This window comes from Salvia miltiorrhiza, chromosome 7, assembly GCF_028751815.1.
Source record: "Salvia miltiorrhiza cultivar Shanhuang (shh) chromosome 7, IMPLAD_Smil_shh, whole genome shotgun sequence".
NCBI lineage: Eukaryota > Viridiplantae > Streptophyta > Magnoliopsida > Lamiales > Lamiaceae > Salvia > Salvia miltiorrhiza.
In genome coordinates this window covers 29,146,710-29,218,798 of record NC_080393.1, presented here as the reverse complement: position 1 = coordinate 29,218,798, position 72,089 = coordinate 29,146,710, and the positions used below count along the sequence as shown (strand labels likewise).

Below are 72,089 nucleotides of genomic sequence, written 5' to 3'. Positions count from 1 at the left end.
TTCTACTCTGCGGTTTGCTTTCGGAATCCTCCACATTTTCTGCTTTAGTTATTACGATTTCCGTTCAAGTGTTCCTCTACATTTACTTATTTTCTATCTGCAACTATTTAAAATTGCCATATAAGCAGAAAAAAAATGAAGAAAAGACTTTCAGAATAATGGTGATGCTTGGAATATGTGAAATTTTCTGCAAGCTTTTTTTGTCTAGAATCAGGAAGTGCCTCTGAGACTGAGATCGTTTTCCTCAAAGAGTGTTTTATTTTCTCTTCTGCGGTGTTGATATATGATAGTTTGTATGCATAATGCATCACGTGTTGCAACGTTTTTTTCATCACAAGCATTTTTCTTGGTCATATCTTTTAGATATGAAATGGTTAAATGCTGAGCTAATTGTCAGCCCCTCTGTAGTTCATACCATAGTATTTAATTGTCTTTCTTTGCCTCAAATATTACCCTGCTCTTGTGACATCTGCTGGAAACAGATGCTTACTTACTTCCTCTTATTGATTATTGTGATGAATTCAGAGATGAACTCGAGGAAAGGGATTGGGAATCCTTCTGGTGCAGTTACTTCTGATCCGTCAGTCAAAGGCGAAAGCAAAGCAGATGTATCTAACTCTAGCATTGATCAATTATCCCGGGGTGTTTCGGATATGAATATAAACCCTACAAACGATGATGGATGGGAAGAGTACGGAAAAAAATCAAAGAACAAAAACAAGAATAATGCTTCAAGACAGTTGGTTCCCCAGCATTCCACCCCTAAGGCATGGGGTCATGCTGACACTGTGCAGAAACTTGGCTTCAGAACTAATGGAGGGCTTGGACAGGGCTCCGGCAGAGGTTATACTAGACAACAGCCATCTGGCCGTAATCCTAACTCTGATTATGATGCAGCACCACCAGTATGGAACACTAGAGCCGCTTCTTTTCAGCCCTCAGCTCAAGCAGCTGATAATCAGGCCTTTGATGAAGTTGACGATGATGATGAGTCAGATGGTATTGATGACTCAGATGATGATCTGAGTGATGGATTTGCTTCAGATGAAAGCCATAAAAGTCATGAAACGAAAAAAAAGAACAAGTGGTTTAAGGAGCTTTTTCAGTGCTTGGACAATTTAACTGTTAAGGAGATTAATGAGCCTGAGAGGCAGTGGCATTGCCCAGCATGCCAAGGAGGACCCGGTGCTATTGACTGGTACCGTGGCTTGCAACCCCTAATCACACATGCCAAAACCAAAAGATCCAAAAGGATGAAGCTACACAGAGAGCTTGCTGAAATATTGGATGAGGAACTTAAAAGAAGGGGAACATCAGCAGTACCAGCTGGTGAGGTATTCGGAAAGTGGAAAGGTCTGGATGAGAGAGCTGATAAAGAAATTGTTTGGCCTCCCATGGTGGTAATTATGAACACCAAGCTTGACAAAGATGATAATGACAGAGTATGAAATTCTTATAGAAGTTTGTATTTCCATTAGTATTTATGCAATTTTTTTGAAGTAATGGCACACTAATCCATTTCTATTGTAAACTTCATCTACAGTGGATTGGCATGGGCAATCAAGAGCTGCTTGATTATTTCAGTGATTATTCTGCAATCAGGGCACGCCATTCTTATGGACCACAAGGGCACCGTGGCATGAGTCTGTTAATTTTTGAGGCCTCAGCAGTGGGATATGCAGAAGCTGAACGCTTGAGCGGACACTTTGAAGTCCATTCCCGAGATAGGTTTGCTTGGAATAGAAATAAGGTTCCGTTTTACCCTGGAGGCCAGCGGCAACTATATGGGTACATGGCCGAAAAACATGATATGGAGAGCTTTAATCAACATTCTCAAGGTGCTCTGTGTTTTTGTGTGGGTAGATTGTGTATGCTTGGGATTTTTTTTTCTTTCATGTCAATGGTGCTGACATGATTTGTTGTTAATTTCTCATTGTTATGATCGTTATTTGTTTTAATTTCTCATTGTTATGATCGTTTATTAATTGTCGTAAATGCTTAGGTAAGGCCAAACTGAAATATGAGATGCGATCCTATCAAGAAGTAGTTGTAAAGCAAATGAAGCAGATGAGTGATGATAATCAGCAGCTCACATGGTTTAAGAACAAAGTTGTCAAAGAACAGACAAGCAAGAAAGCCCTTGAGGAGTCTTTTGGAAAACTGAGTGAAAAGCTGCGGAGGACTATGCAAGAGAATCAAGTAGTGAAACTTAGGACACAAAAGCATCATGAACAAAACAAAGAAGAGGTATGTTTCAAGTTTGATAAACGTAACAAGGCAGAATAACTTGATCTTGTCTTGTTGGTGGAAATTTTAATCTATCTAGATCATGAAATTTGATATAGTAATAAGTTCTTCTCTTGAGTGAGATTATTTATGGACACTTGACCTACTTCAGTTGGATTTTCTGTAATCTCCATCAATGAAGTCATTGAAGCAATAACGGCTCTGTAACCCCCCTCTGGTGGATTTCTAAGTATTAGAACTATAAAAAGTATCTATACTCTTGATAAGTTTCTTGAAGTCTGTTTTGATAATATTGCATGATCTGTATGACCATTAAATCCGGAAGTTGCTTTATATTCTTTGGTGGAGGTACAGGCATTTTAGCTCAGTTTTTCTCTCTCGGATTTTTAGAAGGTTACATCTGATGGACTATTTCCTTAGTTCTACAGCTCAGAATATTAACTTGTCGTATGGTAACATGTTATTGCATAATTTCCTGCAAATTTTCCATCTTTTGTCTCTCCAAATTCGCAGGTAGAAAGTGGAACTTGAGGGGGAGAAAAATTATTCTTAGTGACTTTGGGTGTTGTTTAATTGAGCTTCATTTTCTTGAATCCCTGTGTTTTTATATGTTATGATAGCTTAAAGTTTGCTGTAGTCGCACACACTTATGGAATTTCTCCCCCACAGGTTCTAGGATGCATAAATTTTATATTTATCTTTTCCTTGTCTGTGTTAACCTCCTATTTCACTTTGTTATCAACTTAGATGGATAATCAGGAGCAATTCTACAAAGACCACATCCAACAGCTGTATGATGCTAGAAATGCGAAGGAGGAAAACTTTGAGAAGATACAACAACTTGAACGTGAAAAAGCAACTCATTCCGAGGCAAATCTTTCTTCTGCTGAAGAGCGAGCACGCAGGTAATTTACATTCCTTGTGGAATTTGTTTGTTTGTTCAGTTTATTTATCTCAATTCTTCGTGTCATGAGTATTTGTGATGCCTTACATTGTAGTATTTCTTTGTCGTGATTTAGCAATTGAAGAAAACATTTGGTGAATGTTGATAATTTTGTTTTAGGAGCGAAGAGCTTTCGAGATTCATTCAGCTGCAGGACCAAGAGTTGGAGGAGTTTAAGAGTAAGAGGGATAAGCTAATGGAGGCCCATGAAGAGCAAAAATTGGAACTGAAGCGCAAGTACAGGGCTGAAGAGATGGAGCTTGAGAAGAAGTTTGATGAGGATTACAATAAGCTGTTGGGGGAATACACTCCCGCTGATTCCAAGTAGCCCATCAATTTCTTCTACGCTTCCCAAACTTTGCTTTTTAGCCATCTAGAATTATGTGAACCGTCCCTTGCCTTGCAGCTATTAGAGTTTATCGGAGATAGGCTATTTTGTAACTGGTGCTTTAAACATATGTGTAGTGCCTTTATATTCTACTATCTCTCACATTAAAAATGGTTTGTATTTGATTTTAAGTTCCATTATAAGTGGTTTGTTTTCATAAATACTAAAATTAATTCATAAAAAAGTGTAGTTCTTATTATTTTAATCATTTTATATCTTCTTTTTTTTAATTTTACGTGCAATAAAGTAACCCGTCACTTTTAATGGGACGGAGGGAGTATATTGAATCATGATATTTTTGTCCATTTAAATGTGAGATCTCTTATGTTTAGTCATATCGTTTAAGCTCCAATCCAAAATACTTCCTTTCTTATTAAAAGTGATTTGTATTCATTTTTTCATAAATGGCAAAATTTAATTTTTAAAAAATTATAGGCCTTATTATTTTTAATTAATTTACATATATTTTTTTGAATTTACGCGCTAAAACATTTTGTATCAGTTATAGTGGGACAGAGGAAGTAATAATTTTACTTATTTCAACATCTTAATCATAGTTTGGGTTATAAAGTTAATGTTTTCCAAAAGATGTCCATGACTTACATTTTCACTTACAAAATGTTCAATTTTAGAAAAAGTTTGATGTAGGTCTCAGCTTATAAAATTTGCAAGGAAATGATGAATTACCTCACAAGATAATTAGATTTACGATTATTTGTGCAATTTTAAATTGAATAATAAGTTAGTCATATTTTTGAAGGTGTTTATCAAGTTTGTTGTTTGAACTCTATTTTATTGGTTCGGTAAGATGCATATGATATTTAGCCCACGTTTGGTTGAGTGTTTTTAGAAGTTGGAAAAGGATTCGATTAATTGAATCCATAACTTGTTGTTTGGTTTGAGTAATGAGTTAACTATTACCCTCTTACTTGAGGGTAACTCAATCACCCAATTTGTTACCCCTCAAAATAGAGGGAAAACAAAAAAAAAATGAAATCCTTTGCTAATGATTCATTTCCATTGTTTAACCAAACACTCAATAAAAATAATGACTATTGTTACCATTACACTCCTTTATGATACGATCCTTGTCAGACCGTTCAATCGAACACGCAAACGGAAGTCTGAAGAAACGAACGAACGAACGATAGATGGAAATTCCAGAACCTCTGAATCTAACCCACAAAATGATATAGGCGAATAAAATCCCTATACCCCAACGTGATGCTGACGCAGCAACTCGGGAACACGATGAATGACACCCGACGACGGTTGGTTGACTCGCCGTTAAGTCGATAGATGAATTCGTCTTGGAATAATCAAGAGGAATTCGAGAACTCTCAAGAGAGAATAAAACTCACAAATTTGATTGATAATAAAGCTGATTTTCGTCCAACATAAAGATGCCATATATATAGGCAAAAACTAAACCTAACTAATAAAGAAATAACTTAAGTAAAATCCTAAGCAGCCAAACAAGGCCCCTTACTCTTAAAATTTTGAAAATAACAAGCCCTACAATTAATGGGCTGCGAAAAACAAAACTAATAAATAAATTGAAGTCTTCAAACTTCGTCCCACTCGCACGTAATAAGATTAATTGAATTTGGGCTCAATTCGCCAACTCCACAATCTCCTATTGGCTTCTTCATCAACTCTTGAGTCCACGCTTCTTGGACTAAGAGCATCAAGCTCTCTTTGAACTTCTTGGCTCGTGCTCTTGTAACCGGACCAACAGGAACATGCACCGGGTCAGAAACCAACGAACCTTGGACTGCATCACTTTATTTGATTTCATTTCATTTCATTTCCGTTCCTCTATTTTGATTGTGGAACTCAATTTTAGCTATGTCTAATGATTTGAGAATGATTTATTTGACTGAAGGTAATCTCTATTAATATTTTTGCTTTGATAAGGTTTTGTGATCTCTGCTCTGATTGATGTTGAAATGAATCGATGGGATTTTGATTTTCAATGTCAGGAATCTATGGAGAGATTTCTCTAACATGGTTCTTTGAAGATTCCCACTATAATGAATTTTTTGAAATTTCGAATTTTGTAAATGGTCTTTGTGTAATTGTATATATGGGTTTAGATATCTCTACTGATTTGTATCCCTTTGAGCTTAATTGCATTTTATCATAATTATTTATGTTTGCATATTGCATAGGATTTTACATTCATGCTAAATGCCAACTTGGAACCCAATCCCATAGCCTTTTTTCTGGAGAAAAAGATAGGTTGCACTTGCACACACACAAAAAAAACGCAAATCGGAATGAATATTTCAATTGTGTGGAATTAGCGCATGTTGATACAGGGGATAACATTGAAGCAAATATGGATGGTTAGACATCATATGGTTATATGTGTATTACCAAATCAAATATAGCTTCTCTAATTGATATAATTTTTCTGCAGGGGTTATAGAATGCAAAATATGTTACTTATATTTGAAAAGTAAATGCAAATAATGAGCCACATAAATTTATTTTTTTACTTTACTTTGAAGAGTTAAATCATATACAAAGCAGATTATTGAATTTCGTAACATAAGATAATACTTTATTAAGGATAAAAAAAATACTTCTAGGTTAATGGGCACATTTAATCAAGCCCACTTAATTTTTTAACATAAGTAATATTAAGGGTGTGTTTGATATATAAATAGAGATAAATGGTGATAAATAAAACTTAGATAAATAATACCTGGATAAATAATACCAGGGGGAGGAGATATTAAATTTCTTAATGGAACAGTGATATAAGAGCGGGCCTCTCGCTTAATGCGGTCCTTCTTGTTAATCAATATTGCTATCAAACGCTTAGATAAGACATAATTATTTATTTATGGGCACATTAAATCAAAGCCCACTTTTAAATGAATTATTTTTATATAATTAAAGATATGATAGAAGTATATGTTCTTTCAACGAATGTGATTAAAAAAGCATTCACTAAGTTTCAAAATGTAATAAGTGTGAAAAAAAAAATTCATTCAGGGAGCGTTCGGTTTGATATACATTTATCCTGTAATGACCAATTATAATCCTCACTATTCAATCGGACATTTATTTTATTTTCGCATTGCTCTATAATACATTGTTATTTAATATTCCTATGTTAAATTAGTATATGAGTTATGAAATATATTCAAATAAAATAAGGAGCGCCGCCTGCATGCTCTCGCTTTCGTTGTCGTCGTGATGGATTCCGGTCACCCGCCTCATGGTGATCACGATCGTTCGGCGTTGAATTTTCCTACCATCTCTTCCAATTACACTCGAGCGTCTCCGGTCAAGCCGCTCCATGCTGATTCTCCGACTGTTGATGCGAGCAACTCGGTAATTCCTAGCGCAAACAACTCGACAAACCCTTGTGCAAGCAACTCGGCAAACCCTAGTGCAAGCAACTCGGCAAACCCTAGTGCCAACAACAAAGCCATGATGGATGGTGCTGTCCCCACCAGTGCTGATGATATTCCATCTTCCGATTCCGGGAAATCCAAAGTGATGAATTACGCTGCGGCAGTTGGACCACGGATAAGAAAGCCGGATCTCCCTGCTCATAGATTTCAGGCCCTTCACACCTCGACCACAGGAGGGGTAGACACCTTGAAGATCCCCTCGGAGTTCCTGCAGCAACGTCTTAAGGAATTCAAGTATGCCCTTATAGGAAGATTGATGCTCCGGAAAGGATCGCAACCTAGATTTACACAGGATATTAAAGCGGAATTACAAAAAATCTGGAACATTCCCCAAAACTGGCAGTTGATTCCGATGGGTAAGGGCTTTTTTACCCTAAACTTTAGTTCGCTGGAAGACAAAAAGGTTGCAAAGGGGAAGCTAAATCTTGATATATCCAATGGCAGTTTGCGTCTGAGAGAATGGGTTCCAAAATTCGATCCTTACAACGAATGTTCCTCATTGGCTCAGGTTTGGGTGCGCATTTATTATTTGCCTATCGAACTATGGCATCCAGAAGTTATAGCGGCGGTTGGTCGTTACTTGGGAAATCCGATTCGCATTGATGGTGGTTCGGCGAATAGAGAGGTGGGACACTATGCTCGGGTCTTAATTGAGATTGATCTCTCTGTACCCCTCCGCGATTCCTTGATGATTGATGAGGATAATAGTTCCATATATATTGAGTTTAGCTATGAATCGCTGCCAGAGTTTTGCACGCATTGCAAAATTATTGGTCATTCTCCTGATAAATGCAGGAAACTTACGCAGAGGGAAGACATGAAGAACAAAAATTCGGTGGGAAATAGGGATAAGGAGGCTGAAGGCTCGAAGAAACAGCAGCCTGCGGTGGATAATAAATGGCAGCAAAAACAGCAGCAAGCCTTAACAGAACAGAACTCTTCCGAGGTTACGAATGAGGTTGATACGGTGAAGAAACGTCCTGAGGTTTCTGACAACTCTGAAGATTGTCGTGCTCTCCTTCAGAGCGCTGCGATGGATTCTCCGGGGCGTTTGGAGAAGTCGGACTTTTCAAACAAAGTTAATACTAGTAATTCTTTCATGGCTCTTACGGACACTGAGGATAGTGGACAGGAGACGGGCCCGGACCTGCCGGAAAAGCTCTTGGTTAACACTCTGAAGACGAAGAATGATTGCATCATTAACATTGATTCTGTTCAAGAGGTGCAAAGATCTGATACTCCCAGGCCGAACGGAGGTAAGTCTCCGGATCCAGACTTCAAAGAACTCGCCCTTGAAAATGCTTTGAAAATTCAAAAGTTGGAGGCCTACATTCAAGAACAGGAAGTTGTCAAAAGACGTGGGAGGCCCCCGGGATCGGGGCGAAGAGGAAAAACTCTTCACACACCTGCGGCTGATTCGATTAAGAACAGACTTAGAAAACCCTCTGAGCTGGGACATAGTACTCAAAATTTTGTCATTGAGGATCCAGAAAGAGCGAGTGTTCGCACAATGCACAATTTAGCAGCTAAAAGCTGGGCGGCGGAAATGGAGTTGGGGGAAACTCCATCTTCAACTTCCTGATCTTCTCTATGAATGTGCTCGTTTGGAACGTCCGAGGCTTCGCGGACGATTCTAAACAGATTTTGAAGGAGCACTGCCGTTCCTTCAATCCGATTGTAGTCGGTATCATCGATCCCAAGAAGGGTCTTCACAAAGTTTCGAATAATTACTGGCATTCGCTCAATCTCATCCCTCGTCACCAGAATTGCAGGGTTCCTCGTCGGCCTAATCTCTGGTTACTTGCACAGCCGGCGGTGGTTACCAACGTTGTCTTCTCTTCGGAACAGGCTATTGTCTCTGATTGCTCGTGGCAGAATATTAATTTTAGGGTTGCTTTGGTCCATGGCGCTAATGATGCTATTCTTCGGCGGACTCTTTGGTGCGATCTTCTTCGCTTTGTGGATGGTCAAACTATTTTTATTGGCGACTTTAATGCGGTTAAAGGAGCGCACGAGCGTCTTAGCTCGGTGATGCCTTCCCGGACCTCTTGTTTGGATTTTTGCAGGTTTATTGACGATACAGGCTTCTTGGAGCCGAATTCCACAGGGCTCCAATTCTCTTGGTCTGGCCGGCGTTTTCTTCCTGAGCACGTTGAGTCGTTGCTAGATAGGGCGCTGATCTCTCCGACCTTTTCCGATCTCTGGAGTTCGATCACCACTCAGGTGCTTCCCAGAACCTCCTCGGATCATTCTCCAATTGTGTTCCGGTGCACCCAACCTATCACTCCTGGGAAGAAGTCGTTTCGGTTTTTAAATATGTGGATTTCCCACCCGGGTTTCTTGGATATTGTTGGCGCCTCCTGGAGAGAGAGTATCAATACTCCTTGCCCTATCCTCACGGTTATGCTGAAGCTTAAGCGCCTTAAGGGCCACCTTCGGACTTGGAATAAAGCGGGGTTTGGTCATGTTGACACGAAGTTGGCTGATCTTCAAAGTGATTTACTCAGGATTCAGGATCATATTTCGCGGGAAGGGTACACGGATGCTTTTTTTGATGAGGAGATTTCGAAACAAGCTGAGATCAGCACGCTGCTTTCCAGAAAGAATGTTCACATGCAGCAGCAAAGCCGGAGTACTTGGCTAAAGGATGGAGATCGGAACACTGCGTTTTTTCACAGGATGTTGAAGTATCGCAATTCTGGTTTCATGATCAGTCATCTGCTCATTGGTGGGGTCGCGGTGTATGATCAAACTATTATTGAATCTCACATTGTGGATCACTTTACAACGTTGTTTTCTCAAGGAGCGGCGGAAGAAGTTGATTTGGTTCATCTGGAAGCTAATATTGATATGCAGGTCTCGTTGGAGCAGAATTTCAAGCTGACGGAGATCCCTTCGGATTTGGAAATTTCAAACTCGGTTCTCAATATGGACGCCCATAGCGCCCCAGGTCCCGATGGGTTCTCTGGTATGTTCTATCACACTTGCTGGAGCATTATTAATGAGGATATTATTAGAGCAGTCCGTTGTTTCTTCCTCAATTCGTATCTGCCGAGCGGGTGCAATGCCAACACTCTTATTTTGATCCCGAAATCAGATTCGGTCACCACGGTTTCGGATCTTAGACCGATTATTCTCTCGAATTTCTTCATCAAAATTATCTCCAAAATTTTGGCGGATCGTTTAAATAAAGTTGCTTCTGCAACTGTTTCTCCCAATCAATTTGGGTTTATTGGGGGTCGCTCGATTCACGACTGCATCATGTTGGGCTCGGAGGGCTTTAATTGTATGAACTGTACGAACCGTAAGTCTAACATGGCGTGTAAAATTGATATCAAGAAGGCGTTTGACACCATGAGTTGGGACTTTATCATCAAGATGCTACGTGTGCTGGGTTACCAGGAGACTTTCATTTCTTGGATTATCATTATCTTCAGCTCGGCAAGAATCTCTATTCTTTATAATGGGCGTCTTAGCGGTTATTTTGCTTGCACTAGAGGGGTCCGTCAAGGGGATCCTCTCTCGCCTATTCTTTTTGGCATCGCGGAGGATTTGCTCAGCCACCTCTTCTTAAATTGTGTGGCTTCGCGTCATTTAATCCCCATGAGTTATAGCAGGAGCATGGACTTTCCGACTCACCTTTTATATGCGGATGACATTTTGGTGTTTTGCCGGACCTCGGTGCGTAATGCCAAGAAGATTAAGCACATCTTAGAGTATTATTACAGTTTATCGGGCCAAAACTATAGCCTTGAGAAATCGAGAATTTATTTTGGGCAGGGGGTTTCCACCCCCATGAAGAGAGGTATCAATCGGGTTTTGGGCTTTACACAAGGTGGGGATCAGGTGACCTATTTAGGCGCCCCTCTTTTTGTGGGGCGTCCTCGTGTTTCTCACTTTTTGGGGATAAAAGATCGTATTGTGCAAAAGTTCTCGCGTTGGGCTGGTCGTAATCTTTCGATGGCGGGTCGGTTGTGTCTGGTTAAATCGGTGATCCAGAGCTCGATCATTCATACTATGATGGTGTTTCGTTGGCCGATTTCGTTGCTCCGTGAGTTAGACAGGAAGTGCAGAAATTTTATCTGGACAGGAAACACGGAGAAGAAGCCCCCGTGTGCTGTCAATTGGGATCGTTGCTGCTCTAGTTTTGAGGAGGGAGGGCTTGGTATTCGGTCCTTCGCTTGAATGAACAGGAGTTACCTCATGAGAATGGCTTGGAATGTGATTAAAGGGGGCACTCTGGCTTCTGACCTTGTTAGCTCGAGATATCTTACCTCTCAAGGTTATGCAAAGAGAAATGTGGCAAATTCTTCCATCTGGATTGGGTTAAAACCAGAGGTGGTTAACCTCGTTAATAACTCCTACTCGGCCCTGGGGGATGGTCGCTCCACCCTCTTTTGGACGGACAACTGGCTTAGGTATAAATTGTGCGATAAGTTGGGCATTCCCGATTTTCTGCTTGAGCGGCTCACTTACACGGTTTCGGACTATTTCTTTGAGGGCACTTGGCATTTCTCGGAGAATTTTGTGGTGAATTTTCCTGATGTGGTTTGTGACATTCTTCATCTTCCTATGAGCACTGACCCTGATACTCGCCTCTGGAAGCCTTCGGTCCATGGTAATGTCACCTCGTCTCTTGCCTTGGCACATATTAGTACTTGTTATCCACGGGTGGCTTGGGGGTCGTGGATCTGGGATTCCACCATCCCGGTGCGCAGATCGTTGGTCTGCTGGCGCCTTATCCATGGGAGATTGCCTACGGTGGATTGCCTGAGACGTCAAGGCTTGGTTGCTCCCAATGTCTGTTCTCTCTGTTGGAATGCGGCTGAGTCTATTGATCACATTTTCTGGCAATGTCAGATGGTGGCTCCCATTTGGCAGATTTTTCTTGAGTGGTTCGGGAAAATTGAGCTTCTTGAGTGCCCGGACATTCACTCTTTCCTTACTTTTGCTTGGAATTCTTCTTTCAGTTCGCTCTTACAGCGGCTCTGGAAAATCGGTGTTATTAGTCTTATTTGGAAGATTTGGATCAGCCGCAACAATGTTATTTTCGATGACCAAGCGTTTAGTGCGGTTGCTGTTATTAAGTTTCTTAAGCTGGTTTTTAAGGAGACGGATGACATTAAGAGGCTCGGCTTTATGGATAATATTTGGAGTGACTATCTTTCTCTCCGCAATCTCGGTGTGAAGTCTAGACCTGCTCCCCCTCCGGATTACATATCGGTCTATTGGTGGCCTCCTGACATCAACTGGGTCAAGGTGAACACGGACGGTTCCACTTCGGGCGCGCCGGGCTTAATCTCCGCTGGAGGGGTTTTTAGAAATCATAAAGCGGACGTTTGTGGCTGTTTTCATATCAAGGGCGGATCGGGATTTGCGTTTGAAGCTGAACTTCTCGGAGTCATTACTGCCATAGCTATCGCTCACAACCGAGGATGGCGTCGTCTTTGGCTGGAGGCGGACTCCTCTTATGTCGTGAATTTGCTACAGAAACGTTGCATGGATGTGCCTTGGAGATTTAGGAATTATTGGAAGGATACTCTCACGCGTCTTGAGGATATTGTTTTCACGGTTACTCACATATATAGAGAAGGTAATGTTGCTGCGGACATCATGGCTCACTCGTCTCGCCGGGAAGGGTGGTGGTCTAATGAGATTGAGGAAATTAAGGAGGCGGTGCGGTTGGACATGTCGACGCACAGCTATACTCGTCGTATTTGACCTGCGTCTGCTGATGTCGCTGGGTTTCTGCTCGGTTGCTCGGCTGCTTCGGATGGTGGGCTGCTGTTCTCCCTTTTGTCGAACAGTTGGGGGGCTGTTTGCTGAGGGTCGAGGGAGCAAGGTTGGTGTGCTGTTTTGGGACTTTTTTGTGGTTGCTGCTACTGATTCTCGGGCGTCTCTGTTGGGAAGTTGGACGGATGCTGCTGCGCGGGTTCTCTTTTGGTTGTTTAGGGGCGGCGCTTTTCGTGGTCCCGATGGGGTGGTCTTTACCGCCCCGTTGAAGTTTTGGTCTTTAGTTTGTGGTGAGTTGTCTTCTTGGGACACACGGCGATGGCGTATAACCGGCCGTATAGTTCCTTGTAGGCGGCTCTTTGTGAGCTCACGGCGACGGCGTATAACCGGCCGTGTAGCTCGTCTTTGTTTTGCGTGTTGTCTTCTGTTCGTTTGTTGTGAGTTGCCTTCGGTGGACACACGGCGATGGCGTATAACCGGCCGTGTCATTTATGGTAAGGCGTCTCTTTGTGGGCTCACGGAGACGGCGTATAACCGGCCGTGTTGCTCGTTTTGCTTTTGCTTTTTGTTCTCGTTTGGGTCTGTTGTGGGGGGCTTTAGGCGACGGAATCTAACCGGCCTTCTGCCTTCGTGTTTTTTATGGGGTAGGAGCCGGGATTGTTTGGGGACGATGGTTAGGCCGGAGTTTCGGAAACTTTCCCTTCCGCTCCTCACCTTTCGGTTTTTGTCTGCTAGATGAGTACTCTTTTTCCTATTTACGGTTTTTCCCGCTGGGTTTTCTGTAAATAGGTTTTAATGAGGCTCGGCCCTTAGTCTGCTGTTTGTGCTTTCAAGGGTTTTCTTTAGGTTTTTTCTCTTTATATTAAAATCGCAGTTTATATATATTCAAATAAAATAAAATGAAACATTTTCCCAATCTTTTTCGACATGCCACTATAACATAAATTTAATTTTCAACTTATAAATTTAATGTTCACTATTTATTAACTTGCAGAATTTCAAATGGATTATTGTGGTGGTAATAATGATCACTATTTTTATAGCAACAAAAACTGCAACTAAACAGTGTAATTGTAGCACAGAAATAGCAAGCAGAGTATCGTATCCACAGAGACTATTATGACAAAATCACTATATCTATTTCCTAAACAGACTCTCACAGTATGCAGGTAAACGAAAGCAGGAAGGTTTAATTAACTTATACTAAAACGCAATTAACAATAATTAAAAGGGTTAAGTACCAAATCCAACCCCAACGTTGGGGCCCTTATCGCAAATAGAACCCTATACTCAGGGTAAGCGCTGTTTACTACCTCAACGTGGCTAATTTTAAACAAATCCACCCCTGCGTTTTGACGGCCCCAAACGCCGTCTGTGAATATTTTTTTTTCTCCCTCCGCATCTCTCCACCACGCGCCGCCGCGGATCCACCTCCCAAATGTGCCTGCACAGGATTCTAACCACAATCGCCACCGTGCCCCCGCCGCCCTCGTTTATGCCACCGGAAATTGAAGAGACGGACGGCGGGAATGATGCCAGGTACGTGACAAAATGTTCCCGGTTTGACTTGAATTCCACGGAGGCAAAGGAGCCTCTGAGCTCCAGCAGCAGCGGGGGTTCCGACGTCGATCACGAGGACGCCGGCGATCGCGATGAGAGGAGTCTGTCGCTGCTCATCGAAGCTGCCAAGCTGATTTTCGGTGAGTTCGTGGACGACGAGAAATCCGAGCTGAAGAAGGACGACGCCGCGGTGGAAATCGGAGAGACGCCATGTCCAGATCTCCCACCATGAACTTCACCGGCACTCTCACCTTCGCCGCCGTCCACGCCGCCGTCAGCTCCCAGTTCAGATCCAGTGCCCGGTAGTAATTGAGGCCGCCGATGAACCCATTCTGTTCAAATAACTAATTCCACTAAGAAACCCTAGATCTATTTCTGATTTGAGGAAAAGGGGAAGAAAAGGAAGGAAAAGAGGTGAAAGAAGGGAGGCACCGGCCTCGCCACGCCGGAGGCGGCGAGAACCGGCGACGCTCACTGGAGAAGGAGGGAGAGAGACGGATGCTCGATGGGGGGGAGAGAGAGAGAGAGAAAGAGAGATCATCTTAATTAAAAATTAAAAAAAAAAAAAAAATTTAACGGTGACTAACGGTGTTAAAACGCAGGGGGGGATTTGTTTAAAATTAGCCACGTTGAGGTAGTAAACAGCGCTTACCCTGAGTATAGGGTCCTATTTGCGATAAGGGCCCCAACGTTGGGGTTGGATTTGGTACTTAACCCTAATTAAAAAGACGTAGGAAAATTTGAATATTAAAAGACAACTGATCCTAGGGTAGTAAATTCATTAACTAAATCCACATAATAAATCTATTAATCCTATGTACCAGTTTAATCCAGTTATGACGAGAGATCACTTAATTAATCAATCACTCTTGCTAGAGCAGTAACGATCGTAGATTAGTAAATTATCTATCTCCGTTAGGTCTCAAGAAAATCTACTAACTCCCAATAGCTCATAAGAATAGCTCACTATGATCCACCTATCTCCGCTAGGTCTCAAGGTTAAAATCATATCATACATTCCTGAATCCGCTAAACAGTTATCTCCGCTAGGTCTCAAACCGAATAGCTAAACATGCAAACTATTGATCAGATAATTCACAAGAAATTAAGCACCAGGAATTATGAATCATAAACTGGAAGGCACAAAGGTATTAACAAATAAATCACATAAATTCAATCAACTATTTACAAACCCTAGAATCAGCTAAAGGGAACTAGCCAGACATGCTGAAATAAAACATAAACATAATTAAGAAGAATGCAATTATAAAAACTAAATTGTATAAAAGCCGAATGAAAATGATTGTAGCGGCTTGAATCTTCAGTCTTGATCCAAGCCTTTAAAACTAGAAAGCAATAAAATTCTGAAAGCTAGAAAACTGAAAAATAAAGTCTGGGAACCCTGAATAGGTGCAAAGAAGACCTATATATAGTACCAGGGTAAACTACAGAGTTTGAGCTCGAAAAGACTTTGAAAAACGAATAAAAACGCAAAATAACGGACTGACGGCGACCCCATGGCGGGCAGGCGGCGGTCGCCGCCTTCTTCACAATTTTTCCACTGCGCGCGGCGGGTGCCGCCTGATCGCCAGCCACGCCGATTTCTCGGCGGGCTGAGCGGCGGGCGCCGGCTGCTTCCTTAAATTCCTCCATCAGTCGGCGGTCGCCGGCTGGGTCGCCGGTTGATCGCCGGCAGCTCCGTTTCTTCCTTTTCTCGAGCTCCTCAAGCTCATTTCGTCGATTTTTGCATCCGAAACACTAGTAACTTGATATTTGGATCTTCAACATCCATATGTAGCTTTCAAAACACTCAAACCTAAAGCAAAATAACCAAAACCATACCCAAAAGTAATATCACAAAAGAATATGAAACTTAAACCAAATGATATCACAACCAAGCATAATTCTAGCACTTTGAACTCTTAAACACTCCTAAAAACAATGCAAAATGAGTGTTTATCAAATAAACGTCAAAGAATCGGCACGATTGATGGAAATGGTACACAAGGAATTGTTTCTTATGATCTAAATACGACAATTATTAATGAAAACAATGGTAATTAATTATGAGTCAATATATGAAAGTCGCCACTTTTTTTTAGTAAACTTAAAATTTACCCACTTAAATAAAAACTTAAAAAAAATACCAATTTTTTTGTGTTAAATGACTAGACTGCTCCTAAGATTAAAATTAAAAAATTACTCACCCCTAATCTTTGTCTCTCCTCTCGTCTCTCTCTCTCACTGTAAAAACTCTCTATCTCTCTTCTATTTCTCGTACACAGCTCTCTCTCTCATCCTCCCTGGGTCCATGCTTAGGAGTGTCGTCTGCACCATCATTCACGATTTCATGAGGTTCTTTGTCATCTGAAACCAGAGACTTTCATCCAGATCGGAGCTTCTTCAGCCGAAAATCGTCGCACAAGACGTTCATGATTAAGAAGTAGTATGTTTTAGGTATGTTACTTGGCGGCGTCCCAAGCTGATTTGAGTTGCTGCTTCTGCATACTTTTCAATGCTTTATGCTAATATGTTTTAGGTGTGTTGCTTTTGAGACAAAAGTATTTTGGATTTAAATTAGAAGAAAACTAAAACTATGGCTTGTGTTGCTTCAACATACTTTTCGATGCTTTATGTATTTAAATTAGAAGAAAGCTTAAATTAGTCGAAATTTGCCCTTATTTTAATTTATTTTAAATAGTTGATTAATATTTTTGAATTCACAGTTAGATCTATGAATTCACAATTTTTTTTTTTTCGTATGGAGATCTTGTTGGTTGTGTTGTGGTCCTATGGCTGGCGACTGGAGTTGCCAAGTTTGGCGGAGGGTTGCTGGGTTGGCTGGTCTTTTGTCGGCGGGCTGGTTTCCTTCGTGCGGCCTGGCGTTGCTGGGTAAGGTTTTTTTGGGGGCTGTGGCTGGGGTTTGGGTTGGATGGGTGATGTGGTTTGGATGCGTGTTTGGCATGGTTGCTGTCTGCTGGTGGATGGAGTTGGAGTCCTATTTTTTGTTGTTGATTTTCCTTTTCTTTGTTGTTTTCGGTTTCTTTTACGTTGGTTTTTTTTTTGTGTTTTTGGGAGCCGGGATTATTTAGGGGCGATGGTTCGGCCGGAGCTTCTGAAATTTTCTTAACTCAGCTCACTAAACGCGTTTTCTTGACGAGTACTCTTTTTCCTCGCTCGGCCCTTAGTTTGCTCTCTTGTGCTCTCAAGGTTGTTCTTTTTCTTTTTCTTTTAATAAAATTTTAATTTAATTAATTCGCAATTTACTGTTTTTGAATTCACAACCAGATCTATGAATTTATAACTTTGTTCTTGAATTCACAACTAGATTTAAAAATTCACAACTTAATGATCTTAAATTCACAATATGTTTAGAGATTTAAATGAGTGTAATTCTTTTTTCTTAAATTGGCTTTTGTTGCTAATTAATTGTGTTCTATTTTCCTGAGAGAGAGGTTTGGAGATTAGGATTGAACATTGATTAATGTTCTTGAATTCACAATCAAATTTATGAATTCACAATCTAATGTTCTTTAATTCACAATCAGATCTATGAATTCACAACCAGGTCTATGAATTCACAATTAAATATTCTTGAATTCACAACCAACTCTATTGCTGGTTATGAATTCAAATTTTAAAATTTGAATTCACAACTAGTTGTTTTGGTTGTGAATTCAAACTTTAAAATTCAAATTCACGACTACTTGAATTCACAACCAAAATAAATCCTAGTTGTAAATTCGAGTTTTAAAGCTCGAATTTACAATTAGTTGTTTTGGTTGTGAATTCAAACTTTAAAATTCAAATTCACGACTACTTGTATTCACAACCAAAATAAATCCTTGTTGTAAATTCGAGTTTTAAAGCTCAAATTTACAACTAGTTGTTTTGGTTGTGAATTCGAGAATTCACAACCAGTTTGATGAATTCACGGCTGAATTGCTAGTGTGTTAATTTGTGCATTCGAGTTTTAAATCTCGAATTCACAACCAACTCTATTACTAGTTATGAATTCACAACTAATGTTTTTAGTTGTGAATTCAAACTTTAAAACTCAAATTCACAACTACTTAAATTCACAACCAAAATAAATTTTGGTTGTGAATTCACAATCAAAAAATTCTGGTTGTGAATTCTACTGGGTTGTAAAATGCGGAAATTTTTAAAGGGTGGTGTTTGAAGGGGTAAAATGGTAAGTGTAGGTATTTTTTTAAGTTTTTATCTTAGTGGGTAATTTTTAATTTTACTAAAAGAAATAGGCTATTTTTAAAATCCACTCATTAATTATTCCTACAATTAATGGTTCAATATATATATATATATATATTTTTAATATTATTCTCTATTAATACAACTCAATATGATGTCACTGACCCACGATACCTATCTTGGCTTGCTCGACAAATAAGACGTAGTATTTTGAAAAGAAAAAGAAATCAAACTCACTTCAAAAACGCATCCTACGAAGCTAGGGCAAAGAAGACGTGAAATACTTTCACGAAAAAGAAAAATACCTCCACGAAACGTTAGTGCTTTGCATGTTAACCCAGGTACAATATGATACATTGTTCAAAACATCTTTAATAAGCTTTACTAAAAAGTTCATATACAAAATTTATTTGAATAGTTTTATATTTAATCTTATTGAGATCATTATCCATGCAGATGCTATGAATAACAATGTATCGATAGCTCGAGCTAAAAGACAATTGCTAAGGAAAAATAAAAGTCCTACAAAAAAAGTTGGTAAGGATCCATCACAATTATATTTGTTGTATAAATTTTGTAATTTAAATAACACTTGTTTAAAATTATCTACCTTTAAACTACTAAATATTTATTATTTATTCTAACAAATATTATTTACATCTTAACAGAGTATTTAGATGTTGGTGACTCGATCTATGAGTGTGAATATTGTAAGGTACAAATGTGGGTCAGAGAAAATGTTGAGCAATCCAAATCCGAACCCCCAAAGTTCTCACTATATATGTTGTTTTAAGGGGAAAGTCGTTATTCCATTATTGCAAAAATCTCCTAAACTGTTAAGCGATCTTTTAGAGAATAGACACCACAAGAGCATAAAATTTATCGAAGATATTCGTGCTTACAATATGATGTTCTCATTTACTTCGATGGGTGAAAAATTACATTATTCCATTAATAAAGGTGTAGGTCCATATACATATCTGGGAGGTCAAAATATTCACCGTATCGGTAGTTTGTTGCCAACAGAATGGTGCTCTCCTAAGTTCTCACAACTCTATATTTTCGATCCAAATTCAGAAGTAGAACATCGCAAGAACGCTGTCAGGTTTGTCTTTTTAATATTTCACTTACTTTTTATTATGTATATTTCTTTCATATAGATAAAAAAATTATCCTCATAATTTTATGAATTATTAAATAGAATATTAGGTTAAAGCATATGACATGTAAAACTCTTCTTAGTTTTGTTTTTTTAACACTATTAATGTTTTTAACATAATAGTTTTTATATTACACTTCTACAATTTTATAGTAACAAGAAATCAAAGGATTTGGATGACTCGATTGTGATTTCCGTAAACAAATGATTGATGACAACAGTCCCTATGCAAAGGTTTACTGAATGACTGCTGATCATATTTCACGTGATAGCTAAATTGATGTAAAGCTACGAGCCTACGACTAATAGAAAATAGATCAAAGGATGGTAGAGCATATAATATTCCGACTGCACCAGAGGTAGCTGCTCGTATTGTTGGAGATTTTAAGTCAATGCCTGACAAGAGAGTTATAATTGTTCAGAAGTGTTGTGAAAAACTTCAGCACATCTCAGAATTTCATCCTTCTTACCTTCCAATGCAATATCCGCTTATATTCATTTATGGAGAAGATGAATATTATGTAGATATTCCACCTGTTGAATCTGACACCAGCAAGAGAAACAAGCTCACGCTAAGAGAGTTCTTAGCATTCAGGATGCAAGACAGAGAAAATGAAGGACCACAACTTCTTCTTGCAAGGAGGTTACTTCAATAATTTATTGTTGATGGTTACACCATGATGGAAACGCAGAGGCTGCAGTGGCATCGTTACAATTAGCCATCCCTTATGTGCGAAAAATATACTCCATCCGTCCGCCAAGATTATGGCAATTTGCTTGGGCACGAGATTTAATAAAATTGGTGATGATTTTGATGTAGTGGAGAAAGGGTCCCACCACTTTATGAGATGAGTGGTTGAGATTGAATTTTGAGTGGTTTTTTTGTAAATAAAGAGTGTTAGTAAGGATAAAATATTAAAGAGGATGGTGGGACCATTGCCATAAAAGGAAAGTGACATAATCTTGGCGGACGCCCGATATAGTAATTGTGACATAATCTTGGCGGACGGAGGGAGTAGTAACCTAAGAGATTTCAAAACAAAAGGGAATGATGCCAGTTCATCTATTGGTAAACCAGTCATACTACCATCATCATTCACTGGAGGAAAGCGGTATATGATTCAGAATTATCAGGATACCATCGCTATTTGTAGGAGGACTGGATATCCGTCATTGTTTATTACTTTTACTTGCAACCCGAAAATGGCCAGAAATCATAAGGTTTGTTAGTAAAAGGGGACTACGACCAGAAGATAGACAAGACATATTCGTTCGAGTATTTAAGTTGAAACTTGAAGAACTTCTAACTAATTTGAAGTAGGAAAAAATATTTGGCCAACACACTGCACGTAAGCTCCTCTTATTAATTAATTTATTAAAAAATTTAAATAATTGATTACGTCACTTACTTATATTATTATGTTATTTATACTTTTAAACAGTTGTCTCAACCATCGAATTTCAAAAGCGAGGCCTCCCTCATGCCCACATAATTCTTTTTATAAGATGTGAGGCGCAACAACACTTGATCGATAACATGGACGATTTCATAAGTGCAGAACTACCACGTAAGAAGGAAAACCCAAAATTATATGAGGCCGTCTCAGAATGCATGATTCATGGTCCTTGTGGAGCAGATCATTTAAATTCACCTTGCATGGTGAATTCAAGGTGTTCGAAGGGTTTCCCAAATAATTATATTGATCGTACAAAAGTTGATGATAATGGATATCCAGTCTACATGAGGAGAGACACATGCATCACAGTAGAAAAAAATGGAGTATTGCTTGATGATAGATTTGTGGTGCCATATAACTCATTTCTCATTATGAAATATCGGGCGCAGATCAATGTTGAGTATTGCAATCAGGCTTAGTCTGTGAAATATCTCTTTAAGTACGTCACTAAGGCCAGTGATAGGATGGGCGCCAAAATAACTAACACAAATAATGATGAAATCTCTGAGTATATTGATTGTAGATACATTTATGCATGCGAGGCTATGTGGAGAATATTTGAATTTCCAATTCACTATCGGACTCCACGCGTTGAGCGTTTGTATTTTCATTTGGAATGAGAGCAAAGCTGTGTGTTTAGAGAAGGCGATTATATTGAAAATGTCCTCATGAAGAATAAGATCACTGAAACACAATTTCTCAAGTGGATGGAAATGAATAAGAATGATGCAGAAGCTCGGCAATGGTTATACATTGAGTTTCCCCAACATTATGTTTGGGAACTTGAGAAAAGAAGATGGAAGAAAAGAGATAGAGGGTTTGCCATAGGACACATAATCCATGTTCGTCCATCTGCCGGGGACATGTACCATTTTAGAATGCTACTAAATCACATTAGGGGTGCGACGTGTCATGATGATTTTCGTATGGTGAATGGTGAGTTGAAAGAAACTTACAAAGAAGCATGTTATGCAATGAGATTGTTAGACGATGATAAGGAGTACATCGAAGAAATTATAGAGGCGAGTTCTTGGGGATCAGGAGATTATCTGAGACGCCACTTCACAACTTTACTCTTATCAAATAGCATGGCAATGCCCGATGAAGTATGGAAAAGAACCTGACAATTACTATCGGACGACATCCTTCACATGAAACGGAAGACTCTTCAGAAGCCAGGTAATTGCTATAATGAAATATTTATCTTATATATTTGACCTTTTAAATATTTAAACATTTGTTACATCTAATGAACTTAATATGCAATGCATTATTTAGTTAAATGACATTAATTTTTTTTTCGTCTTTTGAATAGATTTGCAGCTGACAGATGACCAATTAAAAAACCTTGCTTTAGCTTAAATTGAAAAGTTGCTTGTGGCTAACTCTACCAGTCTCATTAACTTTCCTACCATACCGTTACTAAACAAGACTGTTATATCTTCTACTTTAAACCTGTTCATCTTGGAAGAGACGTCTTATAACATTGAAGAAATGAATGCCGAGCATCATAAGCTATATCACTCTCTAACAGATGAGCAAAAGACTGTTTATGATAAGATCATGCTTGTAGTTGATAGTGGTGAGGGAGGACTTTTCTTTTTGTATGGATACGGTGGTACATGAAAGACATATATCTGGAGGACCTTATGCTCGAGCTTACGTGGAAGAGGCGATATCATACTGCCTGTAGCCTCGAGTGGTATAGCTTCATTATTACTCCCTAAAGGCAGAACTACTGCGCACTCGACATTTGGTATACCGTTAAATTGTGATGAGAACTCCACATGCCACAAGATCAAGCCAGACAACGATCTCACTGGACTCCTCAAGAAGATAAAACTCATTATTTGGGATGAAGCACCTATGACGCACAGATACTACTTTGAAGCGCTGGATAGGAGTCTGAAGGATGTTATGCGATCCCCGAAGGAAGTTGTTCCGTGAAACCATTTGGTGGTTTAGTTGTTGTACTAGGGGGGATTTTAGGCAGATCTTGCCAGTTGTCCCTAATGGGAGCCGACACGACATTGTGCATGCTTCAATAAGCTCTTCTCAACTTTGGACATCTTGCAAAGTTCTGAGGTTGACTATGAATATAAGATTACATGTATTCCATGATAACACAATATCATAACTAAGTTCATTTATATTATGTCCTTGATAAACTGACTGTATAAATAACTTCTAATGTCAAGGAGGAGCGTCTGGATCTGATGCCGAAGACATTAAGAAATTTGCAGAATGGATACTTAGTATAGGGGATGGTACAGCTGGTGAGAGTATTGGTGATGGAGAAGCCGATTTGAGGTTACCAGACGATATGATAATACGGGATTCAAGTTATTCTATTGCATCCATAGTGAAAAGTACTTATCTAGACGTACTGCATACCCTGTCTAATCCATAATATTTTAAGGATAGAGCTATCCTGGCCCCAACCAATGATATGGTTGATTCGATTAATGAATATGTCATGTCCTTGATGCTTGCCAAAGAAAGAGTCCTTAGCTCGAATAACATTTGCAAAGATAATGGAGAAGTTGACCTCGATGATCAAGTATTTTCAGTTGAGTATCTGAACACGATCAAGTGTTCGGGATTGTAGAGTCATGAAATCAAATTGAAGGAGGGGTGCATTATCATGCTTCTCAGAAATATAGATCCTTCAAATGAGCTTTGCAATGGCACAAGGATGATAGTCACTAAACTTGGGGCCCGCGTGATTGAAGCCAAGTTGATTTCAGGTAATAATGTAGGCAAAAAGTTTCCCATTGCAAGAATGATCATGAGCCCCTTGGACTTCACAAAATTTCTGATTCGATTTCAAAAGAGGCAGTTCCCACTGAGTCTTTGTTTTGCAATGACAATAACCAAAAGTTAGGGTCAGTCTCTTGCAAATGTAGGTCTATACCTACCGAAGCCTGTGTTTACCTATGACCAATTGTACGTTGCAGTAGTCACTAGCAAAAAAGGCCTCAAAATTTTAACATGTGATGCAGAAGGACAGACGCACAACGCAACTACTAATGTTGTGTACAATGAAAATTTTGATAAATTGTGAGGTAATTTTGAATAGGGGTGAGCAAAATCGGACCAAAACTGACGGACCGGACCGAACCGATCGATTTTTTCGGTCCGGGTCGGTTTTGGTTCATGTATTGGTCCGGTCCGGTCCTATTTTCTTGGACCGAAAATATTTCAGTTCGGTCCTAGTCCCGGGGAGGCCAAAACCGACAAAAATCGGACCGAACCGAATATATATTTTTAAATATATATTTTTATTAATATTATTAATATTTTTATTAATTTTTAATATTTTTATTAATATTTTTATTGATTTATTAATATTTTTATTAATTTTTAATATTTTTATTAATTTTTAATGTTTTTATTAATATTTTTATTAATATTATTAATATTTTTTATTAATTTTTAATATTTTAAAAATGGTCAGTTTTGGACCGAACCGGACCGAGAACCGATGGCGGTTTCGGTCCAGTTTCGGTTCGATCCTAGCGTTTCAATTGGTCCGGTTCGGTCCAAAAAATATTGAAAATTCGGTCATCGGTTTCGTCGGTTCGGTCCGGTCCGGACTAGGGATGGCAATCGGGTACGACGGGTACGGATAGTGACTATCCATACCCATACCCATGAACTAAATGGATAGTGGTTGCTAGGGCTGTAAATGAACAGAGCTACTCGCAAGCTATTCGAGATTCGGCTCGAAAAAAGCTCGTTCGGAGCTCGATTCGATAATAAACGAGCCGAGCTCGAGCCTAATTTCGAGCTCGAAATTTTTATCGAGCCGAGCTCGAGCCTGAAAGTGCTCGGCTCGTTGAGCTCGTGAACATGTTCGAATTCGATTGTTCGCGAACATGTTCGCGAGCTTGTTCACGAACCCTCAGTCGAGCCTTCAATCGAGCTAGTACACGAGCCTTAAACGAGTCGAACTCGAACTCGTGTAACATACTCCCTCCGTCCCGCTATTCATGGCACGTTGCTTTTCGGCACGGAGATTAAGGAGAAGCAAATTAGATGAATAAGGAGTGTGGTCCACATATTTAAGTTTGTGATTAAGAGATTATTAATTATTTTCTATTTTATCAATATAAAAAAACTTTATTTCCTAAAACCTGTAAAAATCGAAATTCAATAACCAAATTCAAGAAGCATAATCATAATTGAAGAACTAAATGTAAATTAAAAAACCCTCAAGAACATAAAAATCGAAATTCAAGCAAGAAACAAGATTTCAGAATCAAATCAACAAAACAAAAATCAAGCCACAAACAAAAGCAGCCAAATTCCAGAATAAAAATAAAATCAACAAAACAAAATTTCAGAAATTCAACAAGATTCTATAATCAAATCAACAAAACAAAAATCAAATTTCAAACCCAATAAAAATCAGCAAACACGATTCCAGAATCGCGCCGGTTCATGAGAGGCAGGGAATCGCGCCGGTAAACTCAGAGGGTGAAACGGGAGGAGGCGGCGCTAGGCGGTGGAGGCAGCGCTAGGCGGTGGAGGCGGCGCTAGGGTTTAGGAGATGGTGGTGGAGGCTCTGCCACAGTCCTCGCGCCGTCGTTTGTGAGGCCCGCGCTACCGGTATAGGAGGTCGTCAAGGGCTTCGATCCGGACGACGAGGTGGACACCTTCTACAAGGACGGCTGGTGGAGGGGCGTCGTGAACCAGGCGCAGAGTCGACGGGCCTGTGGACGGCGGACAGATCTGGCGCCGCATCGGTGGAGGCAGTGGAGGGGAGGCTGATTGACGGCGAAAGAAGGCTAGAGTGGAGGCGGAGAAAGCGGAACGGCGAAACGACGGAGGCGGTGCTACGGTTGAGGGGAGGCAGCGGAGATTGTGGAGAAGAGGCGAGAGAGATGAATCGGCCGATTTGTTTGAAGGAGTAAAAATGAATTACTTTAGGGCTAGGCCCAATTCTGAATTAGTTTAGGTAATTAAGAGGGTAATTAACACCTTAATTGACCCCTTATTTTTTCCCAAAATAGAAACGAGCCATTATGGGTGGGACAACCCAAAAAGGAATACGTGCCATGAATAGCGGGACGGATGGAGTATTAATTAAGAAGATTTTCTTAAATTTATAACAAATTCGAGCTTGAACACCATATATACAAACATCTAACGAGCCGAGCTCGAGCTCAAGCTCGAATTCGATATTATCGAGCATCACCCGAGCCAAACTCGAACCGAGCCCGAGCTTAGTAAGTGGATGACGAGCCGAGCTCGATCATCAAGATAAAAGCTCGAATCGAGCTCGAGCCGAGCTCGAACACCCGAATATTTAAACGAGCCGAGCTCGAGCGTGCTAGTATTCGGCTCGGCTCGGCTCGTTTACAGCCCTAGTGGTTGCTAACCACGAAACTATCCATGGATATCAAATGGTATCCAAACCCGCTACCCATCGGGTATCCACGAACCCGCTATCCGACGGGTATCCGTCACCCGCTATCCACCGGATACCCACTATCCGCTGGACTCTGAACGGCTGCGCTGGACTTTGAACGGCGGCTGGCGTCTGGACTCTGAACGGCTGCGCTGGACTCTGAACGGTGCCTGGCGTCTGGACTCTGAACGACTACGTCTGGATTCTGAATGGCGGCTGCGCTCTGGCGGTGCGCGGACTGCGGAGACAGTGGCTGGGCAGAGACAGCGGTTGGGCAGAGGTTAGCGGCTGGGCGGAGGTCAGCGGGTGCTTGAGAGTTGAAAGGATGGAGTTGAGAGGAGGGAAGAGGGCGGAGGCCAGCGGTTGGAATGGCGACGGCGAATGGTGTTGCTGGACGGACGACGAGTGGCTGTCGGCTGGTGGCTAGAATCGCGACTTCGCGAGGAGGGGTAGGGGAAGAAACGACTAAAGGGGAGTCAGGGGACTGAACGGCTGTGTTAGGGGCGTAGGGGAATCAAGGTTTAGGTTAGCTGAATATTAGACTTTGAGCCTTATTGTCTGGGCCTATTTTAAGATATAAAATGCTAGCCCATAATCTCAAAATATATATTCAAAGCCCATATTTTGTAGAATTTTTTGTGGATATTTGACGGGTAATTGGCGAGTATTTTTCGCGGGTAAATGAGTTTCGTGGGTATGGATAGTAAGTATGCAAACCCATACCCACGAACTAAATGGATAGTGAATTGCAACCACAAAACTATCCGTGAATATCAAATGGTATCCAAACCCACCCTAATGGGTTCGGGTTTTCGCGGATATCCGCTACCCGCGGGTAGATTGCCATCCCTAGTCCGGACCGACTGCTCACCCCTAATTTTGAATATCATTTTTTATTTTATTTTTTATGTCATGTTATAGAGATTTTATTTTATTTTATTTGATAGCACAATTTTCTGCAGAAATGAATATTGGGACTCCTGCCAATTTTCAGTCATCTCCCATTGCACGACAGAACACGGCGGATAACTCTTTGGAAGGGAGGCAGTCTGGGAATGAATTGACTGAGAAGGGGCATTCTGGGAAAGAGTTGATTCAACCACACGGAGGTCAGCAGCTGGGACATTCCTCGGAACATGAGTCAGACAGTGAAGATGAGATAGATGAGGTGCTTATAATGGATGCTGCTCCGGAGTTGGGAGAGAGCACTTTGGGCGCTAATGAGAACGAGACTCTTGGAAACAAGACCATAAAAGTGCAGCGAGCTCAGGAGATGCTCCAAGACAGTAGCAATCCTGATTTAGCTTCGATAACTCGCGGCCGAGGGTGCCCAAAGGGGTCTACCAAGAAGGGGAAGGTTTATGATTCATCTATTAAACACAGACTCAGGCGTATAATCAAGAATGGTATGTCTTCGGATTTCCAAAAACCTCCAGGCCGTGCTACTGGTGCCGTTTTGCAGGGCGACGTTCTTGACACTCAGTTGTCGGTGGAGTTCTTGAATAAAGTGCAGAAGGCTCAGTCTGGAGGGGCGATTCTGCAAAACTTTGTGATTCACTCATCTTCTGACGCAGCCCAAGTTATGTCGGCAGTGGTCTCTAGAAAAAAGGAAAATTGGGGAGACATGTGTGATGAAAACGAGACTTAGTTTCATGGTCCTTTGCGGGTGTTTTCACGTAGTTTTTTGCTTTTTGACGGATCCTTTGTGATTCGCCTCTTTGTTAGCGTTTGTGCTTTCAAGGGTTTTTAGTCCTTTTCCTCTATGTTTTTTCTTTTTTTTTTAATAAAATTTCTATTTCAGCAAATAAACTTTCTATGATTATTATTCAAATAACTTTATTATTAATTTTTTTTAAAAAATGTTCATTTTTATGAATTTTTTGCATGTAAAATAGGCAGAATTAAAGAGTGGATGGAAGTTATTTTTAAGAAATATTTATATTTTAGTTTTACACGTACAAAGACCTTTTTTTATTATAATAGTTTGACATGACATATAAACAGTTTTTTTAGTGAATGATCTCCATAATTTATAAGTATATTATGAAATAATTTTTACGTCTTTTTTTTATAAATTATACTAACATCAAATGATACCCATCGAAATTGGACGGGTTACACACTAGTTATATATTACTTAAAAACACAAGTCTCCACAAATTCGAACATTTATATGGGCTAACGTCTACACAGTTAAAAAAAATTACAAGTTCTTTTATACAACCGAATGTATGGTGCATTTAGATGTGCAGGGAAGCGTTATATACCATAATGTTGAATAGAATTATTAATTGAACATCTAGCTCAGCTGGTAAGCCACATACCTCACAATTAATAATACCTTTTTTACCCTTATTTTTTACATTTTCACCACTCTCAACACAAATTAAAACAATACAACACATTTTTACCACTTTCAATACACTCAACAACTTCAACTTAGAATATGTGTCACTTCCTACTCGGAAGTATTATTGTGGATGATAGGGAGTACCATTTATTTTTATAAGAAGTATCATTTGATTTTACAACAAATATCATTAACGAAGTAGTATTTGCATACATCAAAAATATCATTTTCTCTTATTAAAAGTGATATTTGTCATCTATTATTTGTGAAGTATCATTTCTCGATCCATTCAAAAGTATCAGTTTCATGCACTAAAAATATCATTTTCTGTTATTAAAAGTATCATTTGTAACATATCATTTGTTTTTATAAAAAAAATATTAATTCATTTTATACAAAATATCACTTACGGAGTATAATTTGCATACAATAAAAATATTATTTTTTATTATTAAAATTATCATTCGTAATGTATCATTTGAAAATTATCATTTCTTGATTCATTCGAAAATATCATTTACATGCATTAAAAATTATTATTTTTTATTATTAAAAACATCATTTGTAATATATCATTTGATTTTATAAAAAATATCATTTACAAAATATTATTTATGTATATATAAGGAATTGTTTTATGTTATAAAATCTGTCATTTTATAATGTACTATCATTTGCTTTTATAAACAATATGATTTGTTATTGATAAAAGTATCATTTATGTTGATCTAAAAAAACTTTACCATATTTCACATAACTTTAACAATTTGATACAATTACCACATACCACATTTCTCCTATTCGTAAATACTTTTAAAGAAGTCAATCCAATCATCATCATCAACATAGACAATTGAACTATAACCATTAACCAATCATAATCATCATCACAGAGACAATTCAACTACAATGATCATTAAATATAAACTCAAAAATTAGATAATCTTTGCTCAATTAAGAAAATAAAATAGTCGAAACAACGTTTACATATATTATTTCAAAGCAAAATATTTCAGTAATTCTTCTACTCTACTTTCATCAAAATATCTGATCAACTTAGTGTAAATGATCATCTCTGCCGCATCAGTGGCGGAGACACATGAGGACCAGATGGCTGGAGCTCCCTCCCAAATTTTGAATTTTTAATTTTTATTTATTTATTTATTTAAAGTATATATATGTTTATACTTATTACTCCCTCTGTCCCATTATTGTTGGACACATTTAAAAATGTAGCCAACAATAGTGGGACAAAGGGAGTATAAAAGAACTTCGTCTTATAAAAATTGATTTACTTGTTATATCCCCTCATATATATTTAAATTAATGTTAATTGTGTTATTTAAAACTATATAATCTATGAAAATATTATTCGTTATTATTACCATTATACTTTTTTTAATAAAAAAAAAACCTAAAATGTACGAAATTTTCCCCCAAAAAATTTATAGTGTATTCAAACTATATAATTTATGAAAATATTATTCGTTATTATTACTGTTATGCTTGTCTTTTAATAAAAAATACCTAAAATATACGAAATGCCCAAACAAAAAAACTGGGGGCTGCCACCCCCGAACCCCTGTACAAATTTAGCCCTCCCTTAACTAAATTTCTGACTCCGCCACTGTGCCACATTATCTACATATTCATTTTATTTTAATTTTTTCCAAAGTTGCTAGCTTGAACGTGTAGGAAAATGAGTACCTTTGAGAGACCGGTCTTCCCAAGAACTCCTAGCGTGACAGAGCAGTATAAGGCGGCGACAGACGGATTTCGGCGGTGTTTCCATTGAGGCATGCACGTTCATTGCTGTATTGATTGCCAGCGAATTCCAGAGAGCACCCAAAGGGTTTCTTCTACTCCGGATCTTAGCGAAGCACATATATTCTGGTGCTACTGAGAAGGGTTGCAGCACGAACAAAGAGAACAAAACTGAAAGTACAGAGAGAGAGAGTCGACAAACGTACCATCACGGTGTCACGAGAAAAGAGCGACGGAGACAACGATGTTCACTGGAAAATCGAGAATGACAAAGCAAAAGAAGAAATTGAAATCCTATTGCATGGGCAGCGGTGGAATGCGACACGACTGTAGGAGATGGGAAAAGAGACGAGGCAGGTGAGAAGAGGGGGGGAGAGAGAGAGAGAGGCGAGAAGAGGGAAAAGATGAAGTGAGAAATAGAGGGGGGATGGGCAGCTGATATTAGAATTTAGGGCACGGATTTGGACACCAGGTCGGGGAGTGAGTCGGGCGCACGAGTCAGATTCAGATGTACAGGAGACCACCTCTAAGAAAAATTAACTCGTATTTTTTCAATCAGACACTTTACCTCATTTTACAAGGATTAGTATCATATCAACATAAACTTATACTCCCTCCGTCCCACCGAAAGTGATGCGTATTCCTTTTTGGGTTGTCCCATCGAAAGTGGTCAATTTCCTTTTTTGGTAATAATTTTACAGTACAAACAATGTGGCCCCACATACATTTACACACTTTTACACTACAATCTTATTATCCTTAAATCCCGTGCCCAAAAGAAGTGCACCACTTTGACCGGGATGACCTGAAATAAGTTTCTTTTTGGGGACGACACATGTTTTAAGAAAAAGTGGTAAAACGTATTGATAGTGGAGAAAAATGTGTTATAATTAGTATTGAGAGTGGTGAAAAGGTGAAAAAGTGTTATAATTTGTATTGAGAGTGGTGAAAAAGTGAAAAATAAGAATAAATAAAGTATTATTAGTGGTGGGTAGTTGTCCAAAAATGAAAAGAAAGAAAGAGGAACTTATTTGGGGGACGTCCCAAAAAGGAAAAAGATGAACTTATTTCAGGGACAGAGGGAGTAGCTTATAAATAACTTTTAAGTATTGCCATATACTGTAATAGCCCGGCTCCAAAGTTATCAGCTGTCCCCATAGACCAACCTGAGTCTTTTCTAACTTTTTTTGTCCTCATTCGTACGCTCCCCGAGAAACTTCTCAAAGGGTCACCCATTCTAGAATTTCTCCAAGCCAAGCACGTTTAACTTTGGAGTTTCTTCCACATGGGTACCAGAAAAGAAGGTGCATCTTGTTATTATGAATAGCACCTATCAAATCATTTAAGCTCTCCTCGAATATGCAGTCTCATACCTGCATATTCTTGGAATCCCTCTCTTTCTGGCGTGTTTCCATTCGTTCATGTACCCCTCCACTTCGAAGCACTTATAGGTGCCGCTCTTTTTCCGTGTCTTGTGCACCGACAATCACTCCTTACTTCTGCCCCGGGCGTCACATATACATTTCACATAAATGACTATATTACTTTACCTTTTATATCATAATTTTTTTACTAACTATTGAGTGAAAATCAGAACACATTTTGCAAGCATCCAAATCTTATTATCGAATTTAAAAGTATAGTAATGAAAATTTAACAACCAAGTAATAAGAAAAAATTCAGTTGATCGAGTCAATCTACTTGGCCAACCCTATTGATTTCAGGCTAGTGTAAACTTCGGCTATTCGAGCTAAAAATATTTTCCCTAACAATTCAATTTCGGTCGATCTAACCCTTTAGTTGATCAAGTCAATCCACTCGGCCAACCCTATTGCTTTTAAGCTGTTCTAAGTTCCGGTTATTCAGGCTAAAAATATTTTTCCCTTATATTTGGTTGATCTATGGGTCGACCTAGTAATTTCGGGCTAAATGACATCCATAATCGTGCTATAACATGGCATGCATCACTATTACGTAAATGATGAGGATAATTATTTTCTTCTCCTTTTTATAAATTATTTTAAAATCAAATGGAGCCAAGTGTGCCTACCAACGAGCAAACATTTGTTTGGAAACATCATGTTTAAAATCTTTAATAAACATTAATTTTGTAGATTACAATCAGTTTTAATAATAAAATTTTGATTATATAAATCATCTTGAAATTTTAAGGCACATTTAACCATAGAAAGAATTTCTTTTGCTATAGCAGCATAATTCTCTTGAGAATTATTTCATTTAACCATAATAAAATCTTACTAGATATTCCTGCTTATTCTTCGAATTTATTTGCTTCAATATTCCTCCATAACCAATATTAGAAGCATCTGTTTCAATATATATTTTTTTTTTTGAATTTGGATTACTTAACATTGAAAGGGTAATATTTTTAACCTTTTCATTTATTTTTCCAATAGCTTGGGTTGGGTATGTTGTTCTGACCATGATTTTGGTATTTTCTTTAATCTCTCCATAATATGGCCGTATCTTTAGCAAGATCTTTGTAATAATAATAATAATAATAATAATAATAATAATAATAATAATAATAATAATAATAATAATAATAATAATAATAATAATAATAATAATAATATACAACGTAAAATACCTACTAAATAAAATATGTTGGAAACTTAATGAAATGTCATAATCCTAGTTTTGATGATACCAAAATCAATAGGTTTCACTTGTAATAGACTAGAACTGTTTAAACTCAAGTGTTAGAGTTTTTTTTTCTAGTTTAGTTGCTGTTTTGAAGACTGAAGACTGAAGCCGGAGGACTGAAGACTGAAGACTGAAATTGCCGACTGATGTAACGATTAAGGCAAAGTCAATTACTGATATTTGACTAACCAGTCCAAGAATCAGTTACGACTGATTACTTAATGCGAGCCACATGGATTCAGCGGACTGATACTAAAGTCAAGTATCAGTTAAACATTTTTCCTCGGACTGAACCTCTAAAGTTTAAAGGAAGCCACGCACTCCAGAAGTACAGCCGCATTAAATGCAGAGATCTTAGGATCGTCCTTTCTCTGCAGAGGCCACTCTTTTTGGTGACTACATTTTCAGAGATGTCCTATATCCTGCTCTTCAAAGTAGCCGTTCTCACCAAACAAAAGAACCTCGAAGATTGAAACCTCAGCCCAAGTTCAAATTACTTTCTAACGGAAGAATTCTTGAAGACCATTTTTAGCCAACAGATCTATTTAAGACGTCTCCTATAAATAGAACTAGAGGATCACTTCAATCTTCACCGATTCAACTACATAAGCTGAAACGCTGCCGAATTCGTTACTCAGCATTCAAAGCCATTTCAAAAGTTTGAATCGAAGAAGAGAATCACAAAGCCAAAAATCAGTCACTGCTGATTACATACATTCTCTTAGAACTTAGGCAAATATTATATATCCAAAGCCTAAGTATAACTTATTACAGAGAACCTGTTCTTTGTAATCTAGTTGGCAAGTTTTCGAACCTCTTGTCACACCCCAATTCTTGAATGAATAAATATAATCGAGGTGCAACTAATTCATAGAAATAAACAAGGGAAAAACCTTCACTACTACAAAAGTTTACATACATAACAGTACATAGATAACGGTTTTTTTCAAAAACCGTTATGTATGAGCGCACTTTTAGGAATAGATAACGGTTTTTCGAAAATCCGTTATCTATGTACTGTTGTCTAAATGCATAGATAACGGTTTGAACAAATGCGTTATGTTTTTGCGTTATCTATTAGTTGCATACATAACGGTATTACAAAACCGTTACGCTACCGTTATCTATGACCATCTTTTATAACAGTTATTTATAACGCTAAAGAACCGTTATGTATAAGAGTCATTTACAACGGTTTTTGAACCGTTATGTATGAGCGTCTCTAAAAACTGTTATGTATAATTTTTTTATTAATTTTTTTAAAATAATATTAATATTATATTATATTATATTAAAAAATAACAAATTAAGTGTTTATCCTAAAATCTGAATTTATTTCTAGTTATAGACTTTGAAAAATAATAAAATCTAAATACATTATTAGAAACCTAAATACCAAAAATTAAATAATAAAAGTGAAACAAAAGAAAAAAAAAAAGAAAAAAAAAAGAAAGAAAAAGATTTGACTTCATTTCTTCAACCCCTAAAATCCCTATTCGTTGCTCCCGCTCAATTTTCACGCTAACACCTCAAAATTTCCCCCAAATCGGACCTGGCCTCTTTCTCTCTTCACCATCGCCGTGCCCTGCCACCGCCGTCGCGACTCGCCGCCACGACCAGCGCCGCCCGGCACTCACTGCGCCCCCCATCTCGTCGTCCTCTGTTTGTTTACCCGTAGCAGCAGCTGCGGAGATATCTCTCCATCTCGAACCCGCGTCGCCTGCCACCGACCGTGTCGACTCGCCGTTGCCACGCCGGCCGTCTTCTCGCCGCCCCTTTTAACCCTAGGCGCCGCGATAAACCCCATTTTAGCTCGCAAATCCCTATCTGCTCTTCACGCGCGTCAGCTCGTAAACCCTATTTTTTCCAATTCCTCATTTAATTTATGATTGTTTCTCTTTGTTGTCAACAATTCATGGAGCTTCACGCTGTGAATTCAGATTTCAATTAGAATGCAGAATTTATTGGACTCGAGAAGCCATTCATCGAGCATGCCGCTTTGTGGATGAGTATCTACTATTGAATACCTTTCTCGCTGGTTATAGCCTCACAATTGTAGATGTTGCAGTCTGGACTGCTCTTGCTGGTAAAATTTATGCAATTCTATTATTGAGCTTCTTTATATCGATGATCCTTGATGTGGTCTCGACTTTTTTTTTCCAAAGGACTTCTTTTCGTGAAAGAGATTACTCATGTTTTCAATGTGTATTATAGCTTGCCTTTGATTGCTATGTCTTTTCTATATAAATCATGGCACACAAGTGTTCTACTTCTCAGAGAATATATGTTATTGCTTGCGCCATCAAGAACTGTTGGAGATATGCAAGAAGTATGTGGATGTTCTGTTGAAATTCGACTTTACTAATGTTTTGAATGCTGATATGGTAATTAAAAGTAGAGATATGAATTTTAGGATTCACCTTCTTTAGGGTTAGTTCAAAGATGAATTATGCTTGAATTCTAAGGTGGCAACGGTGCTTCTTCTATGTTTTATTATATATCGATAACTTGAAATGAGAAATCTAATCGAAGTTTAGCTATTTAATAAGAAGATTAACAAATTTGATTTCCTGCATCGTCTTCTCTCTTGTAGCATCTTATGACTATCTGAAAAGAGTGAAGATGAGGAACTCTCGTGACAGTAAAATATTATTTGACTAATAGTGCAATGGCATATTAATTGGGCAGCGAGTTTCTTGAATGTTATTACTAGTTTCGAGCATGTCGGTGTATATGGAATCATAGTTATTGTATTTTGAATTTGGGCAAGATCTATCTGGCCAATGTAATCCTTGAATAGTCTCTAAAATAAATACTTTGATAGTCCAGTTTATGAAATTGGATTCTGATCGTAATTTATATCCATGATTTGCAGCATCGCCCTTATCAAACGTTTGGCTCTTGACAGAGAGGTGTATGCTCCAAAGGGTATCCAAATATGGGAACTTTGGCCCTCGAAACCGAGTCCTAGCTCTCTCTCGACTCTCCTTGGTTAAGGGTAGCCGCAATTATCCCCTTTCGAAGCTAAGTTTCCTATCCCATCTCTTTTCTATTGATGATAGTGTAAGAAAGATATCAGAACTTAACATCTATCATTGAGCTTGCCATGGCTATCTTGTTCATCTATTTATGACAATAGTGGGCTAAGGTTTTTCCCATATTCTGTGTGTATGCTATTTGTTCATCTATTTGAAAGAATTGAAGACAAGGTTTACCTTGAAGTCTGGTAGAGTAATGAATGAAGGCCCTCTTACTTTTCGGCTGTTGAAGTATTACATGAACTGAAACTTTTATTTCTGGTAGCAGGTAGATCAATTTACTTCCCTGGTGAATAAGGAATGAGTGTAGAGGGTGGTTGGCTGAAGACTTGAGTTACCTACGAAATGGTACAATGTTGGGTGGCTGATTTGAGCCCTTTGTGTACTATGGTATGGCTGGAGTATGGGGTAGCTCAGCTGGTGTCTGGTGAGGCAGAGCTACCGTGAAGAATATATGCAGCGAGGCAGACAAAATAATTCAGATTGGTAATTTGAAGCACCTCTTTCAAATGCTAATTAGTGTTTCTGATTTTGCTGCAGGTTATTTCGGAGAAGAACAGGAAAGAGATCTCCAAGTACAGGCTATTTTGGACAGGCAAAGCTATAGTGGTTATGGAAACGAGTGGTGCTGGAAAATGTGAGTTTTCTACTTGATGTACGGCCATCTGGTTTGTTAAGTTGCGTAAGTTGTAGTTGTGAAGTAGTTGAATGTAGGTTCTTTCTGATTTTATGGATTATGTTCGTGATCTGCTGCAACAAAAATGCAGTTGGATTAATATGCTAGTTTCTGATATAAAAAAAACATGTCTCTCCGTTTCGGGAAAATTCATATTCTTTTGTATACTTTCTAGATGGATGGTAGCTCAGATTATGAAAGAGTTTTTAAGGAAATAGAGGAGCACAGGATTTGCATACGCAAAGCGCTGCTTTATGAATCATTTGCTTTGTTTCTGGAAGCAAAAGGCAGACTGATAGATGCTTGTATGATTTATCATCTTGGCATCTCAAGGTTTATTAACTTCTCATTGGCATTATAGTTTTATATAAATCAGTAAGTTTGTGTTTTGATATTCCACCATAACAAAGGTGTTCTTGCGTATCAGAAATGCTGAGCCACTGGGGAGACTAAAAAAAGCTCAGGTTCTATTTCTCGAGAGAACGTCTGAAAGAGTAACTAATGGATCATTTCAAAAGGTATAACTGAATTCATTCATCCTAACCTGTTCAGAGTTCAGACAATATACTAGAGTAGAGACTATAGAGGAAAGGGAATTACCTTTTCTGAACAACAGATTTTTTCAGTGTTTGGTATTGGTGCTTGCAAGTGAGTCAGTAGATTAATTTACTAATTTTATTGATTTATATGATTACTAGAGAATAATGTTTGTTATAAAGAATATTCTGAAAATATCAACATAACCCAGGTTCTTTCCACCTTTGAACAGATGAAAAATGACATTTCTGTAGAGGACGGAGAGAATTTTATTAATCCATGGTCTGTGTCAACCCTCAAAAATCTACTGCAAAAGATGAATTCTAAAGTTGTGGAATATGAGGTGAGGTCCTTCCTCTATGAACGTATATAAAATTCCTGTGTAAATATTTTCTAAGGTATCTAAAGAAAATTGCATATTTTCTGAAGGGATACCATTCAAGTAATAAAGCATATCCTGGAAAAGTGGCGTTATCCTCCTTGCAGAAATCAGCTAAAAATAAAGACATCACTATAGGTAAGCATGTTTCAATAATATGCATAATTGACATAAGCATCCATTTACTATTCTTAAACGTTAGCTGTATATGCTAGAATTGGAGCATGTAGAATAACACTGAATGGCCTGCCTTGTTGTTGGTTATATAATGTGCATGCTTGGTTCCATTAAGGGTTTTACTAGAACTATTAGATGCATGTCTAAATGATATTCCTTCCGCTTTTGACTTCAGTTTGGTTTTGATTCGTCATGCCTGAAGGTAGAGAGAATTATCAGATCAGAGGTCGTGCAGGTCAGGGTGGGTTTGCTCAGGTGTTCAAAGCATATGTTGACGGCCAACCTGATGATGTCGTTGCCCTTAAGGTAATTATATCTTTTCATTCCAGCTTTCAATGTGGATTTCAATCTAGGGAGATCCTTGCATGTTTTCTGAAGCTTACAATTTCTGACAGATTCAAAAGCCTCCATTTCCTTGGGAGTTTTATATGTACCGCCAACTCGACATTAGGATTCCTGAAAAAGAAGTACGTAATTATAGTAACAACAATCAACAATAGCTATTAGTCATACCTCCCAGCTCATTTAAAGTCTTTGATTTTCAGAAGAGTTTTGGCTTTGCTCACAGATTGCACCTCTATTCTGACTACAGTGTCATAGTCTCTGATTATTTTGCTCATGGGACTCTACAGGTTGGCATGTACTTGCTTTCATTCTTTTAAAACTTTGAAATTTTTACCTAGTACTTAGTTCCTATTCAATGATCTGCAGGATGCCATGAACTGTAATGTGGTTACAGGTGGATCTATGGACGAAGTATTATGTATCTATTACACCATTGAGATGCTTCAAATCCTAGAGACTCTGCATGGTGCTGCAATGATCCATGGCGACTTCAAACCCGATAATTTGCTCATACGATATTCTAGGTAATTTTCACAGCAAACTGGAGTCTCAATCACTCATGCAATTAAAGAACTCCTTTGAATCATTACTTTCTTTTCCTCTGTTGGACATGTTCAATCATTTTATTGTTTTGTTGAAAAAGTTCTAAAATTACTACCTACTAGTTTTTATGGAAAAAGTAGGTAACATGTACAGTTAGTTACTGGTACCCTCACTTCAATAGTCTTCAAGCAAGTGTCTAGTCTAACTCTACAACTATGATAATATACAATGGCAGGGATGATCCAACAGAGAGTGATACTAGATCAATTGTAAATGATTTTCAAGACATATTAGGTATGTCAAATTTGAAGTTTGTTGAATGTGCGAGTGCTAGTTGTATCTCTTATCTTCAATGAACCTTGGGAGGTTCTTTGTGGAATAAGCACCTGTGGTTTGAGTTTTCTACTTGATGATTTTGGTGTTATTGTGGCTGTCCCATGAATATGATTTCTGTATTATTTGTGAGATAAAGTTTGGTTTATGCTCATGTTGTGGTTATGATTTCTGTATTACTGGTGAAGTTCTGAACTTCTGATACGTCTTGTTGGAGTCTCGACTTGGCATTGTTTTAGGCTGTTCGGTGCCTGCTGCATAGCTGTGTTTCATGCTTTGGTTTCATTATTATCTTGTGCATAATAATTTGTCCAGTAGCTTAGTGCAACTTAGACATTCCTGCTTTGGCTTCATTACCATCTTTCGCCATGTGCCGAGTGCAGGTTGACAGCATACTTGGCGCCCGTGGCGATGCTTTTGAGCATGAGGCAACTAGAAGAATGCGTAATGAATTTATGGTAGCTTGGGATGGCTTGAGGTCAAAAGACAACCGGAGAATCATAGCAGGTTGATTAACTAGTTCTTGAGGACTTGGTGCTAGAAACATTGTATGATAGATTTTTGTTTTAGCTATAAGGTAGTTGGTATTTTCAATTTTGAATCGGAATATGCAATGATGATGTATACTTGATATTTGGTTCATTTGTATAATAATGTATGAATATTTTGGATGATATATAATATTGTTATTGTTGATTTTATCATTTTGTCGTTTTATAAAAATTGCAAAATTTAAAAATATACTACAATTATAAAAAGTGCAAAAAACTGTTATAAAAGGTGTAAAAAATCGTTATGTATTCTAATCAAAGATAACGGTTAAAATCGTTATAAAAATTGCAAAAATCGTTATAAAAAGTGCAAAAAATCGTTATAAAAAGTGCAAAAAAACCGTTATGTATTCTATCAATGATAACGGTTAAAACCGTTATAAAAAGTGCAAAAAACTGTTAACTATGATAAAAAAAAATAAAAAAAATTAATACATAACGGAAAAATCTTAATACATAACGGTGAAAAACCGTTATGTATTCTATCAAAGATAACGGTTAAAATCGTTATAAAAAGTGCAAAAAACTGTTAACTATGATAAAAAAAATAAAAAAAAAATTAATAGATAACGGAAAAATCTTAATACATAACGGTGAAAAACCGTTATGTATAACCTTTATAGATAACGGTTGCGTACTGTTATGTATGACGCATCGTACCGTTATCTATGCTACTATACATAACGGTTTTGAAACCGTTGTGTATGACGTATGGAATAGATAACACCACTATACACAACGGTTTTTTTGCTCATAGATAACGGATAAAATCCGTTATCTATGAGCGTTTTTCTAGTAGTGCTTGTTATAACCGAAATAGGATTTGAAATTCGGGCTATGCCCCTTTGGATCACAAGTTTTGTTTCATGCTTCTGACAACCGACATTTATTAACATAAATTCAGTAGTGAAGAGTCTAAGCTCGGTCAAGTATATCGTTTGAAATTTTACATGAAGATCTTAAGTTGGGATAACAAAATACGGATATGAGTGATTGCTACAGCGGAAGTCTAAAATAGGAATTTAACCCTAGCCTCAGCTCCGTCCCGTCAGCACCAGCCAGCCAACCTGAAAACATTTGAAAGTAATTTTGGGCTAAGTACTAATGTACTTAGTGGGCATGCATTTTCTGAAACATTTCATATTTTCGTAAAGAGCAGTTTATCCAATTATACTTGACATGACTTAGAAGGTTTTAAATTGAAAGAACTTCTAAGCATGTTAAAACATTTCTTTCATTTGTGCGCACATGTCACACTCCCTTTCTGTTACTCGCTGTGATCCCGGACCTTTTAGCCACCGACGGATCCGTTTCACCCATTTACTTGAACTGAGGGCGTAACCCAGACAAGTTTACTTTGACCTCGGGACGCTACCCAGGCAGGCCCTTACATTACATGCTTCGGAACACATCCAACAAGCACCCTTATAACGCCTCTTAGTTAGTGCCCGAATGGAGATCAACCCACCGAGTCAGCTAACGGTGTACACAATTCTCAAATAACGTGTTAGGCTATAAGAGAACCTCAATTGATTCGTTGTGGCGAGCCTTAAACAGAGCAGAGTGCACATAAACATTTTATTGGATAAACAGTTTGCATTTCATTGAATAAATAATTTGCATTTCATCGAAACATTTAGAGCTTAATAACTCAATCATACTTTATACATTTGGAAAGTAAGCCCACCTGGATAGGCAAAGCCTGAAGATCATAATCACATAAACTCGTCTTGGGAAAGTAGCGCTAATCCCCTTGGTTCATAAAGCCTACAAGAAATTCTATTCTTAATAGGTCTCCTTGAATCTAATCTTAAGTCATGGTGTAGTGCTTAATATTCTATGATTCACTTAACCGGGTTTTCAAAATTTAATGAATAAATAATTGAAAACTAAAATTCTTGAGTTAAGGACACCAACAATATCCTTACTCGACTTCCTTAAATAATTGGAATTATAATTAAAACCAATTAAATCGTAAATACTCTTATTGCAAAATAAATGCAATTTCATGTCATGCTTAGCATATAATAAGAAATTTACTTAATATATGCACATAATAATAATTTAATATTATTATGAAAACTAGTATTTGAATAAATTAATTAAACTAATTAATAGTTCAATTAATTAAAATAGGGCAGCTCAATTAATTTAATTAATCAAGACAGCCCAAAGTTTTAAAATAAAACTGACCCAATGATATTTAAATAAGGGCCCAGTTGAATTAAACCATTCAGAATCGGCCCAACTGAAATTTAAAGCAAAACTCGGCCCACAACTCAAGCCCAACTCCCCAAGCCCAAACCTAGCCTTTTCCTCCTTTCTCCATTTCATCAGTCACGCAACACACACACATCAGTCACCTCATTCTCTCTCAACTCTCAACTGATTCTCCCCCTCGACTGCTCGTTCAATAACAATACAAGAGGTTTTAAAAAATGAAACCTTAAAGATTTGATCGGTTGTGTTGCTGGTTCTGCTTGACTGTTCTGCTCTTGAACTTTGTTTGGGGTGATGGAGCGAGGGGAGTGAGTGAAATAAGAGAAAGGAACTTGGTTGTTGTATAATTGAATTGGCAGAGGAGTAGGAGTTGATTGCTCCTGCAAAGCATAGTGTGTAGGGTGGCTGGTAGGGGTGTAGGTCATGGGTGTTGATTGGACAATTAAAATTCCTCAGGATAAAATCATCGGAACTGTAAATGTTTCAGGGTTTGCTAATTAAAAGCTCGTGAAAAATGCTTGAATGCTAAATTAAATAAATATGCAATGCATATAAATTAATAACTAAATTTACAAAAGCTTTTGTATATCATTTTTGTTGGAATTAAAATAAATTCTTTTTCTCAATTCGGCGTGAATCATCTTAAATCTAAGTTCAAAATTATTCTAAACTTAGCTCGAGGAAATGGGGTATTACACCTCTTTTCAACCGATCGAATCGAGAGTTTGAGTTGTAAGGAGTTCAGACCAGTGTTCTGTCTCCGAAGAGATCTTAATGCCCAGTGTGAGCTAAAAGTGAGAAATCCAACCAGGTGGTGTTGGTATTGAAGATAGGATCTTCAGTTGTCCAGGTTTGTTGTGCACCCGTAAGCACACACCCAGGTTTGCTGTGCTCCCGTAAGTACATGCCCAATGAAGTTGTCGGTCTGATCAACTGACCGTGGATGTAGGAAGTGTTTTCCGAACCACGTAAAAATCTATGTGTTGTTTACAACTTTCAGTATTTACCTTCTTACTTGTGTTCAAACCTTCTTAACTGAAAACTGATTAACTGCAAAAAGAAATTTAACTTCTGACAACGTGATTAATCTCACAGGCTATTTCAAAATAAAAGATTTTTCGCTGCGTGTGTTATTAGTCTAACTGATCTATCTCCGGATAGTCAGTAAGATTCATAACATCTCTCTGTTCAATAAACTTGATTGAAGCTTTACGTGTATCAGTTAAAGTTTCTGACTTAACTGATAACTCCTTACTGAAGAGTATTCAGTATCAGTCAACAACCTAAACTTGGCTAAAACTCTTTTAACTGAAAAGGTTGTAACAGTTTGTGTTTCAAGTTTCATTTTCAAAAATAGCCTATGAGTGTATTCCCCCCTCCCCCCAATACACTTATTCGAGACCATCCGGACCTAACAAACTAGAATTTGTATTTTATAAAATAATACAAATAATCTATTAATATATGAAAATACAATTTCTTTAGCAAATTTTTTCCGCCAATTCAATGTCATTTTTACAATTATAATATCAATTAAGGGCAATTGTTTTAGAAATCAAAGAAAGAGAAGAGAGAATAAAAACAAGATTGAACATCCAACATTTTCATGTAATGAGAGAGGAAAGACGATGTGAGAGGGAAAAAAAATTGAGGAAAGAGGAGAGAGAAAAACGATGAGAAAGATTTATTCTAATTTCTAAAAAATCATATGTTATTTATTTTAAATCAGTTTCATATTATTTTTATACTAAATTAAATATTTTATCATTATTTTTAATTTAATATGCATACTAATTTTTTTTATGAATAGAAAAATATGTGCAATATAAAATACTATCTTAAGTAGAATAAGATTATCTCTCAAAATAATGTTATTTTATCATTTATTTTTAAATTTGACAAATTTGATTCTTGAAAAAATATTTAATATGCATCTTATATGAAACATCATAACATAATATTTAATTTTGTGTAAGAATAAATTTGAAATTAATAAGTTAGGATCATTTAAAATTTCAAAATAAACTTTTCTCTTTCTTCTATCCTCTTTATTTTATTTTTATATTCATTTTATTTTATTTTTCATATTGTTTTTAAAAAGAATTAATAAAACATGTGTTATTTATGTCGACCTTAAATCTAACCATAACCAATATATATGTGTGTATAAATACATAATAAAACACATAATTTATTCATCAAACAAAACAAAAAATGTCTAAATTAAAATTTTCAATAAAATATTATGGTGCATGCATTATTATCAACAAATGTCTGGGTAGTATAAGGATATTCTTTTTGTTTTACTTGTTGAAAATAATGACCATATAAGAAAGATGTATCATAAATTTGCGATAGAATAAATTAAATATTTACCCAATATGAATTTCAAAATTTGAAGAAATTCACCAAGATTTATTAAGTTCGTAATATGTATAATTGTAACAATAAAATGATATAATTGTAACAATTTTTAAGTAAGATTTCACATAAATTAATACTTCATCCGTCCCACGAATCTTGGGTCATTTTTCTTTTTCGGCCGTCCCACGAATCTTGAGTCATTTCCTTTTTTGGCAAAAAAATTCTATTTTTTTCACTTTTTCACCTACCACACTTAACACTATTTTCTTAATTCCTGTGCCAAAAAGAATTGACTCAAAATTCGCGGGACGGAGGGAGTATATGTTTTATAAAGAGTATTTAAATTTTTGTATTTATATACTAAAAATGCCAATTCATTTGATTATCGTGCATCAGAAGCGATTATACTGTTATTAAATACTCCTCCGTCCTACCTATTTTGAGACACTTTCTTTTTTGGTGTTCCACCTATTTTGAGACATTGTTTTATTTGGCAAAATTTTTACCATTTATTCATCTTTTCCACTTTTTCAGCTACATACAAAACACTACTCCCTCCGTCCCACTATAAGTGGCCTATATTCCATTGTGGGACGTCCCACTATAAGTGACATGTTTCCACAAATGGAAAATTTTAACACTTAAAAAAGTGTAGGTCCTATCACTTTTAACTAATTTACACAATCTCTTTAATTTTCGTGCCGAAATGTTTTGAGCCACTTATAGTGGGATTAAGAATGACAATAATAAAAGGACGGGAGGTCAAGGGCAGATGAAAAACCCTAGCGGCAGCCTACCCTGATGAACATGACTGAGAAATCCCTGTCGGCGGCCGCCCTGCCGGTGACTTCACCGCCTGCACATGATAAGTCGAGACTTAACCTTCCGATCGTTTCAACCAACTTCACGCCAATTCCCACATCTGCGGTAACAAGTTCACAAAGCCCGTCTAGGGTTGTTGAGCAATCTAGGGTTTCTGAAATTCATTCGGCTCTCATGAATAGAGGAACTTCCTCTGCAGGGAAGGAGCAGTTAACCATCGACGAGTCGAGAAACCAAGAGGACATACCAGATAAAACTACAACTACAGTGGAACAAGTGGAGTCCTATGCCAATGTTACAAAGCCGGCGACTGTTAGGAAACCAGATGTGTTGGTACACAGGTGTGCCTTGATCACGCCGGAATTCAAAAACGGAATGATCTCTATCAAAATTCCGGAGGCCATGTACAAGGAAAGGGTGAAGCAATTTCAGCATGCTCTCATCGGTCGTCTGCTTTTGCACAAAGGTGAGCGGCCGAAATTGGCGGCGGAGGTGAAACAGGAACTGCAAAGGTTATGGCAACCGAAAGAAGATTGGCACTTGATTCCTATGAGCAAAGGATTCTACACGATTAGATTCTCGAATGTTGAAGACAAAAACATTGCTAAACGTTCTAACATTTGGAATTTGAGATCAGGATCGTTGAGGCTGCGTGAATGGGTGAGAAACTTTGACCATTACAAGGAGATCTCGTCATTATGTCAAGTTTGGATGCGTATCTACTATCTGCCTGTTGAATATTGGACCAAAGAAATTATTTCAAGCATTGCTCGTTCGGCGGGTATGCCTATCAAGGTGGATGGAGCTACTGCTCATGGAGAGGTCGGGCACTATGCGAGAGTGATGGTGGAAGTGGATCTGGCGCATCCTCTACCGGAATCGGCTTCAGTAGATTGCCATGATCACTCTATTTACGTGGAGTTTGGCTTCGAGCAACTGCCTGCTTTTTGCACTAGGTGTAAAATTACTGGTCACGCCTTGGATAAGTGCAAGAAACGTTCGGATAAGGAAGTTAATAGTGGCATGGAGGGAGGCGGGAAAAAAACGGATAAGGAAGTCCAAAAGGGCGCGGAGGTGAATAAAGCTGCAGAAGATGCTACTCGGGCTCCGAAAAATTTGGAGAAACCAAAGCCAGCTTGGAGGCCGAGGGAGAACATGAACCAGGAAACTGATGTTGGTAACAGATTCAATGCGTTGGCTCAAGCGCATATTGAGGATTTGTCGGGAATTGAGCGAATGGAACAATGCACTAGGAATTCGGCCGATGGTCCCAATACAAGAAAAGAACATGACTTGGCTGAGGAGGAGGATTCAGATGAAGATATTAATGAGCCATTACTAAGGGAAAATCCGGAGTCGCCCCCTCAAGAGCAGCTGAAGGGGGTGGAGGAGAGAAATCCGATTTTGGAGACGGAGTATTTGAGGGAGGATGAGCAACAACCTCACAGTAAGGAAGAGAGAGTTAAAGGTGATGCTCTACAGAGCATTGAGAGTGATATTCCTAGCAACCGTGGCCTAGAGATAACAAAGATGAATGAGCAGGCGCCCCCGGTGAAGAAAAGAGGCAGGCCCCCGGGACAAACGAATAAAGAGATAAGGAAGCAGCTGCCGGGAGCGGACAGCATTAAGGGAAGATTGCGCAAAGCTCATGAGGCTACGTCCGAACCAAATCCTGAAGCGGTGGAAAGCATTAAAGAGCAGTTGTACAAAGCTTGGGAAGCAGGAGGAAATCCGAGGGATTTTGTTATCGCCAATGATGGATCTTCAAGTGCTAAAGTGATGTCGAAAATTGGAGCCAGAAGCTGGGCGGAGGAAGTGGAAAGGGCTGATGCCCTAACCACGAGAAAATGAATTTCTTTATGAATTTCATGGTTTGGAACGTCCGCGGGCTCACGGACGAATCTAAACTTCTCTTAAAGGAGCACTGTCGCTCCTTCTCTCCTCTAATTTTGGGCATTGTTGAGCCTAAAGCTGCGTTTCACAAAACTTTTAACAGATACTGGAAGTCGCTCAATCTCATCCCTTGCTTTCAAAATACGAGATTGAACATGTGCTCTAATATTTGGATTTTTTCTCAACCTGACGTTTGCACTGATGTAATTTTTGCTTCGGATCAGGTTGTTATCTTGGATTGTGTGTGGAGAAGACGTGATTTCAGGATTGCTTTTGTGCATGGTGCGTCGACTCATGTGGCTAGACGAAGGTTGTGGAATGATATTCTCACTTTTTTTACCACGAAGTATGTGGTCTTGGGGGACTTCAACGCGGTTAAAGGGGCGCATGAGAGGAGCAGCAATTGTCGTCCTAATGCCGCTTCCTGTCGGGAATTCTACGCCTTTATTGATACTCTTGGGTGTATTGAGTCACCTACTGTTGGTTTGAAGTACACGTGGTCGGGGCGCAGATTCATGCCGTCGCATGTGGAGTCGACGCTTGACAGAGTCTTTTTTTCGGAAAGTTTCGCTGAAAAGTGGCATACTATCTTTACTCAGGTGCTGCCCAGAGCCACCTCCGATCACTCGCCGGTTCTTCTCATTTGTCATTCGGCCCCCCAGTCTAGGCGTCGGTTTTTCAGGTTCTTGGACATGTGGACCTTGCATCCGGATTTCCTGGATATGGTTAAGCAGTCTTGGGCGGTAGATTTGGATTACACTTGCCCTATTTTTACGGTCATGGCCAAGCTGAAGAGATTGAAAAAAGAGCTCCGTTTTTGGAACAAGAGCACTTTTGGGCACGTGGATAAGCTTATTATGGAAAGACAGCAAGAACTGCTGGAGATCCAAGAGAGTATTGCTACTGAGGGGTACACGGAGGATTTATTTGACAAGGAGGTGAAAGCTCAAGCCAACATCAACACGACCCTCTCACGTCAAAGTATGCTGCTTCAGCAGAAGAGCAGAGTGAAGTGGTTACATGATGGTGATCGTAATACCAATTTCTTTCACAACATGCTCAGGTATAAAAGGAAGCCCCATTTTATTTCGCAGATGTTGATTGATGGAGCGGCTTGCGTTGATCAAGCCACGATTAGCAGACATATCGTGGGATTTTTCTCGTCGCTTTTCACCGAAGACAGGCAAGCGCAGGCTTCGATTGCGGATGTGGAAGCGGTCTTGGATCATATCATCACGGATCAGGACAATGAGATTCTGTCTAGAATTCCGAATGAAGAGGAGATTACGTCTGCAGTTTTTATGATGGACTCTCACAGTTCTCCCGGCCCTGATGGCTTTTCTGGTAAATTCTTTCAAGCGTGCTGGGATATTATTAAGGTGGACGTCTGGAAAGCTGTTACTACCTTCTTCTCTCGTTCCTATCTTCCGAATGGTTTTAACTCCAATACTCTTATTCTCATTCCGAAGAAAGACACGGTGTCTACTGTGGCGGATCTGAGGCCTATTGTGCTCTCAAATTTTATTTTCAAAATTATTTCAAAAGTCTTAGCTGTGAGACTTAATTCGGTGGCGGAGCACGCTGTTTCGAGGAATCAATTTGGCTTCATCAGTGGGAGATCGATTCATGATTGTATCATGCTGGGCTCTGAGGGAATTAATTGCTTAAACCGTTCTTGCGGTGGGCAGAATATGGCGTGTAAAGTGGATATTACCAAGGCTTTTGATACGTTGCGTTGGGATTTTTTAATCAATGTGCTTAAAGTTTGCGGGTATTGCCAGCGCTTCATTGGGTGGATTGAGATCATTCTTCAATCGGCTCGTCTTTCCATTCTGTACAACGGTGAGCTTTGTGGTTACTTTGGGTGCTCGAGAGGGGTCAGGCAAGGTGATCCTCTTTCGCCTATCCTTTTTGGTATTGCTGAGGATGCCCTCAGCGCGCTTTTTCATAACTGTCAGAGTTCTGGTCATTTAGTTCCTATGCAGTTTAGCAGGGGTGTTCCTTTCCCGACACATCTGTTTTACGCGGATGACATTTTAATTTTTTGCAAGGCTACTAAGATGAATGCAAAGACTCTTCGAAAAATTTTGGATTTCTATGGCCACATGTCGGGTCAGATTTTCAGCCCAACAAAATCACACATCTACTTCTCGGAAAAAGTGGTGACGAATACTAAGAGGCAGGTGTCGCGCCATCTGCCCATTGCTACGGGTTCCCTGCCTTTTGTGTATTTGGGGGTTCCGATATTTCGGGGTAAGCCGAAAGCGTCTCATTTACGCGCTATCCATGATCGTATTCTTAATAAGTTTGGTAACTGGAAAGGGATTCAGCTGTCTATGGCGGGTAGATTGTGTTTAATCAATTCGGTGATTAGCAGCTCTCTTACTCATTCTATGCTGGTGTACCGTTGGCCTCGTGATCTTTTGAAAAGCCTTGACTCCAGCTGCAGAAATTTCCTTTGGAATGGGGATATTCGTAAAAAATCAACGTGCTCGGTGAGCTGGGACCGTGTTTGTTCTCTTAAGTCAGAAGGTGGTCTTGGTGTTAGATCGTTCAAAACTATGAATAAGTGTTTTCTTATGAAAATGGCTTGGAAGGTGATTGAGGGGAACATCTTCGGTTATGATATCTTGAAGCAACGTTACTTGACTCCCCACTGTCTGATAAGAAACGTGACTTCGTCTTCTGTTTGGCTTGGGCTTCGCGATCAGATCGGAGAGCTCGTCGCCGACTCTTACAGTTATATTGGCAATGGAATGGAGACGCTCTTTTGGAGGGATGATTGGTTGGGGTATCGGTTAATGGATAAATGCGGGGTGCCATTCTTCATGAGAGATTCTCTTGATCATACTGTAGCGGATTACTTCTTTGATGGGATTTGGCACTTCACTCAGGAATTTATCAACACTTTCCCGCATATTGTGTGTGATATTCTGATGGTTCCGATTGGTGATTCTGATACGAGATTCTGGAAGCCGTCTCTGCAAGGGAAGGTCACGTCTGCATTAGCGTTTGCTCATCATGGGCAGAAGTTTCCGAAGGTCTCCTGGGGTTCTTGGATTTGGGAGACTTTCATCTCGGTTCGACGTTCGCTGGTTTGTTGGCGCCTTCTTCATGATAGAATGCCTACTTATGATCGTCTCATAAAACAGGGGCTGGTTTCGCCCAACTGGTGCCCGATTTGCAGGGGAAATGAGGAGACGGTGGATCACACTTTTTGGAACTGCGTGCAGGTTCGACAAGTGTGGGTGGTTTTTCTGACTTGGTTTAATTTCCCGCAAGCTCTTTATGAATTAGATATCAAAAGTTTTCTGGTAGCTGCGTGGAATAGAACGTCTAGTTCGCAAGTGCAGAAGTTCTGGAAGGCTGGAATTATTACGATTATTTGGGCAGTTTGGACGCAGCGTAACAGCTGTATCTTCGAGAATAAACAATTTTCTTCTAGACAGGTTCTTCACTTGGCTAAAGTGGCCTTCGTCGAGATGGAGCAGAACTTCAAGCATTTGGGACATATGAATAACGATTGGTCGGACTATGTGATTCTTCGCACGATTGGCGTGAAGGGTAGAGCTGCGCCTCCTTTGAATCTTATCTCGGTTAGCTGGTGGCCCCCATCTCCTTCGTGGATGAAGGTAAACACCGACGGTTCTACTTTGGGGGCGCCGGGAGCGATTGGCACTGGAGGTGTCTTCAGAGATAATTGGGGTTGGGTTAGAGGCTGTTTTCACTACAAGCATGGCGCTGGTTACGCGTTTGAGGCTGAGTTAATGGCGGTGATCACTGCCATTAGAATTGCTCATGCTAGGGGTTGGTTTCGTCTCTGGATGGAAGCTGATTCGACTTACGTTGTGAGTCTTCTTCAAGAAAGATCCAAAAAGGTGCCTTGGCGTTTTCTTGCTATTTGGGAGAATACTTTGAAGCTGCTGGAGAACTTTCAGCTACATGCAACGCATATTTTTCGAGAAGGCAATAAAGTGGCGGACATCATGGCGAATCCGGTCCGCACTGAAGGATGGTGGCCTCACGAAATTGAAGAGATTAAGCAGGCGGCACGCTTGGACATGTGCTCTCATTCGCATGTTCGCGTTAAATGATTTTATCCGACATCCTTGTTCGCTCGGAGCTTGGTTCCTTTGGTGGTGTTTTTTGCGGAGTCCTTCTGGGACGAGCAGTTTTCTGGTGCCTTGTGGGCGCAGGGATGGGCTCCGGGGTTGGTTGTGGTGGCTGGCTGGATCGGGCGGGCTTTGGTTAAGCAGTCTGCGTGGTTTGGTACTGCGCAGGGAGGTTGAGGGAGGTTGGAGCTGGCGTTTCGCAGCGGCTGCTGGACGTCGTCTCTCGGCTGGATCGTTTGGTGCACTGCTCGTCGAGTTCGTGGTGTCTGTTCGCTTGGGGGTTTGCTCTCTGTTCTGGTTTGCTCGTTTCCTTTCTTCGGGTTTGGTTGTGCGCACTTTGTTAGTTTCTGGCGACGGATTCTCACCGGCCGAAACTTTCAGTCTTTCGGGTTCCCTCGATGGGATCTTTCGGCGACGGCGTATAACCGGCCGTGCGATCCCTTTTGGTGGACCCTTTCTTTCGTGTTGGGAGCTCTCGGCGACGGCGTCTCACTGGCCGTGCTGCTCTTGGTTTGTGTTTGTGACTACGGCGACGGCGTATAACCGGCCGGGTCACTTGGTTTTTGTTGTTGTTTTGGTTTTATTTTTTGGGCTCTTGGCGACGGCGTCTCACCGGCCTTGTTGCCCTTCTTTCGGTTGTTGGGGGGAGAGCCGGGATTGTTTGGGGACGATGGTTCGGCCGGAGTTCCGGAAACTCTCCCTTCCGCTCTCTCCTCTTTCGGTTTTTTCCTGTAGACGGGTACTCTTTTTCCTTTCTGCGGTTTTTCCCATTGGGTTTTCCGTGGAAAGGTTTTAATGAGGCTCGGCCCTTAGTCTGCTTTTCTTGTGCTTTCAAGGGTTCTTTTAGGTTTTTTCTTTTTCTCTTTCTTAATAAAATCGCAATTTAATAATAGTGGGATTAAGAGTGTACTTTTTTAATTTTTGTGCTTAAAAAAGGTCTCAAAATAGATGGGACGAAAGAAATTTATATGCAAGTAAGAGTTATGAGAATAAAGAAAAAGAATACCCAAAAACGAGTTGGAGATTAAAAATCATGAAAAAGTTCTTATTTTTAAATTTTTTTATTACTTTCTATATTTAAATACAAAAATTTAATATTTTGAAATCAAATTATTTTTCAATACAAAATTCGTACCAAAACAGAGGGGCCCCATATGTCAAAAGGAGTCAACTCAAAACCTTAAACAAGCGGGCTCCACCCGGATCCGGGAAGTGGGGCCCGGCCGCCAGCTAATCCTGAAACGTGCTTCATGAAACTCCAAACAGAGCTTTACCAAAGGCTGAAACGCCCACCCAATTCTCTGCCAGTGTGAATGGGAGCCAAATATGGCCTGGAACCGCTTTGGGATTCTCCTCCCTTTTATATGCAATTTGCCATTTCTTCAAACCCTTTTAATATGCTGCACTAAATGCTCCCTCGCGCTCACGCATTCCCTTTTATTTTTTCTTTTTTTATCTATTCATTATTGTCTAGCCCGCTTTCTCTCCATCTCTTAAAAGGGTATTTCTAGAATCGTGGGTTCTTGTTTTTGGGGGGTTTGAGTTTTTTTTCAGTTTTCTCTCTGTAGGGTTGGAGTTGTAAGAGGTAAAACCCTTTTGTCATGGGATTTTTTTTTCGGCGTGTGTGTGCCGTTTGCTGACATGTATGTGCTGTGTAAAAGATTAGATTGTTTTTCCTCGTGATTGACGCCTAGTTCTTTCTTTTTTATGCATTTTAAAATGAATGTTTTTCCCTCGTGTTGTTTTGGTGCCTGTTCTTGAATTAGAATAACTTGATTTTTTTATGCTAGTAAGGATTGAAGTAGAGTTTGTGTAAGTTTTGTTGGTTAGCCTCGAAGATTATGGTGTTTTCTTTGCGTGATGCTGATGCATGATCTTTTGGTATCAAATCGGATTATTTTCTTCCTCAATTGCTATAACCCTTTACGATTGTTTTAACTGATGGATTATTTCTGGTTTTAGCATATCATTATGCAAGACTTGATTCTTAAGCTAAAGTACATTAAAAAAAAAATTGTATGCTTTTGTGTCTTGTTCTGCATAAATTTTCCTGTTCATTTTATTTGTGCAACAGTAATTTCAACTATGTCAATCATAGATCCAATGAATAACTTGTTCTTACAATAAACAATTTTCATTCTCTTTTGTTGTGTCTAACAATAGGTGAAAAACTCAAATTCTTAGTTTTAGTGCTCATTTATCTGCTTGTTATTTGAAATTTTGTTTCTATTGCTCGTCATATTTCAAGTGAAATATGTCGACTATGCCTATATCCAATATGGCCTTCCTTTGAAATTGGTCAATGATGCATTTTTTATATCAGCTGTAGATAAGTGTATTGCAATGGTCCATTTGTTTGCTTATGCATTTTCTCTTTAATTCTCGTTTCTTTATGGATTCAATGGAGGTTCATTTTTTTTCTGATCCTAATGTTGTTGTGGCGTGTTATGCGGCCTACTAGGCTACTAGTTTTATTTGCATATAGATTCAAAATTCTATGAATTTACTTTGCCTTCTCTTTAACTGCAAAAAAGGCTTCCGGGAAATCCGCTATAAGTTTCATTGAGTTAGACTTTGTTTACATAATCCTACATACGTTTGTCTTATATGTGTGTGTGTGTGTAATGCCGGCACATTCTGTTATGCACTTAATCTCTTTAGTAATTAATTCACTCAATACCCTCGTGTCACATTTTGTATTCCTTTTCCTCGTATTAAACGAATCATAGTTCCTAAAGAATCTGTTGGCTTTTTCGGTAAATGTTTGTGCAGTTATGGAAGAAAAACAACATCCCAGTCCTGCAGACGTGGCAGATGCCTTTGTGAAGCAATTTTATGTGATACTCAATCAATGTCCTGAAAATCTCCATAAGTTTTACCAAGAGGCAAGCCTGCAAGGCTGGGCCGGGGCTGATGGTGTTGTTACGCCTGTGACAACCTTAAGTGTAAGTAGTGTCTTATCACTCGCTGCCAAGCGCAAAGTATGCATCTTCATGATTGTCTTTTGAACTGTGCATTAGAAAAACCGGCACTGGTGATTTTGTTCCTTCAAAATGATTAGCTTTTGTGTTAATGCATCTCTAACTTTCAATTCACTCATCAGATTTTATTAACGTGCTTTGGATGATCTTCGTGTAGGGAATAAGTGAAAAGGTCATGTCTTCTGATTACAAATATTGCTCTGTTGAGGTCAAAACTACAGATGCACAAGAATCTATGGAGGGAGGGATCATTGTTGCTGTAACTGGTTGCTTGACCGGAAAGGATAATCTGAAAAGGAATTTTAGTCAGACATTTTTCTTGGCAAAACAGGAAAAAGGATTCTTCGTCTTGAATGATATTCTTCGGTTTTTTTATGTAAGCGAGTCAACAACTAAGGCTGCTCCGACTCAGAATTCTGGTAGAATCATACCCCCTAGTGTAGCACATTTATATTCTAACTTGATTTGCTGATTTGTTACTAAGATTCATTTATTCTTGTGTATTATGTGTAAATAATATCGACCCTTGCCTTTCCCTATGCAGCTCCACGCGACAGTTGTGATGGCCCTACAACCTTAAACTTCAAAGCAGCAATTCAAAATGGAAAAGTTGAGGAAGCATCAGATCTCTCCATCTCAGTGCACAATCTTGCGAATGGTGCTGCTGGTGCGACGCCCTCCAGTATTCTTTCGGGTGAAAACAAATCTGCTTCACCGGTAAAATGTGCAAAATCACAGTCAGTTGATGCACCTGATACAAATGGAAAAGTGAGCTCAGCTGTCAAACCAGATAAAAATGAGAAAATCCCCTCAGTTGTCACACCTGCTTTAAATGTAGCCCCAAAAATCACCTATGCTTCTGTGGTATGTTAGATGATGTTATTATTATTCCGGTTCCTATTCTATAATGAAACTTATATAGTAAATAATATTCAGAAAACCTTATATAATAAAGAATGTATCTGAATTTTGTGAAAGCTTGCGAAAGAAACTCCTGCAATTTCTCCAAGGGTAGCAGCGGTTGCTGTGAGTGTTAGCAAACAAGCAGTGGCGTTGCCAACAACTAAACCATCTTCCCCTCGTGGTGACATTTCACCGAAGGTATCAGCAACTCTTAGTGGCGGTGTGTCTTCCTCAAGTAAAGTTGCATCTAAGTCTTCAAGAGGCGGCCAAGGCATACCTAGTACTACTAGTGCCTATGCAGAAGGTAAGTTTCTGTACTAGGCCAACTGGTTCCATAGCTACCAAAAACAAAGGTGAGGCACTGAGGCTTTTGATCTTTCTGATGATCATTGCAGCTAAAGGAATATATATTGGCGGATTACCTTACGACATTACTAAACAAGGAATTATTGATGTTGTTAAACAATTTGGGCAAGTTAAAAGATTTTCAGACACTGTTCAGATCAGAAGACACGAGGCGAGCATGAAATTCGGTTCTATTCAAGTATTTCTCGCATCATCATTGTTCCACTCAAAGTTTCCATGACTCGATTCTGCATCTTTTCAGGATGGTTTCTGCTGTGGATTCGTGGAATTTGAATCTGCAGATTCTGCACGTCGTGCAGTGGAGGTAAATACTCATTTTCTGACTTTCTTCAATTTCTAACAACATTTTCCTCCCAAGAACTTCAGCATATCAACAACTTCAATACTGTGTTTCATTTCTTTGCAGGCGCATCATGTGATGTTTGGAGACAAGGAAGCTTATATCATGTACAAGAAACCTTATAATCGAGGTAAAAGGACGAATATCTTTCATGTTTGTCACCACTATATATGCATATATCTAAGCTACACACCATCTCACCACAGTATTTGCAGTAGTTCATTTTGGTCAAAGTTGGTAATAACTTGCATATTACTTTGGTTCATGTATAATACTTAAAACTACTGGTGTAGCATCAAATGATTTCTCTCAGAATTCCAACTTTGCCTACTGCTCACAATAAAGCTATGATATTCCATTTGTGACAGTTTTGAATCATTTTTCCTGTACACAGTACATAGGCACAATATAGCTGTATGCTTGATGCTGGCTTTTTTGCAGGCAACGGTAGAGCGAGGTCGCCAACGAAGCGTGGGCCCCGCAACGGCAACTCCGATGTAACAGATAACGGAGATTGGACTAACTACAGTCAGCGGCCAAGGCAGGCCAGTCGAGATCGCCTTCAGTAATCTGCATTGATCACTGTGCCATTGAATATCATGCTTATAGAGCCACATTCATTGCCTATGATGCAACACATCATTAAACTACATATTTTTAAAAAACTATATTTTTGCAATAAGTTGGCAATTTTTGCTTGCATTTTTCTCTCCCATTTTTGTCGATAGAGACATGAAAAGCCGCAGTGGACCAAATGACTGAAAATTCGGTATTACCGCATTTATCGTACCCAAAAAATATCAAAATTTCAATATACCGTAAATTTCAGTAGAAAAAACTTTGGGATGACAATATATCACCTCTATATATTTATACCGCAATATATATTGAAAAAACTATCATACCAACTAGTACGTGCCCACTCGTGCGATGCACGACCATCATTGAAATTAAACTATAATTTAAACAAATATTAAACATAGTATATATATATATATATATATATATATAGGGGAGGGCTATTCAGAAAACAGTCTTTAGTCTATAAAATAAGACCGAATCCAGACCTTAGATGATCATTTTTAAACGGCTACGATTAAAAGTCAACTCAGTATTTAGTTCATGTATTCCTACGTTAAATGCAGACATAAATATGTTTCCAGGGTAAAGATGGCAATGGATTTCGACCTTCCATATTTCCAACTGATATGGTCCGATTCTGCAGGGATTAATTATGGAATTAATAGGTGAATTGGATATGATATTAGAATCAATTCAATATGAAGAATTGGATGCGGTTGACGATTATCCATTAATGATTCTATTCAAAACACACCTAACCCTTTTGAACCTACATAATTTAGCGGTGATATTCCATCAAAAAACATGTAAAATTTACATATAACTCATACATTATATTCCATAAATAATAATTAAATTAAATTGAAGTTCACATATAATTTATACATTGTTAATGTAAAATTACAACTGATGTATTAATTATTTTTATCAACCAAGATCTGTGAGGTTTGTATGAACTATTGTGTTTTGTGGCTCCGAATATTTGAAAAACAAATTTTTGTATGATATCGTTCATGTGTAGGTTTAAAAAAATTCGTATGATATGGTGTTGCATGAATTATATTTGATTTTGTACGAATTATTTTTTATTTACGTACGAATTATTTTTTATTTATGTATGAATTATTTATTTTTGTACGAATTATTTTTTATTTACGTACAAATTTTTTTATTTATGTATTCGTTTACCTATTTCACATAATTCATTTGCCTAGTGAATAATTATATTGTTTATATCACTATGTTATTTACTTGGCATTAATTCATAATTATATATTATTTATACGTGAAATGAGGATGAATTATAAGTGAAACTCATGGTAGTTCATTCCAAAAAACGAAAATAATAAAAGCATGAATTATAAGTAAAATCAGGATAAATTATACGTTTCAGTTGCATATATCGACATAATCTGTACTATATTAAAAAGAGAATTTTTAATTTCAAATTGATTTCAAATCAATTTCAAAATTGAGTGGTAATTTTGTAGTTAGAATAAATTTGAAGGTATATTTATAAGCTATACATCTTTTCTTTTTCTTTTTCTTTAACTTCTTATTTTTCTATTTTATTTCTTTTTTAAAATTATGAAATTCGAAAAATTATAAAATATTTGATATGCATATCAAATTAAAGATCATGACAAGAGCTTTAATTTGATATATGTTATGTAAATATTGGATTTAAAATATAAAAATTATATTTATTTAAAGATTAAAACTTAAGAAAATTCTCTCTCCTCTCTCTCTTTTTTCTAATAAATCTATTTTTTTCAATTATCTTTTAACTTATATTAATTTTTTTGACAATATCATTTTTTATTAATACGAATTCTTCTTTGATATTAAATTAAAATATATTTATCTTAAGTTATAGTATGTTTAATTATATTTAGAATTTTTATATAATAATCAAATGATGATCAATTTTACATATAATAAAATATAAAAATATTTTTTGTGCGTTGCACGAGTGCAAATGCTAGTTCATACTAATACAATAGTATATGAAATACACACTGCAATTAGATTATATCATGTATTACGAAGCATAAAATCATTAACTATAATATACATGAAAATTCATTGAAAATTAAATAATTGATGAAAATTAAATAATTCATAAATAAATCATTGTGAATTCATATTATAATATACCAAGTAATTGAGAAAGGATTTTGACCTCCCATATCTACAAATACATGGTCCAATTTTCACGGTATAATTATTATTGAAGATTTGAAATGCATGTCAATATTCTCGGTATGAAGTGGAAGTTGTTTTTGTATGAATTGTGAATTGTCAATATTATGGCTTTATGGGTATGAATTGTTACTGGTATTTATTTATGTTATATATGTGATGTATGAATTGTCAACATTTTCCGTGTGAATTGCTACTTAATGTAGTGAATTTTTTTACTATATGTGTATGAATTACTCCTTGTTTTGTAAACATGAATGCATATGTATTTTGTGGATATTGTTCAAGGACTAATGCCTTATCAGTTCCTTATAAAATGAAACTCTCATACTTCCTGATCTCATCCTGATGACAATCCCTCTTTATCCAGACTCTGATTTATTTCTAGTCTCTTGCTTTGCTCTTTTCTATTTATCCTGTTCTGTTTAGTTCTGTTTATTTCAATCGTTTCCTTTGATTTTGCAAGATGATATGATATTTTGTCTAGGGGGAAATTTATTCACCCTTTGTAGAATCTTGCAGTTCAGTAGTCGCTTGCATTACATTTGTTTGTAAGGTTTTGGCATCATTAAAAAGGGGAAAATTGTTGGGACGCAAAAAGATATATCCAACCTCCTGGTTTTAATGAGACCAAAACTATTAGAAAATTCTTCTAGACTGTTAGTTTCTTAATGAACTTAAGTGTTTTAGTCCTCACTAGTTTAGACTGAAGCGGCAAAGACTGAAGAGTTATGTCTAAAGACCACAGACTGAAGAATGAAGGATGTTGACTAAAGCAGAAGTTTGAGGACACATGATCAGGAGAACCGACTGAAGGAATGGCACTGAAGATTACCTGTCTATACTCGGTCTGATACTTTAGAATGCATCAGTCCATTCCTCAAGAAGCTAAAATAGTCAACCATTGTACTTGGTGCAATTAATGCTAAGGACAAAAGCATTGAATCCCGAATAGATCGTCCTTCCTGACACAAAGACTCTCCTGCTGTGTCACATCGGCATGCAACACCATCTCCAAGAAAGAAGACTTTATTTATTTCAGAATCAAGGAGATCAGAAGATTGAAGACGTGAACCCAAATTCAATGTTATCTCACAACGGAAAAATCCTAAAGACAATCTCCACCAACGGATCTATTCAAGTCTTTGCCTATAAATAGGTTCAACGTCCAAGTTCAATCTTCACCGATTCAAAGCACAACTTGCTGAACCTCTGCTAAATTTGCGAGTCAGCCTAATCATAATTATCCGTAGCTTGAATCGAAAAAGAGAATACATAAAGCCAAAAATCAATTATCTTATTACATATATTCTCTTAGAATCTCTAGGCATTTCGTTGTAAATCCTAAGCCTAGATATCGATTACATAGAGCCTGTTCTCTGTAATCTAGTTGGTAGTTCAAACCCTTTTCAACCGAACGAAAAGAGTGCTTGAGAGTTAGAGTCGTAGACAGTTGTCTAGACTCGAAGAGTTCTTAGCCCCCGCAAGCAAGACGAGTAAAGTCTTAACAAATCTGTAAAATTGAGAAAAGAGACGAGAAGTCCAACCCAGTGTGTTGGCACTGAAACGGTTGTTTCAGTCGTAAGGTTTGTTGTGCACCCATAAGCACAAGCCTAGTGGTTCTCAATCTAACCAGCTGACCGTGGACGTAGGATGTTGATCCGAACTACGTAAAATTCTCTGTGTTATTTATCGCTTTCAATTGTTATCTTTATTTTTATATGCTCAACTATTATTTCAACTGAAACTAGTATAAGTAAAGAGAGAATTCTGTAAACTAACAACCCAACCTTCAAAAAGGCTATTTTGCAAAAGATCGTTTTTCCGCTGCGTGTGTTATTGATTAAACTGACAAATCTTTGATTTGTCTGTGAAATTCATAACACCTATCTGCTTTTTCTTACACTGGACTGAAGCTCAAATTGGATCAATTGTGTGTTGATCTGTTTCTTGTACTGAAACTTCTTTAAAGCCAGTCTAGTGCTCACTCTCAAACTTGAAACGCCTTGACTGGAATTTTGTGTTGTCTGTCCTTAGTATCAGTCAAGAGTACTTTCAGTCTATGTAAGTGAGTTTTTCAAAAGAAACTTTAAATGTTTTAAAAATGAAAATTAGCGTATTCCTCCCCCTTCCATACACCAGTTTCGTAACCCTCATGGACCCAACAGTTGGTCTCCACTGAAGAGACCTCACCATCCGGTCTGTGAAACCTGCGGTTGCACCCGTCCTGCTCCATCAAGTTATTATAGGTAAATGACACTTTTATTAATAATAAATGAAATCATGCACATAAAATATGATATAAAATATTTTTTTTTCCTAATAATAATTGATATATTTCGTAAATGTAAATGATACTTTCGCAAATAATATTTTTTTATAAAAGCAAATGATAGTTTATATAATTTGCCTTTACCTATTTAGTTAATATTTATTATTTTATTAAAATATAATTATAATTTTTATTTAGTACTCCCTCCGTCCCAATATTGTTGGCCACATTCTTTTCGGCACGGAGATTAAGAAATTGAGTATTATGTTTTAAGTATGTTTTAATTAAGTGTAGTCCATTAAAAATAAAGAATTAATTAATTGTGGTCCATATTTTTCTTCTCAGTCCTTCTGTTCCATTTTTCAAGCCGACGCCGGCGCTGCCGGCTCCGGCGACGACTGTCTACATGCAAATCAAGAATTTGGCTGTCAAACCAAAAAACCAATTCAAACCATTTTCTTTTCCAAAAAATCAATCCAGTTTTCACCAACAAATCAAACCAAATTCTTGAGAAAACATTCAAACCAAATTCGTCAATTAAACTAAAAAATCAATTCAAAACCAGAGAAATTGAGCAGAGCAGAGAGGGAGACGACGACGGCGGCAGCCCCTTAATTCTTCAACCTATTCGCGCGGTGAGGGGGAAAAATCTCAGATCTCCGAACCCAGACACCCAACTGGGCCGCCAACAATCGGAGCCCTAGCCCCCAAAATTCGCGGTGAAGGGCCGCCCCCAAATCGCGCCACCTCTCTAGTTGGAGATAGAGGGAGATGCGAGAAGGCAACGGTGGTCGCAGCGCAGACAGAGGGACGACGGCCATGGGGTCGCGCCACCTCAGATCTGGGCGAACCACCCCTAAATTGCACGAATCGGAACCCTAAGGCAAGCGGTTGCTGCCTTGCTCACCGGAGACGACGACAGATTCAAACGGGGAAGTCGGCGGTCAGACGAGAGAGAGGAGAGAAGCGTCCGACGAAGAGAGAGCGGGAGAGAGAAGAGGGGACGAGTGCGCACACAACGAGAGAGAGAGAGAGAGAGAGAGAGCAGAGGCGAGAGAGGTCGGGGACGGGGCGGCGGCCGGCGGCGGTGTCGGCCGGTGGAGAAGAAGAGAGAAGGGAGAGATTTGAGGTTGTGCGTGTGTTGTGTGTGTTTTATGTGTGTGTTTGTATTTATTAAAGAGTGTTTAGGTTTAAGTAGAAAATTAAATTAAATTAATTAATTGAGGTTAATTAAGTCTAATTTTTTCCTTATTTAGAAAGTGGCCAACAATAATGGGACAGACCAAAAAGAAAATGTGGCCAACAATATTGGGACGGAGGGAGTAGTAGTTTGTAATGTATTTTATACATAATAATAATAATAATAATAATAATAATAATAATAATAATAATAATAATAACAATAATAATAATAATAATAATAATAGTTACAATTTAATTATTATATCTATTCGTAAATTTTGGAGAATTTAATTAAGGACTACAAATTTAAAATCATAAGGAATATGTTAATATTTATTTTTCACAAAATCATTTTTTCTAAGATTAACATTTTTAATTACTCCCTCAATCCCACTAAAAGTGACCTGTATTCCATTTTGGGCCGTTCCACTATAAGTGGCATGTTTCTATAAATAGAAAAAGTTAACCCTTAAAAAAGTGCAGGTCCCATCATTTTTAACCAATTTACACCTTCTCCTTAATTCTCGTGGCGAAAAGTTTTGATTCACTTATAATGGGACGGATAAAATAATAGTATTATTTTCTTCCACACAAACGGATTTCGATATTGTCATGAAAAATAATAAAATTGAAGATAGTGTTGCTGCAAGTTTTTTTGCTTATTTTGCAACCTATTTTACTTAATTTATGTCAAAAAGTACAAAATCAATTTATTGTTAGAAAAAACCCTATTTATGTTGTCTGAGAGAACACGTAAAACAATCATATTAAATATATAGACTTGTTTAAGATTTCACTATAAAAATCTCATAAAACTTTGGATCCAAAAAAAAAAAAAGAATATTTATATCTAATGATCTGTCACCGTTAGACGAAGGGGTTTAATTACATCCAAATTGAAACATGGAGGAGCTGATTGATTGAATCTTAAGTATAGAGTGTCATACGCTATAGGGGCTAAATTGTTGCTTTTCCATTTTTTACAAATGAAAGAATTAATTATATTTTGCATCCTCAACTTTGATTGTTTTTTTTTTGAGGAAAAACGAGAGGATATATTATTGAGCACAAGAGCATGGTAAATGAAGATGACCCTCCACAAACGACGGGGGTTCACTCCAAACATGATGTGTGGAAATATCTCTCGCAGTCTTAGCTAGACAATGAGCTATGACATTACGGTCCCGACTAACATAACGAACACTAACACCCAGAAGCAACAACAACAGCTCCCGACAACAACCGGCAATAGCACCTCTCTCAAAAATATTCCGTTCGCCTAAACGTATCACAGTGCACGCACGTTGGCTATCGCTCTCAACCCAACCATGACCGAAGCCCAACTCTTTTAACCAAGAGAGAGCTTCCTTGATTCCCATCAACTCCCCTTCCTCCACACTACGATTTCCCGGCACCTTCATAGACTTCCCGATAATGAAATCTCCAGCGTGATTACAGATAACCATACCAATCCCCATGGCATTCTGGGAAGCAAAAAACGCAGCATCAACTCCACAGAGAACCGCATGCGAAGGGAGAGGATGCCAGCCCAAGCAAGGGGGAGCAGTAGAGATGTCAAAATCGACCCGGCCCGATGGGCCGGCCCGGCTCGCCCGGGTTAGGAGGCGGGCTGGGCTTGAAAAAATAGAGCCCAAAAAAAATCGGGCCTAAAAGCCCGGGGTTTTTGGCCCGTCGGGCTTATCGAGTTTCGGGCTTTTTTGGCCCGCCCATTTATATATATATATATATATATATATATATATATATATATATATATATATATATATATATATATATCTATATATATATATATATATATTAATTATATTTATATACATTAAGGAAACTTTAAAAGACTAAATTATCTCAAGCTGGATTACAAAAACAAAATTTAATTCATGTTTATTTATATTTAACAAAGATATGATTTATGATTTTTATTTTTTTATGAGAACTATCTTGTCGATTAATAATGCACTAATTAAATACATCATTTGTTATGAATTTTTAATTGCTCCGTTTATGTTGAGCAGCAATGCAGCATATGGTGTATTCTAGCTCAAATTTGAGATGTTTGTGCCGAAATTAAGATATAAGAGCCCAAGTTTATTAATTTAAATTTGAGTTAATTTTTTAATTTAAATTATTTTTTATTATTTTTGTAAAAAAAATAATATTAAAAAAATTATGGGCCGGTTTAGCCCGACCGCCCAATGGCTCGAGAGAGACTGGGCTGGGCCTAGAATTTTGTAGCCCGATCTAATTTCGGGCTGACCCGACCCGGCCCGAAAAAATTGAAAGCCCAGTGGGTTCGGGCCAGGCTGGCCCGACCCGTACCATTTGACATCTCTAGGGAGCAGATCGCGAGGGCAGAGCCTGCTGTTCCCGAACCAACCTTGCAGTTTGCCACTCCTTTCGACAGTCAAGAGCCACACGAATCGACTGAACAGGAACAGGGAAGATATCCTGCCAGACCGCCGTATTACGATCACGCCAAACCTGCCACAGCACCATGCAGATACTTGCCTTCACCTCCATGTTTGGAACATCCAAAATCATAAAGAGAGCTTGCTTGAAAGATTCACACTCGTCGATAATTGTCCCAACAACAGTATGGAGATTACTCGCTCGCCAGCAATCCTTAGCGAAAGGACAAAAGAAAAAGCTGTGCCAGAGGTTTTCGAAACCCCCCCGACAGATCGCACATTCGCCGCCAACCTGCATCCCGCGGGAAAGAAGCTTCTCCTTTGTAGGAAGATTGTTTTTCACATCACGCCAAAGGAAATGCCGAACCTTAGGAGGAACATTGAGCTTCCACAGCTTATTCCAATGACCTGCCTCGCCATACGTTTCATCTAAGGTCATAGAGCTCGCCAAATTATAGGCAGATTTCACCGAGTACCTCCCATTGTCAGAAAAATGCCATATAAGTTTATCTGAAAGTCCATTAGGAATAAGGGGAATACTAACAATATTCCTAATATCATCAGCATTAAAGAGTGCATGGAGGAGATCGAGATTCCAGCTGCTATTTCCGGGAAGAATCAGATCGCTCACTAAGAGATCTTGCATAAAGGGAGAACTAGACGAAGAGATTCGAAAAGTATCATCTTTTCGGAGCCAAGGATCATGATAGACACGAATATTACTACCATCACCAATCCTCCATGCTCCGCGCAGAGGGTTACTATTTAATCGTAAGCCGCGAAAGTTGGTTGCACCCCCCGGGTCCTCCATGCTCCGCGCAGAGGGTTACTATTTAATCGTAAGCCGCGAAAGTTGGTTGCACCCCCCGGGTCCTCCATGCTCCGCGCAGAGGGTTACTATTTAATCGTAAGCCGTGAAAGTTGGTTGCACCCCCCGGGTCCTCCATGCTCCGCGCAGAGGGTTACTATTTAATCGTAAGCCGCGAAAGTTGGTTGCACCCCCCGGGTCCTCCATGCTCCGCGCAGAGGGTTACTATTTAATCGTAAGCCGCGAAAGTTGGTTGCACCCCCCGGGTCCTCCATGCTCCGCGCAGAGGGTTACTATTTAATCGTAAGCCGCGAAAGTTGGTTGCACCCCCCGGGTCCTCCATGCTCCGCGCAGAGGGTTACTATTTAATCGTAAGCCGCGAAAGTTGGTTGCACCCCCCGGGTCCTCCATGCTCCGCGCAGAGGGTTACTATTTAATCGTAAGCCGCGAAAGTTGGTTGCGCCCCCCCGGGTCTTCCATGCTCCGCGCAGAGTGTTCAAGCTTGGATGGGAAGCAGCAAATGAGTGCTTGGATGGGAAGCAGCAAAGGAATGCATTGGATGGGAAGCAACAAAGGAAGGCTTGAACGGGAAGCAGCATCAAAATCCTCGCCAGAGGAGTCAGCCAAAATCCTCGCCAGAGGAGTCATCAAAATCCTCGCCAGAGGAGTCAACCAAAATCCTTGCCAGAGGAGTCATCCAAATCCTTGCCAGAGGAATCATCAAAATCCTTGCCAGAGGAGTCATCAATATCCTCGCCAGAGGAGTTAGCCAAAATCCTCGCCAGAGGAGTCAGCCAAAATCCTCGTCAGAGGAGTCAGTCAAAATCGGCAGAGAGGTCATTAAGATTTCAACAAAGACAGAAATCAACATCAACGCCAAAAATATACATCACAGTTGGAGATCCGAGAATGCAAATTTAACATCAACAGGTAACAAAAATAACACGAAGTACGAAGGAAAGAAAGAAGCACAAGCAGGGAAGAAACTTCATTTAAACATACGCAGGAGGCAGAGTTGTACACCAAAAATCAAAAGTAAGTATTGAGTTTTTTACAAACTAAGGGGTTACAAAAATTTTTGACAAGTCAGAAGGAGGAGATTGGGGACATCAAGAGGGAGGAGCAGATGAATCTTCAGCAGGGGCAGAGGAGACTGGAGCAGAGGTGACAATTGCAGGGACCTGGCTAGCAGAGGCTCCCTCTGTAAATACCGGCAGCATGCCAGTTTCCTTCATCTTCGGGAGACGGGACTCCATGTCCAGCAGCTTCACAGCTTCTTGTACATATGTGTTTTCGTCTCTGTACAGGGTAAAAAGCTGATCCACCGCAGAGGAAGAGGAAGCGGATCCCCCCAGATCAGAGGGCAGGGGAGGTTCCATGCTATATTGAGAAAATTTTCGGGTGCTGTTGTTAGTAGGATCCCGTAGCCGGTTCACGAAGCCCACCAGGGAAGCAGAGAAGGCAGGCATATACATGGGATCAGAGGGCAACGAGGCAGACCCAACCCCAAAGGCAAAATAAGGAAGGGCCTCCTCCAGCACTGGATACCACCACACCGGCTTCCCCGGGGAATTCTCAGGGATCCTCATCAGCTTGTTTATGTCCTCATCCTTGAGGTTCTCCATCAAGGCTCGCAGATCCAGGGTAGCAAGCTGCTCCGGAGACGCCGCCGCCATCTCTAACGCCTTCGTGGCGGATTGCTTTATCACGTAAGCAAAGAGGGGCCCGAAGTCTTCCAGATACTCGGGAGTCCGCTTGAAGGCCTCCAAGGTGCCCTCCAACATCACCTCCAAGAAGTGTTGGCCTTGAGGGGACAAGAAGTACTCCAGACGCTGGTCTCGTGCCCCCAGTACATAAGCACGGTTCTGAGCCTCCACAAATGTTTTCCTCCAGACACGTCTGGCCTCCCTGTAGTCTTTTTCGTACCCCGCCTTGAATCTGATAAGGCTCTCATGACTCTCCCTCGTCACCCTTGTCAGTTCGGAGGCCAGGGACGACTTCTCCACCTCTACTTGGGCCAGCTTGGCCTTCAACTCAGCAATTTCCGCCTCTGCTCCGCTCAGACGTTCCACTACCCCGGCGACGTCGTCATCACGCTTGGCTACCGCAGCCTGCTCTTTCTCTCTCTCTTTCTCCAGCACATCATAATCGTGGATGCGCTGGATAGCTCCCCAGAGCTGAGATTCCACCTGCAAGGAAATAGAATGGATCATATCAGAACAAAGAAGTTATCTTCACCAAAGGAATGATTTTCTTCAGAAAAATGGGTTCCACCAGAATAGTCAAAAGGTTAATAACTTAAATTTTTAGATAAGAATACAAGCTGCAAAGTACCTGAAGAGCCAACTTGCCAAGCTGACTTGCCAGAGCCCCTCGGGTCAAGTTCTCTACTCTCTCCTTGTCCTTCGAGTGGACACGAGATGATAAGGCATCAATAAACCCCTGCCCCGATAAACTCGAAATAGGGCCAGGAATGTTATCCTCTGACTCATCAACAGGGGGGACCACAACCTTGCCCTTGCCTTTTCCCCCAGCAGAAGGGAGGACTTTCGAACCACCAGCAGACTTCGTTGCTGGATCCGCGGACTTGCTGGCCTTCTTCAGGCTTTCTTGCCTCTCCTTCTCACCCACGGAGATCAGAGAGCCCCTCTTCCGCTTCTTCGAGAGCTCGGGAGTGGCGATGTCCGAGGCTGAGTTGGGAGAAGGGACTTCATCAGTAATGTCCACAATCTGGACATTCTCTTCACCAGCACCGGATGCATCACCAGTACTGGGGCATCTGCGCCTGTGAACGAGGCGACCAGCATCAACCTCCTCTGCATCAAATGTACGTGAGGCTTCCACGTTTCTCTCTGGGACCTCTGCCACAGGGAGAGTGATGACCATCCCGGACCCAGTGGGTTGTTCTAAGGGGCCCGTTCGGGAAGCAGAGCCTCCCGAGCCATGTTCCCCGTTGCGAGCAGGAGAAGCAACGTCATCCAAATTGACCCCGCACTGTTTCCTCCAAGACATGTCTACAAATAAAAATTCTACACCGTTAGAATCAGGGTAACAAAAGTTAATATATTTCCTAACTCATATTTTTTACCTATTGATTTCTTTGGATATAGGGGAAATAAGCCATTGTATGCCAAAGCCGAATTGTGCTCAGCGAGATATCTACATGATAGGGGCTCAGCCTTATTCATGGCATTAAGTTGGGCTATGACACCCAGGTCAAAAGTGGAGGGAGCAGCCTGAGAGGCTGGTTTATAGGTGGTCCGATGACTATGCCACTCCAGCTCCAAAGCGCCGTAATCGCGCCAGGAACCAACAAGGGTGCGCACGTAACAGTAATTAAACAAAAAATCCTTGTCAAAAGAATTTAAGGAGGAAAGGAAGGAGGTGGGATATTTCTGAAGACCGGCAAAGCTATACAAGGGACTGCCCTGCATACGGAGAGATTGGGTCTGACAGAATAGTTTGGCGGTGTCCCCAACACCATGGGCTCGGCATAAGATGTGGAAGGCATATAGCCTCCGGATGGCAGAAGGGGCAACTTGATAAAAGGGGATGCGAAAATGGTTGCAGATGTCAACCAGGAGAGGAGGAGGAAGAAGCCTTAAGCCAGCGTCTATCTGGGCTTGCCAGATGGCTATTGTTTTGTGGTCACGAAGTTGTTCTGGGGGTTTCGAGGCTTTAGAGAAGGCCTCGAATCTTAGGCCTTCAGGGCAACAACACTTGCGCCTCATCTTTTCCATCGCCGCGAAGCTAAGGCGAGATTCGGGAACAGGTTTAGGGGGCTGGGGCGCCTTTTTAGTCCTCTTCTTAGGCCCAGAAGGACTCGAAGTGGCCTAAGAATCATGCGAGACGGAGGGAGAAGGAAGGCTTTCGAGACCTTGAGGCTGGGGGGAGGAAGATGAAGAATCTCGGGGAGAGGGCGACTGCGAAGGTTGGGGAACGGAAGTAGAAGCCATTATCAAAAATTTCAATCCTAGGGTTTCTAGCACGCTCAATCAGAGCACCAACAATTACACCACTACACTACAACTAATCACAAATATTGGGAGAGGAAGGTACGCGAATTACCTAGGTCAAAGAAAGATTGACTGTAAATACCGAAACGAAAGGGTCGCTGGAAGTACGCCGGAACAAGAGGGAGGATCGCCGGAAATTGCAGATGAAGGAGTTCGGGAAAAATTGGAGAAGAGGAATAGTGGAGAGTAAAAGTTCAAAACTGAATATGTAACGTACGCGGGCAACCATCATTATACGGGATGAATGACACGTGGCCCTAAAAAGCAATCGACAGTCGAGGATTTCTACGGGGAGGCGAAAAGACGCGAAGGCTGAAAAAGTAACCTCGGGATACGGAAAAAGCACTGTAGAAGGGACGGGCATTTAATGCTGGTGACGTCATCCACGCGGGCGAATCCTCTGACTAGTTGTACCGTTCCAGAGCGAACTAGTCAGACCAGAGGGGGGAGTAGCAAAAATGCCAGAGAACAATTTACAGGGCTTACTTTTACCTTCTTACAATATTAGAATTTTCATGTCTTCATGATTTGCAGGGACCAAGGAAAACAGCACAGCGCTATCTTTAACAATACCTCGCTGGTTGAACACGAAGAATACCCGGTTCAACCAGACTAGAGGGGGGAGTGGTTGATGAGGAGTGATATATGCAGAGTAGGGAAATGATGTAAATCAGAGGAACCGGCTCCACCAGCGGAATGAATATGGCAGAGAAGTCACCTTCGACAGAGAAGTCACTTTCTCCAGAGAAGTCGCCCTCGCCAGAGAAGTCACCTTGGCCAGAGAAGCAGCCTTCGCCAGAGGAACGGTCTTCATCAGCGGAGTCACTGGAAAGTGCGGGGAAGTCTTCCGCGTGAAGGCAAAGTTACAATTCTACCCTCAAACATGCAAGGCGCATGCGTCACAGAGGAATTTACTGTTTTACCCTTCCTTTGTAATCTATAAATAGGACATACGTGTTCTCTTGTACAGTACGTTATTTCTCACTTTCGAATACAGCAGCAAATTCTCTCTTGCGTTCTAGCATTCCAACTGTTTTCTTCGTCTTCTTCAGCTAATCAAACTAGGTATAACTTATGATTATCATTTTAGCTTAGGTGTTGGTCCTTGATTCACCACCTGGGCAGAAAGAATACTACGCCAAGTGAAGCTTGGGCTATGGCCAATCTTAGCATTAAGGAAATCAGTGGGAGGAAAATACTTGGCTTTTAAGACCCGACACACCAAAGAATCGGTATCCTCAACGAGTCGCCAGCCCATTTTACCAAGCATCACCACATTAAGGAGTTGGAGACTCCTAAAACCAAGACCACCAAGGTTCTTATCCACGCAGAGCTTTTTCCATTTAGTCCACTTAATGCCTTTACTCGCCCCACCTTTATTTCCCCACCAAAAATTATTCAACATTTGCTCCATTTCATCCGTAAGAGTAGTCGGAAGAGCAAAAATAGTCATACAATAAGACGGGATTGCTTGGGCAACCCCCTTGATAAGGATTTCTTTCCCGGCCCTAGAGAGTTTTTTTCCATTCCAACCATTAATCCTGTTCCACAGCCTGTCACGAAGATAGGCAAAAATCTCACGTTTCTTGCGACCTACAAGAGAAGGCAGCCCCAAATAACGACCCGTGTTGAGGGCAGCAGTCACGCCCAGAATGGAGGAAATTTCCTCACGAATATGACCAGTGACATTACTACTAAAGAAAATTCCTGACTTCTGATAATTGATGGCTTGACCCGAGGCCACTTCATACACCTCAAGAACTCGCTTGAGGGTCACACATTCAGCAGGAGTCGCACGACTGAAAAAGACACAATCGTCGGCGAACATCAGATGGGATATAGCTGGGCCACCACGGCTGATTTGAATCCCATGTAGATTTTCCCCGAGCCGTCTCATGTCGCACCATAGCCGAAAGGCCTTCAGCACATAGGATAAAAAGATAAGGTGATAGTGGATCCCCTTGTCGAAGGCCTCTACTAGGAACAATCGGACCGATGGCCTCACCGTTGATGAGAACGTCATAAGTAACAGTCTGCACACATAAATTCATCCAGGCACGCCACTTATCACAAAAACCAAGTCGGCGAAGAACGGCATCAAGGTATTTCCAATCAACTCTATCGTAAGCTTTGCTTATGTCGATCTTAAGAGCGAAAGAGCCAAACTTTCCTTTTGTTTTCTTCTTCATGGAGCGGATTGCCTCAAAAGCGATCAAAATATTATCTTGGATGAGCCTACCTTCAACGAAAGCCGACTGAGCCCGATCCACCAGATGGGGCAAAGCATTCTTAAGCCGATTGCAAAGGACCTTCGAAATCACCTTATACATCACATTACATAAGGCGATGGGCCTGAGATCTTTCATCGTAGTCGGGCAGTCCACCTTCGGGATGAAGGAGATAAGAGTGTAATTGAAATATGCAGGGAAAGACTCCAGCTCGAGCCACTGAGTACAACTATGAAAGACATCTTCACCCACAACGTTTCAAAACTTTTGAAAGAACTTCGGATTGAAGCCATCGGGGCCGGGCGACTTATCCGGATGCATTTGGGTGATCGCCAACTTGAATTCCTCCATTCTAAATGGCTGAATATGAGCCACATTCATGCCTTTGTCGATACACGGGTCGAGCCGATCCAGCACCTAATGATAGTTATTTGTGGCCGGGGGTTCATCAAATAAAGTCTCAAAGTAACTT

At 39.4% G+C, this 72,089-nt stretch overlaps 3 protein-coding genes across 6 annotated transcripts in view; all 3 read left to right on the top strand.

The window, feature by feature from the left end:
* LOC130995860 (protein SUPPRESSOR OF GENE SILENCING 3-like) overlaps positions 1-3,847 on the top strand; it is a 4,024-nt gene extending 177 nt beyond the window's left edge. The window contains exons 2-6 of the mRNA XM_057921309.1: positions 526-1,442; positions 1,544-1,838; positions 2,003-2,247; positions 2,995-3,152; positions 3,311-3,847. Coding sequence (XP_057777292.1) covers positions 528-1,442; positions 1,544-1,838; positions 2,003-2,247; positions 2,995-3,152; positions 3,311-3,518 — 1,821 coding nt within the window. The 5' untranslated portion in view covers positions 526-527 and the 3' untranslated portion in view covers positions 3,519-3,847. The remainder of the gene's footprint in view (positions 1-525; positions 1,443-1,543; positions 1,839-2,002; positions 2,248-2,994; positions 3,153-3,310) is intronic.
* A 30,844-nt stretch (positions 3,848-34,691) lies between these two features.
* On the top strand, positions 34,692-40,027 carry LOC130995877 (mitotic checkpoint serine/threonine-protein kinase BUB1-like). 3 transcript variants are annotated; one of them, XM_057921359.1, is made up of 12 exons: positions 34,692-35,407; positions 36,197-36,996; positions 37,211-37,368; positions 37,463-37,553; positions 37,805-37,915; positions 38,002-38,089; positions 38,331-38,434; positions 38,524-38,595; positions 38,674-38,760; positions 38,840-38,997; positions 39,252-39,310; positions 39,733-40,027. In XM_057921359.1, exons 3-12 carry the CDS (start codon positions 37,211-37,213, stop codon positions 39,735-39,737), a joined length of 933 nt encoding a protein of 310 aa, XP_057777342.1. In that variant the 5' UTR covers positions 34,692-35,407; positions 36,197-36,996; the 3' UTR covers positions 39,738-40,027. The 3 variants fall into 3 exon arrangements, with proteins under 3 accessions (XP_057777342.1, XP_057777340.1, XP_057777341.1); XM_057921357.1 differs by lacking the exon at positions 39,252-39,310 and having other exon boundaries at positions 34,694-35,407; XM_057921358.1 differs by lacking the exons at positions 34,692-35,407; positions 39,252-39,310 and having other exon boundaries at positions 35,619-36,996.
* Positions 40,028-52,581: 12,554 nt separating this feature from the next.
* LOC130995866 (nuclear transport factor 2-like) lies at positions 52,582-56,603 on the top strand. Of its 2 annotated transcripts, none has more exons than XM_057921329.1 (9): positions 52,582-52,896; positions 54,084-54,256; positions 54,450-54,711; positions 54,837-55,156; positions 55,271-55,499; positions 55,591-55,712; positions 55,803-55,865; positions 55,968-56,031; positions 56,343-56,603. In XM_057921329.1, the coding sequence occupies exons 2-9, from the start codon at positions 54,086-54,088 to the stop codon at positions 56,468-56,470; spliced, it is 1,359 nt and encodes a 452-aa protein (XP_057777312.1). In that variant the 5' UTR covers positions 52,582-52,896; positions 54,084-54,085; the 3' UTR covers positions 56,471-56,603. The 2 variants fall into 2 exon arrangements, with proteins under 2 accessions (XP_057777312.1, XP_057777311.1); XM_057921328.1 differs by having other exon boundaries at positions 55,968-56,035; positions 56,344-56,603.
* The last annotated feature ends 15,486 nt before the right edge of the window (positions 56,604-72,089 follow it).

What these genes read in the sequence shown, in the direction of transcription:
- LOC130995866 (XM_057921328.1), top strand. Translation starts at nt 54,086, where the DNA reads ATGGAAGAAAAACAACATCCCAGTCCTGCAGACGTGGCAGATGCCTTT. An exon ending in TACTAGTGCCTATGCAGAAG is followed by an intron (nt 55,500 to 55,590) that starts GTAAGTTTCTGT and finishes TGATCATTGCAG; the next exon opens with CTAAAGGAATATATATTGGC. An exon ending in TTCAGATCAGAAGACACGAG is followed by an intron (nt 55,713 to 55,802) that starts GCGAGCATGAAA and finishes GCATCTTTTCAG; the next exon opens with GATGGTTTCTGCTGTGGATT.
- LOC130995877 (XM_057921357.1), top strand. Translation starts at nt 37,211, where the DNA reads ATGGATGGTAGCTCAGATTATGAAAGAGTTTTTAAGGAAATAGAGGAG. An exon ending in AAATAAAGACATCACTATAG is followed by an intron (nt 38,090 to 38,330) that starts GTAAGCATGTTT and finishes TCATGCCTGAAG; the next exon opens with GTAGAGAGAATTATCAGATC. An exon ending in TTAGGATTCCTGAAAAAGAA is followed by an intron (nt 38,596 to 38,673) that starts GTACGTAATTAT and finishes TTTGATTTTCAG; the next exon opens with AAGAGTTTTGGCTTTGCTCA.